This window comes from Mytilus trossulus, chromosome 11 (genome assembly GCF_036588685.1).
Source record: "Mytilus trossulus isolate FHL-02 chromosome 11, PNRI_Mtr1.1.1.hap1, whole genome shotgun sequence".
In the NCBI taxonomy this organism is placed as follows: Eukaryota; Metazoa; Mollusca; class Bivalvia; order Mytilida; family Mytilidae; genus Mytilus; species Mytilus trossulus.
The window spans coordinates 29691149-29748645 of NC_086383.1; the positions used below are offsets into that span (position 1 = coordinate 29691149).

Genomic DNA, 57497 nt, shown 5'->3' on the forward strand with positions numbered 1-57497 from the left:
TGAAAAGATCCATCTAATATATTTAACAGAAAAAATGCCAAGTTCATATGGCCATGCAATATTCTTTCAATTATAGGGAAAGAAAGGATACGGTGATATATATGACATCATTCCTGTCCTATTCCAAAAGAATGTAATAAAGGCAAACACTTATATCTAACCGAAAACAAAGCGCTTCTTTTGTTGAATTTCATCTCAAAATGATGCACATTTCTAACTTCATTATGAAGACGATACCGGTTTTGTCAATTTTTTTTTTAAATAAACACATTGCTTCCGAAAATAGAAATAACAGAAACTCCGTGGAAATTCAAGACGGAAACTCCTTTATCTAATAGCAAAATTAAAGCTCAAAAACACCAAACGAATGAAAAACAATTGTAATATTCCTGACTTGGTACATACATTTCCTCATGTTGAAAATAGGGGATTTTTATCTTGTGTTTAAGCTAGCAAAACCTCTCACTTATTTGGAAGTCGCATATACTTACATTAAATAATGTTGATTTTGTTAAAACAAAAATAATTTCTTGTAAAAATAATTTCCTACACTTTCGATAGAGCTAATCAAGTGTTGTTGTTTTTTTCCTTTGTTAAGGGTTCCATCTGTTTCGTGTTATCTAGAATCTGATTCTTAATTGTTTCGAATTCAACCTCTTAGTCATTTCGAGCGTTTTTGTAGTAATCTCTCGGAGGGAAATGTAAATTCACAAAAATATCTCACTCCGATTAAAATTCAAAACGGAAAGTCCGTGACCAAAAGGCAAAATAAAAAGATCAAATACATCAACTAAATAGTGGATAAAACCCGGATTTATAACTAGATAAACTTCTCAATTGTCGAAAGTGAGATGTGTTTGTTTAATATAAAAGAAAGAATAGATAGTATTTGCTAGTACATGTTTCAGTTGACCTATCGTTATGGAATTCGCTATCGTAATTGGTAAAAAAAAAAAAAAAAAGTGAACACAGTATTATTCATCCATTTGAAATTCAGTATGTACGTAACTATACCATGTAAAAACTACTGTGCTGAGTGTAAACAACATTTTATTATGAAAAAAATATATAATAATAACCACATTCACAATAAGGATCCAGAAACAAGCAACAATTGCTTAAATTAATCTGTTTCCTTGATGAATTAAATACATTATACACAAATAAATCAAAACTACATGCTAGGTTACATAATAAAATTATAGGTTTATTGTGTGAATCATTAATTTATAAACCTTTTAGTTTTGATAATGAACCTTTGTACCATGAGAAATAAACAAATGTTTTCTTCATTTGAAATTGTATTTGAACCATTTGATAGAAATTCGGTGTCCATTATTACCGTTGATTTAAGGCTTCCGAATGATATTATTAGTTCTTGTCTTATGTCCGAGGATAATGGGCAAATAATAAACAATGTGAGCTAGTTTCTACCTCAACACAGCGACATTTAGGGGCAGAAACTACGTTTCTTGGACACAAGTGACAGTTTAAAGAATTACTATTATAAGTCGAGCGTGAAGAATTTGGCCTTTACGACATCTAGCATAAAAGTATAAAGGGACGCGATCGTTCTGATTTATTTGTTTCTTAAATACAGAGAGAGATTCACAATTTCTAACACTTAACAGTATATTTTTCCATTATTTGATGGATAACGGAAGGTATTAATCTGAATCAAGTTTTGTACGTGATTTGACCTGTAATAGATTATTACTTTGTCTTGTACTGTGGTCCAGTCGACCACTTACATAGCCAGGCAATAGCTCTTGCAAATAATTTATAAATGTGGGTATTTCTTCGATTTGAAAGCTTCTCCCATTGGGTTTCTTTATATAACATCGACGTTCTTGTGAGCTTAGTCCCTCCTGTTACTAAACGAACGGTGTCCAACTTGATGTTTTCAAGTTTATTCATTAACGATTGATTTCCGGAATCCCAGATAACATCAGCATTTTCTATGATAGGTCTTATAAACTTTATACATATACATCTTTTTCAGGGTCATTCTATCTTAAGTGTGTTTTATTTTCGTAATGTATTAAGTCTTTTGTATGATTTCTGTACAATATAATCAATATGGACATTCCATGACCCATTATTAGAAAAAAAGACTCCTAAGTGCTTGTGCTTTTCAACTACATGTAGTTCTTCGTTATTCGTGTTAAAAGGTGAGTGATTATCAAATGTTGTATCAGTCGCATATGAAGTTGAAATATGACTTGTTATTGTCACATGAATGAAATCTAGCTCAAAGTTAAATAAGTATCGAGTGTGGGCATTAGTTCAAAGTGATTCAAAACCCACATCACGGTTGCAATTATCAATGTTTCTTACATTCAATCGCCACTTTATTGAGACGACAAACGGTGTTAAATAAAGTGATTCAAAACCCACATCACGGTTGCAATTATCAATGATTCTTACATTCAATCGCCACTTTATTGAGACGACAAACGGTGTTAAATTAAGATTGACAGAAATTTATTTATGTAAACAAATTTCTTCATGAATTCAAAACAAGTAACCAATCGACACAATACATGATGAAAACTCTATTCACAGCTAGACATGATCTTTTTATGTAAGCACAGTTGTTCGTGTGCATTCTTCTTGTAAATAATTAATTTATTAATGTTCTTGAATAATGCACAATGACGATAAAATAAATATAATAAAGGAGTAATTCAATATCTTTTTTCTATTTTCAGCTTTATTCGTGTTGAATATTGGAACTAAGATGTTTTCTGTTCGATCGATCATCATTATTGGTGCCATTTTATCATCCGCTGGATATATGTTAAATGCCTTTTCTCCAAACATTACATTCTTAGTATTTTCACATGGTATCATATACGGTAGGTGATAATTAAATTTATTTGAAAAAAGAATAGAAAGCCCAAGAAAATTAAAAACCAGAATGATGTGTTTGTGCATTTAGTTTTGCCATTTAATTAGAGTATTTCTGTTTTCAATTTTCCTCGGAGTTCAATATTTTTCTCTTTCACTTTTTGCTACTTTCTCATTGCATTAAGGGGTGAATAGTATACCATCATCTTGGATAGTACAATCACAGTACAAAATCGGTAAGTTTAGTTTAAACATATTTTATTTGATTAAATATGCAAAAGGGATGAAACACAAGTTAATCAAACTTATAGAGTCTTCTCCATAACAATTTATAACAAAAGAATATTTACAAAGCATGCATACAAACAATACATTATGTATATATTTAAAAAATATATTGGAACTGTGAAAAGATGCTGTTTGATGATGTGAATGGTTATACACAATATGCATGTATTTGCATTTTATAATGTGCTATATTACACAATTAGAAACCTCTTAAGACTCTTTAATAAATTATCATACATTCTTTAAAAATCTTTCATTTTCAACTTTAGTTAAAGACGTATTTCCGGAGGTTAAGATGTTCAAATTAAGTAAAGAGTTCTCTGGTAATCAATGTAGACTATTAAATAATTTGATTCTCATATTCGCATAATAAGGACAATAAAAAAAAGAGGTGACGTGAATTTTCACACTTAGGACCACAGCTACAAAACGTATCTGAATTAATGTAGACTCTGTTAAGATCATAATTCAAAAAAGGAACTGAGCACCGAAGTTGTGTCAAAATAATGTTGAGTTTACAAATACCCAACAAATTCGATACAGTTTTTTTACCAAATTTACAAAAGGAGTAGGTCCGGTAAGACACCTTTTTGGCCTCAAAATATAGCAGTTTTACAAAATTATTAAAATGTAAACTTTTAGTTATTCATTGGACAGTAGAATGCTTCTGCTACATAAATTTGGGCTGATATTGACAATACAATGCACATATACCGGGAACTAGCACCATTAAGTCATCCTAAATTACTAAAATCTTCATAATTCTAGCATTTTAGTAAAATTTTAGACGGTTTTCGTGTAAAACGAAAGTGGCCGCATTCGTGTTCATCCTTAATATTAAAATGTAAGTTGTATTTTATGATATTACATAACATATATAAAGGTTGAGGATGAACACGGATGCGGCCACTTTCATTTTTGACAAAAACCATCTGAAAAATGACATTTTTTGGCATATTTGGTAGATTTTTCATATTTCAGCTTCAATCGGTACGTTGTTTTTTATGACTAAATCAGTTAAAATCTTTTACATAATCTAATTGATTCAAATAAAATAAGCAATTAAGTGTATAAAAAGTAGTAAAAATCTTTCGTCAAATGAACTTGAAATTTGTGGCCAAAATCGGTCCTTACCGGACCTTCTCCTTTGGAGACCCATTAATGGTTAGACTGTTATTTATATAAAGAAAACTTGGTGATGTATTATATTATTAAAAATATTTAAACATGTAATTGAAATTAACATAACAAAAGACTTGATGTACGGTAACATTGAAACTGCTTAATTAATACAGGTAGCTTTTGTGAGAAATAAATAAAGATACAAAACATACTTTATTTAAAAAAATTCTATATGTGAGAGGTAAAGATATATAGATCGATAATGATTGCAGGTACATGTACATTTGTACAAGGATAGATAAAAAAATTAAAGGTTGATGTTAATAATTTATAGGGGGAGTTTTTTTTCTCATTTGCTTTTTCCCCGACAAATGAGACTGTAACAATTGGGGCCCCCTTAGTTGCTCCCTGGGCAACTGAGGGTTAATGTAACAGGCGATTGTTAATAAAATATGTTTTATATTTAAAAAAGAAAAAAAAATATTTAAACAAATATCCTTTCGTTTTGTTTTTTTGAATATTTTTTTTCAAATGACCCATTGAAGGGCAGATAACTCTTTTATTAAAACAAAATATACTGGAGTAATAGAAATTATCCCTAATTTTTACTTGTAGCAAAATAATAAAGCTCGGTAACACCATTTTTTATTTTTATTTTCTTAAAACATATAATAAAACCTATCTTCTCAAAATTCATTTCAAAACTCTATCTTGTATAATTTTTGTATGTACACAAATGTGTTTTTTCATAAACAATCTAACCAAATTTAGGCAATTTTCAACGACTCAAAGCTTGAAAAATATCACGGTGACCCAGAGCTCTGACGGTGACCCATACTTTTTATCATATTTTTTTGTTATATTATACGAAAATTCTGTATCAAAAAGTATATACTTATGATCAACATTAAATGCATTAAAATTTAAGTGTCATCTGGAATTTCCATTATTGTAAGTATAACGTTAATGAATTCCCTAATGAAGTTGTTAATGCGATATGTTAATAGAATAACCATTGTCTGAGCAGTTACTGTGTATATATGGCGTCGATTTCAATTATATGGAAACTGAAAGTCATAAGAATAATAAATTCAAACAAAACGCATTACGCATAACGAAATCCTTTATTACTTATTTGAACAGGATTAAAATCAAATTATTTCTTACAAATGTCATTTCGTTTTAGGCTTAAGTTGTGCTTTCGCAACAGGACCGATGTTTGTAGTCTTAAATGCGTCATTCGAAAAAAGGCTTGGTATAGCATACAGTATCGCAATGGTGGGTGGATGCATTGGTAGTTTTACCTTACCTATCTTAATTCAAACTTTATTGGATAAATATGGTCTTCAAGGTGCTTTATTAGTGTGTTCAGGGATGCATCTAAATAATATCGTTGCTGGTGCTTTAATACGGTCACCACGTACACCCAAAGTGAAAAGACGCACAGGTAAGGATGCAGTACTTCAAGAGATACTTGATCCTGAGCAAGATCTAAAATCAACATTTAACAGAGATTTAAGTGTTTCAGACAGCAATGTTAAGCGTCAGATTGACAATAGAAGTCAACCGATTCATTTTAAAATATATCACTCAGGAGCACCACGAACTCAATCTGAAAGTCATGATAATGGTGCTACGAAAAACGATGTACATGTGAACACATCTCTACAAGACTTCTTCAAAACACTCTCTAGAAGTGCAATAAACATTTACAACACAACAGATACAGCAGAAACGTTTTCTTCGATGCATAGTGTTGGTATCTTACGGCACAATAGTGAAGATGATGATGAATCTGTTAAGCATAAACGTTCATTTAAAGTGTCATGCCATGACTTGTTAGGTATAGATCTTCTGAAAAATCATAGTTTACAGGCAGCACTATTTGCAGCCTTTCTGGCGTTTTTCGGACTTGCATTTATAGTTGCATATATTCCAGCATTTGCGAACGACAATGGGATCACTCAGGATAGGTTAGCAATTTTATTAACCATCACTGGTGTGTGTGATCTGGTATCTCGTATCCTACTTGGAATATTGATAGACTCCAACAAAATAAAGAGAAAAAATATTTTATCATTTTCGTTATTTGTAACAGGAGTTGCAACGTTATTTAATCCATTTTACACAACTTTTCAAACGTTTGCCATATATTCTGTGATCTATGGACTTTTCGGGAGTTTATATTTCTCTTTGATGACAATGTTGATGAGGGAAGGTGTTGGTCCAGATAAGCTTCCAGCAGCATTATCCTTACAGATATTTATCCATGGCATTTCGTCAATTGTTTTCGCACCTTTACTAGGTGAGTATGGTTATAAATTAAGAAACAAAGTCGACTATGATAACATTGATGGCATGTCTAAAAGCAATGTCTCTGCTGTAATGATCGATGACAAAATACCTGAAAATGCGTCACCTAATATAAAAAAAAACATAATACCAAAAGTACATGTAAATCCAATGTCTTAACACAAGGAATCACAGCTTTGCATGAGGGAGATACATTTCCTTGATTTTAATAAAAAAAAAAAATGATTTAAAAATGTTTATTTAAATGCATAATGATGTGACAAACAATATCCACGCTGAGTTTCTTTCATATTAATCCCAATAGCATTATGAAACACATCATGACTTATCAAATGCATTTAGACTATTTGCTAGTAACTCTACGTACTGTAATAGTTAAAGTTTAATTAATATTGATTTGTTCTTCTTGCAGTGACTTTATCCAAATCATGTTAATCAATATATATATATTTGTTTAGGGGCCAGCTGAAGGACGCCTCCGGGTGCGGGAATTTCTCGTTACATTGAAGACCTATTGGTGACCTTCTGCTGTGGTTTTTTCTATGGTCGGGTTGTTGTCTCTTTGATGCATTCCTCATTTCCATTCATAATTTTAATTAATAATTTATTGTTTTAGGTTATATAAGGGACAAAACAGGATCGTATACAGTGTCCTTTTATGTAATGGGTTCAGCACTTCTGATAGCATCTATTGTAATATTTTGTGAACCGCTCGTTAAAAAACTCGAAGATCGCAGAGTTATGAAACTTCAACGAAAGTCAAATGATGATGAAGATGTGACAATTCATATGGTTAATAACTGATTATTGACATATTCAATTAAGACTGAATTAAGGCAGATATTGAAATCCGTGTTTGTCCAAATTGCATCCAGTAGATCAAATCAGTCCATTTGATTAATGGCAAAGATTTTGTTTAAAATCGTCCGCTAAACATTCAAAATTCAAATACGGTACCAATGCATACTAAATCCAATCAATATACCAACAGACGTCCAACAAATACATATTCAGATATGTTGATAAGAATCTACATGGATGTGCAACAAAGACAACAAATACATATTTTAAGCTGATACATAATGTCGGAGGAGGTTATACGTTTGTCAAGTTTTAGTTGATAAATGGGTTATGAATGAGTATATTTTGTTTTTATTAAAATTTAAAAAAAAAAACTCACATGGAATTTTAAAAATTCAGATACTTGTATAATATACCTTCACGTACGTTTTTTTTCGGCTAACAACTGATGTTTTACTGTCAATAGAAATACCACAGGTGCCATACTTGGAACAGGCACTTTCCGTAGCATCTAACCTTATCCTAGTGTATGGTCGGGTTGGTGTTACTAAAAAATATGTAACGTATACATAGTGTATTATAGTTCTGTTCGTCTTCATGCCGTTTTAAGATGTAACCTATGGTGATGTCAGTTTTCCTTCGACATGAGTTTGAATGTCGCCTTTCTTCTACTTGTTTAATCCTTTTCTCCTTAGCAATACATTTGACTATGTCCTGCTCGTCAAATGGTGATATGGTATGTATATATAACTCTCAGATGATATATTATTCTTGAAATGTTTACCGCGCCATGTAGAGTTTTTTTTTTATGTACCGAAACAATTGTGACCCTCATCATTTCTCATGACCACAACATTGCTCAATTGTCGTAACAATTCTCTCGTTAATTTCTCCTCGATTACGACATCAACAAATGAAACGTAGCACACAATGTTAAAAGAACATGTAATGAGAACAGTGCAAAATGTTGAGAATGATCTGCCTTACCCTTCTGAAGTACCAGAGCTGTTTGGTTCATGTTTCTTCATATCCCTTTTCATAAATGTGACCTATCGAATTATACAATTTACCGATACGGTAACATCATGAACGACACGACGGTGTCACGTGTGGAGCAGGATCTGCTTATCCTTTCGTAGCACTTGATATCAATTCCACTGTTGGTGGGTTTCGTTTTGCTTAGTCTTTAGTTTTCTATGTTGCGTCATGTATACTACTATTTGTCTGTTTGGTTTTTGTTCTTTTTGAGCTATAGCATTGTCAAATTATTTTCGATCTATGAGTTTGAAAGGGGGACGAAAGATACCAAAGGGACAGTCAAACTCATAAATCTAAAACAAACTGACAACGCCATGGCTAAAAATGAAAAAGACAAACAGAAAAACAATAGTACACATGACACAACATAGAAAACCAAAGAATAAACAACACGAACCCCACCAAAAACTAGGGGTGATCTCAAGTTCTCCGGAAGGGTACGTCATTGTTGTATCTTTTGTTCCTCTTCCATGTAGTGTTTTGTAGACTCTTATTTTCATTTCCATATGTTTGTCATTCTCTCTGTGACTTATGAGTTTTATATTTCTGTTTGGTACTTTTAGTCTCGTCTCTTTTTACAAATTTACTTCATTGTGTTGATTCTTTATGATACATTTTAATCCCAGCAAGATACAGTTTTTTTCACCGAAAAGGGAGAGGAAGGCGGTCGATTATTAGCAGTTAACAAAATTATGCAATTCTAATTAAAATAGTGTTAGAAATAACTCTTTTTCTATTCTGTTTTCCTGTATCATATTTGCTTTCTCAACTTTCGTTCTCGAGAGTACATGAACATGCAATTATTTTATCTCGTGATGTGTCGCCAACAATTTTATCATACATGTACTTCAATCCTGAAAATAATATATGGTGTCTTTATATTTTCCAGTCAAGCAACATTTAACCCTATAATCAGCCCCCACCAATCCCTGTTATACATGTCAACAGAAAAATGACACATAGAAAGACCATAGTCCCGCTTTTACAGCAGATGGTATATAAAGGCAACAGTATAGTATACCGCTGTTCAAAACTCATAAATCCATGGACAAAAAACTAAATCTGGGTAACAAACTAAAACTGAGGAAAACGCATTAAATATAAGAGGAGAACAACGACACAACATTAAAATGTATCACACACAGAAACGGACTACGCATATGAAGACAAAATCCTATGAAAATAACAAATATAACATCAAAACCAAATACATGAACTTGGGATAGATAGATACAGTGACCATCTTATAGTAATGTGAATTCACACTCAAAAATAAGAGAAAACAAACGACACGACGGAAACACAACGTTAAAATGTAACACTCACAGAAACGAACTATGATATATCAATGGCCATATTCCTGACTTGGTACAGGACATTTTTAAAGGAAAAATGGTGGATTGAACCTGGTTTTGTGGTATATGTATTATTGTAACAATGAATTATTATGTGGTGGTCTATTTGTCAATTTTAATGGCCATGAAAAGAACATGCATATGTGAAAGCTTTTCGTCGTAAAACTATTATCAGTATTTAATTATTCGTTTCCACTATATAATACCATTATGCGCTATTTTTGTGTTGTATCCCCAATATTATTACAATTCTCGATAGCTATTTCTAGCTTCAGGTCCAGTCGCAACTATTTCATTCATATTCAGGAAGAGAACAAATTAACAATTCAATTCAATTCAAAGTTTTATTGGCATATAAACTTTACAGTTTGTGACATATACCAACAACAAAAACAAATGAAGACAATAACTAAGTAACTCAATATATACATGTATGTATATACAAATGTAGGTAAATATTGAAATATTTAAGGGTCCCCCTCCCTGTCCTCAGTTCCATTGCCTTTAAAAAAAAAAGATCCTATAGTTTATTCACTTGTGTTGGTGTTGATGAGTTAAGTATTTATATATATAACTTTGTCATTGTCAGTGAGATTAGCAAATTAATTATCTTCTATGGTAATGCAATTAAATATGCTAATCTAAATAAATATTTGAATTTTGAGAATTATTTATTAAGAAATGTTTATCCCGATCGACAAGGATGGACGGCGGCAATTCGATTGCCACTAGTTGAGGGTGCATTGCATAAGTACAGACATTTTTGTTTGTAAAAGGAAACTTATGGACTCCTATAAGAAATATTGCAAGGCTTCGTTAACGAACAGACAGTGTGACCTTCTCTTATTATCGGTGAACGAAAATATAAAAATAAGGTGACATATAATAAGGTCTTAAAGGTTTAAGAAAACATTTACAATACTAGATAAAAATGTCAAAGGACAAGGCTGTTCACCTCGTTATCTCTGAAGCCTAGCTACATGTATTTCATTACGTTATTTAGCCTATCTGGTGATCTTGAAACGTGTTGTTTAAAGTTAGGCCAAATACAATAGTATTGGTGGTTTCATTAACATTTATAAAAAGTAAGGGTAGATGAGTATTGATTTTTTAATTATTTTTTTTTTACATTTAGTCTATAGTATATACGGGAGCGAAATTCTGACACTTACAGTTCTTAATGAAAAATTACAAAAAAAAACCAACTTCAGGAACAGCAATTATTAAGACAAAAAAGTGGGGTAAAGGGAACCACACATATATCTTTATTTGTCTATTAAAAAGAATGTCAACATGACCAAAACACGTTATTGTAAGCTACTAGTCCAGATCCTTTTACGCCATAGGATGATAGAAACTAGGACGATTTTAATTGATAGTGTGAACAGATTTTCTACACCCGTCGACCTTTCTACTATAAATTAAAAAAAAGAGTTTTAACATCATCAAAACACGTCAATATATAAAGCCACTAGTAAAGATCCTTTTACGTTATATACATGTAGTATGATAAAAGCTGGGACGATAACATAACAAAATTTTGTCAATGAGCTGATAAACAAACAACGTCAGCCAATCAGAAGACGCGTTACATCCAAAATCAAATTATTTATTGATAGCGTGAAATGAATTTCTTCACCCATCGACCATTCTACCATTATACAAAAACGTGTCGTTTAAAGTTGATAAAAAATACATCATCAAAACAACTATACATTCACGTCATTTTAAGCTAATAATAAGGATACTTTCAAGTCTGAGATCACCCCAAGTTATTTTGTTGGGTTCGTGTTGCTAAGTCTTTAGTTTTCTATGTTGTGTACTATGTTCTATCATTTGTCTGTTTGTCTGTTTCTTTGTTTAGACATGGCGTTGTCAGTTTATATTCGATCTATGAGTTTGACTGTCCATCTTGTTATCTTTCGCTCCTCTCTTTTAAGACAGGAGGATAAAAACTAGAACGATTTTAATTGATAGTGTGAAAATATTTTCTTCACTAATTGACCTTTCTACTTTACAAATACAGGTGTACAGATAATACGAACCGATGCACTATAGTTACTTTTGTCTTTTGTCTCTGCTGAGATCGAATGATTATTTTCAAGTTATGTTTTCTCTTTCGTCACTGTTTAATTCGGGGTCCAGATCGTTGTCCGCTTTTATTTCATATACATGTACTAGTAATAATACGAATATGTACATGTAGTATAATTGCCAATGAGATTATTATAGGTAAACGTATATACGTCCTTCGACAATGAGAAACCCTACACCGTATATTAAAGCCCGGCACGTAAATGTGAAACAATTCAAACGAAACTGAAGCTAACAGCCTAACATATAATAAAAGAATTAACGAAATAGCAAACATAACAGATATGAACTAACTACCAACAATGAATGGAACTACCCCGAAACCTGTTCTAAGATACCACTTTAGGGATAAAGAAAACGTGTATCTGAAGACAGGTGTTTTTTTAAAACAGGTTCAAAGCCTCGCTCTCTCTGTGTTGATAAAGATCGTACAAATTAATTTTATATTTTCCAACACTGTACGGATATTGTTTGTATGCGTATTTGCATTTATTGACTTTAGATACAGAGGTGACATATTATAGATAACTGTTCGTTCATTGACGACAGGTAGGAAATTTTATTTCAATATATAACCATGATTTATATAATAATTTCTAGCACTTTCGCAGGCCTTCATTCAGCACATCTAGTTTTGACAATTTTGAGATACAGAAATATTACAAAACTCCAGTTTTCTAACTAGAGGATTTGATTCTTTAAATGTGAGACTTACGTTGGCTTATGGTATACGCATTTGCTTGGTACAATGTACATGGTGTTAGTTCATAGCTAAATATTACACACATGTACGTTACTTTATAGTGAAACTGGACTAATGTGATACTACAAAATGTATCTTCACACCTACCTATAGTTTTTTTTTCTTAAATTGAAATAATTCAGATTTGTCAACTTTACCTTTATTGAAAGTATGAAAAAAAGTTTAATTGAAGAACTGTGATTGTTTCACGATAAATTATAGCCTCATAATGGGTAAAAATTGACGAAAAATGGGAAAATCATCAAAATTGGGTATCTTCGCAGGGCAGTGCCAAAAACAAGACCCCAAACCCATCCCCCTGGAATTTAAATGGTCGTGTCCTTGTCCATTCTCAACGTTTTAGGTTTAGACTTTTGAATGTCTTATCAACTTTTTTAATTTCTGAGTCATTTGGTCTCTTGTGCATATTTTCTTTTTTATTTTTCAAATGATGAATTGGATTTGTTTTGTTCACTTAATGTTTTATTTAGTTTATAGTTAGGGACGACATTACAAATTAATGAAGGAAAAAAAAAACTTAATTCAAATAGTTTAGGGGTAGGGGTGGGGGAGGTCAAATTGCTAACAGTTTGGTATAAATTGACATCGATTTTACATATAATCCTTATTGGGCAATCATTTTTTCCCAAATCAAGTTAAGAGGGGGGAAGGGGGGTCAGTGAACAAACTGTATGAATTAAGTTTTTTATCCTTCATTAAACTTTTGGTGTCGTCCCATATTCAATTTCTTCATTTTAAAGGAGTAAATTATGAAATACAATGGCGAAATTACAAAGAGAGACACTACTAATCATATAGCACCAGACAAAACTTCTGACATTATAGAAAATGAAGATGAAACCCCCATTCAACAAGAGAGAGAGGACACTGCAGATCAACGGAAGGACAAAGGATGGGCTTGGGTCATATGTGGAGGCAAATATTGTTTAAAGTTCTCGTTCTCATCATAGTTTTAAAAAAATATTTTCAAAACCTCATCTTAAATTAGCACTCTTTATATAATAAAGTTATCGAAAACTGTAACAATTAGAGTTATTTCCATTAATAAAATACTTTCCTTTTTATCAAACATGTGAAACGTTTTGTATTTTACTCTTTTCGCTTCGACTGTCCGACTTATATTTGTTATAATGTCATTTGTACTTTAAAATTTGTAACCTTTAAGTCTGTACCATGCATTCTTTATTTCATGTTGTTTTGTGAAATCAATAATGATTTTTGTTTTATATATTGCAGGTGCCTTTATACATTTATTCATGTTCATCGGGATTGGAAAGTCGTTTGGATTGTTCTTTGTCGAGTTTTTAAGAGTGTATGATACCAGCTCTTCGTTATTATCTGGAATTATTTCAGTGCAAAATCTTTTTGTAAGCCTAGTTTGTAAGTATATTTTACATAGATCTACGTATTATAATTTTTTTAAATAAATCAAATATTCATAATAATAATCGTGTTAAAAAAACCCACCTCACAATTGTAATATATGGTATATGCAATTTAAAACTACGTTTGTATTTGTATTAAATATATAAAAAAGAAGATGTGGTATGATTTCCAATGAGACAACTATCCACAAAAGACCAAAATGACACAAACATTAACAACTATAGGTCACCATCGGGCCTTCGACAATGAGCAAAGCCCATACCGCATAGTCAGCTATAAAAGGCCCCGATAAGACAATGTAAAACAATTCAAACGAGAAACCTAACGGCCTTATTTATGTAAAAAAAAATAACGAAAAACAAATGTGTAACACATAAACAAACGACAACCCCTGAATTACAGGCTCCTGACTTGGGACAGGCACATACATAAATAATGTGGCGGGGTTAAACATGTTAGTGGGATCCCAAACCTCCCCCTAACCTGGAACAGTGGTTTAACAGTACAGCAAAAGAACGAACTAAAAAAATCAGTTCAAAAAGGCTTAACTCATCAAGTCAATATACAATATACAATGTAAAGTAATAATATGCATTTTAAAGTAACTGTTATATGTTCTAAAAGTCAAGTAATAGTCTACAGTTTTAAGTTTATTGCACTAAACGTCACCAAATGGTACAAAGTCTTGAGTTTAATCATAAAACTATGTTTATTGCACTTGATGATGTTTTTCGTTGGAACTGTTTTCTTTTAGTAATTTCGGGGACTTTATACAGGTTATATATAGATTACTATGCGTTATGGTTTTTACTCGTTGTTAAAGGCCTAAGGTGACCTATGTTTTCACATCATGTAATTACAGACTCAAGTTTCGTTTAATGACATACACTAGTACTACAGTGCTACAAATGAACGTTCTAAAGATATATGACATGACAATGAATATGAATACACATTTACAGTATAAACAAAATCAATGTGTCTGTTTAGTGGCTGTAAAACGTCCAGCGGGTCTGATAAATAAATACATGTAATCAAGACGAGAGCATATTCATATCAAATGAATATGAATATAAAAAAGAAGATGTGGTATGATTGCCAATGAGACAACTATCCACAAAAGACCAAAATGACACAGACATTAACAACTATTGGTCAACGTACGGCCTTCAACAATGAGCAAAGCCCATCCCGCATAGTCAACCCTGCTTTGTAATTGACTTACTCGATTGGTCGATTTTTGAAGATAATTTCTTCTAATTCATAATATAGTAGTCCATATGGAGAAATGTCAGCCTACTGAGACAATACTCTGTCACAGGCCGACTAGTCTTTGCTCTTTCTCCCAAATAGCAGCAATAACCAACGTTCAAGGTTGGTTTAATAGGCCATGTAGATGATAGAACCAACCATCTACTAATCGGGTTCATAACGAGACCTTTTAAGTTCATTAAGTTTATACACTTGCTATAAAATGGTAAAATACATTGTTCGTGCATTTGTTTACTGATTTAATGTGTTTTTATTGTAGCTCTATTTACATTAAATGTCGGAATCAGAGTTGTTGGTTGCAGACCATTAATGATCATTGGAGGTTTGATTTTGTGTGGTTCTTATATGCTCAATGCACTGGTGCCAGGAATAGCTGCTCTTTTTGTAGCACATGGTGTTCTTTATGGTAATTTTAAACTAACTAGTTTGTTATTATATAAAAAAAAATGTAGTATGATTGCCAATGAGACAACTATCCGCAAAAGACCAAAATGACACAGACATTGACAACTATAATAGATCACCATACGGCCTTCAACAATGAGCAAATCCCATACAGCATAGTCAGCTATAACAGGCCCCGATAAGACAATGTAAAACAATTCAAACGAGAATTTGTCGACTTATATGTTATTGATTTGTGAGGCTGTTCAAACTAAGTTTTCTAACGAATAAAAACTGACTATTAGAACAACTGCTGAATTAAAAGGATCGCGAACAAGGGTTGTTTTGATTTACAAATCGTTCATGTATTTAAATGTTCTTGTATTTCCTGTCCATTTTTAATAGTAATATTTATAGGATTGATTTTTATGTGGATGCAAAGTAAAACTTATAGCTCACTAGGCCTTGTGGACCAGGTGAGCTGAAATACACAAAACAAATTGCTGAGTGTTGCGGTTATAGTGGTCTTGAATTACCAATCAATTAACTTTGAAGTGTTGTCGCACTAACAAGTGTGCCATGTTGTCTGTTTTGATTGTATATTTTTGTGGTTGGGTTGTTGCCGTTGATTTGTTTTCAACGTCTTTCTGACGTAACTAAACTTTATTTCAAGATTTAAATACTAGTATATAGTTATTAAAAGTTATGTAAAATAAAGATGTTGTTTTCATTTTAGGAATTGGCATAGCATCTACCTCAGTACTGGTATTTATTGAAATAAACAATTATTTTGATAGGAGATTGGGTTTCGCTTTCATGGTATCTAGTATAGGAGGATGCGTGGGCAGTTTTGTATTCCCAATTATCATTCAAAAACTTCTAGACAATTATGGACTGCAAGGTGCCTTGTTAGTGATATCTGGTATATTATTAAATAACGTTGTTGTCGGTGCTTTAACTCGCCCTTTCTTTTCTCGCAAGGCAACACAAAAAGATGTTTCGAAAAATGCCAAGAATAATAATACATGTTATAGTTCAAAGAATGGCGATTTAACTGAAGACGATAAGACAAAGGAGTTTTCTAGAAAAGTTTCAGAAAACCCCATAGCTGAGTATTCTTTATCGGTAGACAATGTTGCGAAATATTACGAACCCGAAGTATCTAGTGACGGGTTTAATGACTATAAATCGTACGTCAAATTGATTGCAACACGGAAAAGAAAACCGAGAAGCTGCTCTGAAAGCCATAATACTACTGCTGTCGTAGTGGACTCTACAAAAAAGACATTAATACCTCGAATAGACATGTTCGGAGGTTTAGGAACAGCAGGTTCATTTTGTTCAGTTTATAGTTTAAATGTTCTTCGTCAGCACGAAAACAAACCAGACATTAAAACAGACTCAAAATCCAACATCGCATCAGAATCAGGATCATGTTCTTGTTATGACATCATCGATTTCAGAATTTTAAAAAACCGCCATTTATTATTGCTTTTATTTATGTGCCTCGTTTCCGTTGCTGGATGCGGCTTGATTGTCATTTACATTCCACCATTCGCAAAAGACCATGACATTCCGAATGACAAAATCGCTATTCTCGTAACTTTGATGGGCGTGTGTGACTTGTTTGCCCGTTTTGCGCTTGCCTGGATATCTGATTCAAAACGTTTTCGTCGTGATTATATTTTAGGAAGTTGTTTAGGTATTACTGGACTTGCAGTAATGTTTAACCCTTTATATACCAATTTCGAATCATTCGTTGTGTTTTCAATAATATATGGAAGTTTTGGAAGTGTGTATTTCTCAATGGCGCCACTGCTATTGCGAGATTGTGTTGGTTCGGACAGATACCCAACAGCATTGTCATTAATGATACAGGTACATGGAATAGCATTTGTTGGTTTCACTCCACTTTTAGGTATGTTTATAAAATATTCTTTATTATCGTCCACGTGTTAAATTTTAGTATGCGGGGGCGCGAGCTGTATATACGTCTTTGAGACAGTACATGACACCAAATGACTAAAAGACTAGATTTTGTCATGCATGTGTATGTTTAGGTTTTATTTTAAAGGGAGTGTAGTAACATAACATTAACTGCTGAGTTCAATGGACGTTGATGCATTGGCAATCATGTCACATCTCTTAATTTTATATGAAAGAAAATAAATTAATTCCGTCGACAGTATGTCTTATGGTAAATGTGGTCAAAACGATAGAATTTTTGAATAATTTGCAATATATGTGAAAAAATTAAAGATTATAGATGGATAGATATTAACTGTATTATCAAAAACTAAATACAACTTTACAGAGAAACATACAATATAAATGCAATTGCAATAATAACATATATATTCGTCAATTAGACAGCAACCAAACAACGCAAATAACCCTACGATCTCAAGAGACATTAAGGCAGCAACCGTTTGATTTTCGGGGGAGGGGGGGCTTTGGATATTTTTTCTGAACAATTTTTGTTTTCTCCTGCGTCGAAAAACAATCTATTTTTTTCGCGACAAATCGAAAACAAAATTTTTCTTTCAATTTTAGTAATACATATAGTGGCAGCTTAGGGTGAAACAACAAAATTTTTTTTCTCAGAATCAAAAACAAATTATTTTTTCTCTCCCAAAACTAGAAACAAACTTATTTTTTCCAAAAAAAATCCATAGCCAGGTCTTGGGTTCGAATCCCAGCATCAACACTGGATTTTTTCTACGTGAATTTCTACGTCTTTTCCGTATAATTAATTATAAGTTTTATAGTGGACTTGACATTCCTGCCAAACTATTACAGAGCAAAGGAAAGCATGCATAACAAGAGTCTAACAAAGAAACTCAAACTGGGGTGATCTGGTAGGGGTGATCCGGCTCAGATAACCCGGTTGGAACAAAGGAGCAATGATGTAATAATAAAGTATTATAATGAAACATACATCTAATGTAACTATTGTCTTTTAGGTCTTGCTCGTGATTTAACTGGATCATACACGCTGACGTTTTACATCATGGGCGCTGGAATTCTCCTTGGATCTGTTGCTGTATTTTGTGAACCAATATTTCAGTGGTTCGAAAACAGACGTAATAAACTGTAATTTTCGTAAGAACTAAACAAGAATAAAATGTTTTTAATAGAAACAAAGATAGTCATTACGATTCTATCGTCAATAAAGATCAATAAAAGTACAAGAACCTACTAGCACAGACGATACCTATCTTAACATGACTTCAAACATTCTTGATTTATATAGTACATTATATAAGTGGTTCGAAGCTTAGACTTTAAAATTGTATTTGCTGCCTTTAACCAATTAATTGTAATCTGTACGAAATCTAGATTTCGGTTGTGTCTCGAACCCTCGGATCGTTTGGCTAAACCAAACTTGAAAATTGGTATTTAATGACTGCTTTTCCGCTTATATAAAAAAAGAAGATGTGGTATGATTGCCAATGAGACAACTATCAACAAAAGACCAAAATGACACAGACAAAAATACAGTACTATGTATAGTATAAGATATAGATAATTGATCATGATAATAGAATAAGTAGACAGCTCTCGCACAAACATAAAAACCCTAACTGTAAAAATATAAGGGCATACACTACAGGCACGGGGACACATTCTACTGAATCCACACAGCACGAGTTACAAACACTGCAAGCACACATTATTTAGGAGTAAGAGCAAAGAATGATCGGCTCAGAGTCAGAATACTGTGTCCTGATAGGATGACATGTCTCGATATGGACTGTCACTATTTGAACTATCATATTAAAACTCTGTGTAGTACACAGTAGGGATTATATTCACATCGTATTATCAAGTTATATTCCCGAATATTTATTTTACTTTATACTAGACAGCCATCAAATTATCCATCTGTGGTCCTCAACATACATTTTATTTGCCACTGAACGTGAAGCAACATACAATTAATTAATCAATCTATAATACATCAAAATCTGAATTAAGAATAAATGCCCCGATGGAAGACAATTTGAAGTATACCATTTGTTTTACAGTTGGGTAATAAGTTATACTTTGGACCATTGTAGTATATAATTTAGTATGTCCCCGTTTATATTGAGAGTACTATAATGCCTTGCGATCATCACAAACATCAAACAGTTGAACGTGTGATAAGAGTATATTATATGAGAAGCAGACTCAACCAAACAAATTGGCCAATGAACTATGAAAATGAAGTCAAAGTTAAATGTACCCTACTAGACAGACATGTACACCTTACATCGAATGTATTTACTTATTCCTTATAGTACCAGAGAAACATATAACATCATGAAATTTAACATTGACCACTGAAACAAATGAAATCTCCCAGGACAATGAACATCTTGCAATCATTTCATATATCATTAAAGTTGACCTATTCCGTAAAGTATCCAATATACAGACTTAACCACAAAAACTTAACAGTAATCACTGATGCAATGGAATGAGGTCAATGTCAGGCAAAAGATGTGGACCTTAATTTACTGATTCCATAAAGTTATCCAAAAGCATCAAGAGACAGGTTATGACAAAACGTAAGTTTTTTTAGAAGTCAATTGCTGAACATTGAACCATGAAAAGGAGGCAAAAGACCATGGATATATGCAATATGGAAACTTCATAACATAAGGACTGGTGTGTGTTAACAAGATATGAAGCATCCCTTCTGCCTTCTGAAATATATAACTTTTTTTCATATATATAATTAACATAGTTGCCCCTTACTGACAGATTAGCATTCTTTAGTATTGAGTTTCTTGATTTTGCATTATGCAACTTTTATTGGAAGCGAGTCAGAAATCAGTAGAAAGGGGTTTGCCTCATCAGATAGTTCAGTGTCAGGAGTCATTTTGTGTTTTGTGGAGAGATGTCTCATTGGCAATCTTCTTTTCATTTTATGTTAGTGAATTTCAAATGTTTTATTAATATGACTAGTATATTTGATAAAAAAGTTTTTGAAATATATACTAGAGCAAATGTTGCCAATTTTCTGATCTTCTTGTTTTAACAGTAAAGTCTTCTGATCTTTCAAAGAAATGTAAAAGTTAGTGACTGTCAGAAAAAATATACATGATTGTAATATATACAATGTATCTGACAGCTTGCTATATATATATATATATATATACACGAGTCTAAATTGAAACTACGTTCAAACCTATATATATATGGACATGATTTTTTACAGCTACCCATATAATTCATCTTTGGATGTTGTTCACTGCAGTAATGGACATCATTTAAACTCCAGTGATGATGTAACACTGCTAAGGTATTATATCGCAGTTTACCTAAAGCCAATAATTTTAACTAATGCCATGAATATATCAGAAGCTGCTTACCTTTTCAGAGTGACTGAGATCACCTCCAGGTTGTTTGTGTGATTTCTGTCGTGGGCCTCAATCCGTTTGTTGTCGGGGTGAACTATAAACTTGACGACACCCTTAATATTTCCATCAACTTTATTGTAATGCCATTGACAAAACCACATGTACGACAGACAACAAACATAAGCAAAGTATACAGGCCTGTAATATAGCATAAATATAGCATAAAACAGGCTAAATTATGTCCTACATTTCCTGTAACCAGAAATACCAAATAGAGGTTTAACATTTGAGCTGCTCAGCCTTTAGTTTTTCTATAGATGTAATGTTTTGTAGACTTCCCCTTCATTTTATAGTTTTTATGCCCCACCTACTATAGTAGAGGGGCATTATGTATACTGGTCAAAGTTTGCACCTGTCCTAAGTCAGGAATCTGATGTACAGTAGTTGTCGTTTGTTTATGTAATATATACGTGTTTCTTGTTTCTCGTTTTGTTTATATAGATTAGACCATTGGTTTTCCCGTTTGAATGGTTTTACACTAGTAATTTTGGGGCCCTTTATAGCTTGTTGTTCGGTGTGAGCCAAGGCTCCGTGTTGAAGGCCGTACTTTAACCTATAATGGTTTAATTTTTAAATTGTTATTTGGATGGAGAGTTGTCTCATTGGCACTCACACCACATCTTCCTATATCTATGGTCAGTTCGTTTATCCATCTGTTCGTTTGTCGGGATGTCCCGCTTCAGGTTAGTTTTTGGTCAAGGTAGTTTTTAGTGAAGTTGAAGTCCAATCAACTTGAAACTTAGTACACATGTTCCCTATGATATAATCTTTCTAATTTTAATGCCAAATAAAAGTATTTATCCCAATTTCACGGTCCACTAAACATAGAAAGTGTGAGAGGGGCATCCGTATACAATGGATACATTTCTTGTTCCTGTCTGCCTTGGAATTGTCACATATTTTTTTCAATTTTGATAATACTTTTTGAATAAACTGTACATGAAGATACTTTCACATACAAAAGAAGATGTGGTATGATTGACAATTAGACAACTCTCCACATCATCTCAAATGACAGAGATATTAACAATAGGTCACTGTACAGCCTTCAAAAATGAGAAAAACTCATACCAAATTTTCAAAATAACCTTAGACAACATCTGAATGTTCTAGAAAGAGAATAGAAAAAATAAACAGCTGTTTTAGAGTATTACAATATTTTAATCATTCATTTTATATTTATATCTGTGATTAAATACAGTTTTACAACATACAATCAGTGAATGTACTACTTCGTTCTGCAAAAAGAATCTGAATTAAATTTATGAATAAATCACTGCCATACTTTTCGTAGTCTGATGAATTAATGCATATGAATAATACAATGAATAATTGTAGTTATAACAATTTGAACTACATTTTTAAGAGAAACTATCTTGATTTAATTTGAATAAACATGATGAAGGGAGATAAATATATCTTTTTGTTTTTATAAAATTCGATTTTATATATTTCATAATACATAACTTTTAAATTGAATAAAAAGTACCTACTTATATCACGGTCCATTTAAATTTTGATTATGTTAACTAAGGGAGATAACAATGTTTGAAATTTAAAGCACAACATTTAAGGATGTCCTATTTTCCATCTTAATTCTTAATAACGACATGTATTTCACACGACATGCATTTCCTTGTTCTCATTTATTTAGTCTTTTGCGATTAATAAATGTTGAAACTATTTTATATTGTCTTTAAAAAAGAAGTACCCAGTACTGTTCTTTTACAATTTTTCTCATGGAATGTCAATAAATATCTGTATCCATCGTTTGTCTATCTAACAAGTGGTGTCTGTTTCAACTGCAGGAGAATTGATCTGAAACGTGACACATCCTTCATATTTTTAGAATTTTTAGGATTAAATTCACACAAACGACAAATCTTCTCCCATTCTCCACCTGGCTGGGTCTCATCTCGTTCTTTCACGAAGGCTGCTTCTGATGCCCTAGAAATATAAAATAAGAATAAAAAATTAATGTTTCACAAAATATGCTTTTGAAGCCCTGGAAATATTAATAGGAATCAAAAGTTAAAGTTTAAGTCATAGATAAAATTCAGTTTATTAAGCAATACTAACAAGATGTAACTTTGCCCAATTATTATATATACCTCAATTCACTGTTGTTGACTAAATGCAACAATAACATCATAGTTCATACTTGTACATGACATTTTAAATAATAGGTTTTTTGAAAAAAAATGGACATAGAGGGTCAAAGTAACTGACAACATGTAAAACATATTAAGTATTACCATGTTTAAAAGCTTTTTTGGGTTAAAAACAACCCATCCTCAAAAAACAGGAGAACTGATTTCAAATACCTATGCATTATTTCAAATAAAAGATGAAATTTTGATTTTGAGATCTCAGCTCTCGATTAATGTCATCAAACATGTTTGCACCTACATGTGTACAGCTCTGTTTAATATTAATATATATATAATTTTATAAAACTAATGTATGATTAACATGATTAACCTGTAAACTTAAAGAGCCAGACAATGAAATATTTAATAGCAACATTTAGAATTATGACGCATCCTAAAAAATTTACAAATAATGCTATAACAGTACCATATTTAAAGATTTGCCACTGTCAATCCAGGATTTGATGGTTGCAATTGCAGTTTTACTGGCAACACAGAGTTGAGACAGTAAAACAAATATCTATGACCTTCCAATCCAAAGTTGACAGTAGCAACTTTTCAAAATTTGGTACTATTAATATTATACATATATTCTTTGACATTGTTCTAGTAAAAGTTCGAAATAAAAAATTCCAAATATTGTTAGAATACATTCATCATGCACTTTATACTACAGAAGCCCACCATGCAATTTAGATTTATTCACATTCTGTTAATAGTTTTTGTGTTTTCAAAGTTGCACAAGTCAAAGTTTTAATATTAATTATGATTGCAGAAAAAGTGGTTTAATGAGTTGTACTATCACTCTATAAAACAGCCATCACTGTTCACCACAACTTGGCACTGACTTTTGGGCTTGAAAGTTGAAATAGTTATCATCATGATCATGAAGACAAATTCAGTCACTAGCTAAAAAAAGTAACTATACAACACAAAAAAAGAAAATCAAGTAGCACATAACTACACAACAAGAAGTACCTTTAGCATGTAACTAAACAACAAAAAGTACTTGTAACATGTATTAAACTACACAACAAAAAATACTTGTAACATGTATTAAACTACACAACAAAAAATATTTGTAACATGTATTAAACTACACAACAAAAAATACCTGTAGCCGTAACTAGACAACAAGAAGTACATGTAGCATGTAAGTAAACAACAAAAAGTACTTGTAACATGTATTAAACTACACAACAAGAAGTATCTGTAGCATGTACATGTAACTAAACAACAAAAAGTACTTGTAACATGTATTAAACTACACAACCATGACAACAGAAAGTACTTGTAACATGTATTAAACTACACAACAAAAAATACATGTAGCTCGTAACTAGACAACAAAAAGTACATGTAGCAAGTAACTGTGTACCGTACACAACAAAAAGTACCTGTTCGACCTAACTTCACAATAAAGTGAATAAACAGTATCTGTAGAAAGTAACAACACAACAAAAAGTACCTGTAGCACATAACTACTTAACAAATAGTACCTGCTGCGCCAGAAATAGCTGAACTGTTGAATACTTACATGTTGTCCCGGCTAGATGATTAAAAACATATGCAATTTGAATGTTATTTGTGATAGATAATGCAGAAATGTTAACACTGACATTGACATACAAGTCAGGGTTCTCACTAAGGATTTTCAAAGGCGAGGCTAGGGACTCATAATTTTTGGCCATGGTGAGTCTAACAGTAAGAAGTAGATATTTAATTGCAATTCAATTTATTATTTTATTCTCTATGACCTTATTAAAAGAGCATTCAAATTACATTAAATTCAGATTACTTTTAAACTTTTGCTTTAATATGTCATGTGTTCTGTTTATACAAAATATTTCAGTTTTGATGCAATTTTGGACTCACCAGTTTTGAAAATGGTGAGTCAGACAGATTTGCATGGGTCTAGGATAGTTCACGGACTGTCCTTAGTGAGAACACTGAATTATAAGGCTTTTTTTAAAGATAACAATCAGCCATCAAGTTGGTAGTAAAAGCTTATGCAAAACATTTTTAAGGCACATTTTTAAAAGTAATAAAAGTGAGTAGAAGCTTGTGCAATACTTTTAAGGCACACATGTTACATACATGTAGTAAAAAAACTTAATAGGAAGAATAAGGCAGAATAGATGAGTAGATAAAGCACACACAATTGACACATGCATGGTGATTCAGTTCAAAATCACTTGTTAAATTGTTAGTCACTGCAGCTGCTAAACTGGCCTCGGGAGAATGCTGGCGATTAAATTTCATCTTGCTTTCAGTTTTGACAGACAACACAACAACTAAGTACTCTGCGATAAACAGAGATACTGCAGGGTAAATCACCTACCAGCATGACCAGCATTCACAACAGCTGTTAATTTAATATCAAGTGTGATCTTTGACTGAAACCCCTTGTGTGTACTGCACATGTACTACATCATGTACATGTATACTGTAAACCAACAAATTTTAGGAAATTATTTACTTTCCAAATTGAAAAATAACTTCAGCACCAAGTGTCAAATTTGGATCTTCATTTAATATATCGATATTAACCAACATGACTAACAAATTTAAATTTAGAATTGGAAAAAGCTCAAAATTGGAAAAATGTTGATTAATATGTACAATTACATTTGTATCATTATGATCATGGACTATTTTTTACTTCAACAATTCAACTTGCTTTTGTTTGACAACAAAGATTTGTTATTACAATTTTTAAGGAGAGATTGAAAAGCTTACGTACATGTATATCATAAAAGTACACCATAGGCATGATAGGATTTGACAGAAGATGATTTGAAAGAAAAAGATTTTAAAAAGAAATCCTTTTTTCATCATGTAAATTTTAGTGTCAAGTTTATACAACATACGAATAGACCAGAATACAAATGCCACAATAGGTGCTTTTCTGCTTTGAAAAAAGTTATGCTCCATACCGGTTATTTTCTTTAGTTTTCTCTAACTGTTCAGCGTTATGTTTGTACCAATCATCTAATTCTTTCTTTGCACTTTCTCTCATATCTATTTTCTTTTGTTCCTCTTCTTTGTCTGCAATAAAATTCAGTAAATTTAACGTTGATTGTTGTTTGCTGAATGTCCAGTTGCAATTAATTCATGCATTTTTGGAACAAGACACTTTTAAAATTAAGTAGAACTACAAATGGGGGTTCTACAATGAGGGAATACAGAGATGAAGTGTAGGAAAATTTAACACTAAAATTGATGTGCAGCCTCTACATGAAAATGATATCAAAATGAGAAATGTTTCAAATTCATTATTTATTAAGGTTGTCTTTAGCAATACTCATGGCCACTATGGACATGTTGACTCATTGACTAGAGAACTCTATTTCTGAGAGCATATATTTATGCTGAATATCAATGAAAAAATGACAATGAATACAATGTAAATGTACTTTAGAGGCTCTCATTATGCAAAGCTATTCATGCTTTTAGTTTCATAGAATACTATAGCAATCTTAAAAAGACTTTAAAAGTATTCAAAGAAGTTTTGAGCTTAACTTAAACAAGGCAATTCACCAACATTAAACATTTTTTCAATTGACTCTACTAAACAACCATGCTACAGTTCCGCTCTAAGGCCACCCTTAAAAAATTGTTTGTTTGGCATTGCCGACTCACACCATCAGCAGTTGGGTAGGTAGGTAGGGATTTTTTTTTTTATTACATTTAAAAACTATATATATATTGCAACCATAATCATTTTGACTCTAGATCACAGCCAAAAGCAGTGCAACATTTTACAGTTGTGTGCACAAACTGATGGTTTCTTTAAAATTTGATAGGGGTTAATGTCACATTCTACAACATATGGGTAATTTCATGTCAGACGTTCAGTGTTTTTGAAGGAGTAAACCAAAGTACCCAGCAGAAACAGATCTTATAATGTAGGGAACTAACATTAACCATATAACATGTTAGACATGAAAATTGAATCTTAATTGTGGGACTGTCTATTGAAAGAGGCTTAATGTCACATCTTGAAGGTGCTTTCAGTTTGGTAAACTTGTCATATCTTAATCAGTTCAACCACTACAGCTCCCTGTACAAATAGATGTCAGATGTAAGCTTTAATTCATTGTTTGCTTGTTTGATGGGATATAAAATTAACTTTCTACACCATATGGGAAAGTTCATGACAATCAGTTTATTAGTGGATGAAAGTGTAGTGCACAGAGGAACCTTATCATGAATGTCTTAACAATCTAACCTTAATTTTGTGGTTGCAAACTTATACCTAGGTGCCAGATAGACTAGCATTGATACATGTAAATTTTGTCGAACTAGAAAACAATCAAAGCCACTGCAGCCCCTGATCAGCTTTCGAGGATAGAAAAATATTACAAATTTAGAATGTTGGCACAAGAACAGACATGAATGCCAGACAATATTTATAAATATGTTGCTGTCAGATATCTTTTCTGTTTTAAGAATTATCTTATTCATGTTAAGAAAAGAGGGGTTGGGTTTTAAGTTTGTGATACATATACAAGAGGCTAGTCTTTAAAATATGTATGTTTTGTACCAGGCTAACCTCTACAGGTACAAAACTACTATAAACCTGTAACTCTGGGACCATACATGTATTGGTCTTTAAGCTTTGGTGCTTTCATGCAACACAGTCACCTGAAGATTTCATAATTAGAGCAAAAAAATGGAGGAAATAGAATAATTTTAGTAGTATTAATTATAATTATAGTGAAAAAAATGGGGGAAATAAAATATTTTTAGTACTAAGTATTCTACATAATAATTAATACTAAGGCCACATTTTTTTAATTTGTTGGTTTACGGATTTTCTCAATGAAAAAGTCGGGTCAGTCGGTCGGAAAAAAAAAGAAAAAAAAGATCTTTCAAGACAGAAAACTGATATATGCAAAATAAAAATACATTTCACCTTTCTAATAATATGTTTGTCATACTATTTTTTCATCGTTCTTAAATTTTAGTTTGATGAAATATTATTGCTCAGCTGTAAACATCGCATGACATAGTCTAATAATTTCCCGTAAAAAAAGGGGGGGGGGGGGGTATGGGGGGGGGGTACATTGACAAAGACGAAATTAAATTGTCATTTCACAAACAAGAAAAACAGATTCACGTCAGTTATTTGACTTAGCTTTTAATCAAAACTTGGTGAAAAATAATAAGCACGAATACTGATAAAGAAAAAAGTTAAACCTCGTACGAAAATAAGTTTCAACACACGTGTCAAAAACGTAATAGACTCGTCCACTGGAAAAACGAGAATATCAGGTTAAATAATCTGTTGTCATGCATTCCCGTTTTTTTTATCCAAATGGACGATATTTTTTTTTTATCTATAAAACAAGAAAATATCAAATGATTTGATAAAATTCAGTATTTTAACTCGATGTCTTGAACTTCCACCTGTCCACATTTGGACAAGTCTATTTATATGAGAACATGCATCTTACGGACTGGTGACAAATAAGGGAAACGAACTTATTGTGTAATTGGTTTTAAACACGGGTTTCGTTCTGCAAAATTATTTGCGCAAACGACATTTCAAGGTCATTAATAATTGATTTGTCTATTTTTAGAAACGTAAACTGAAAGTTTCATTTTTCACAACAGAAAGTGTCATCACTTCTGTTAGTGATAAATGCATTTAATTTCATAAAAAAGGATATTTTAATTATTTATCAGGGATAATGCATTTGTTAGGGTCGGCGAGAATAAAAAAAGCCTGAAAATTCGATTTTATTTTTATTTTGGAAATCGGCAAAATCGGGTCGGCGGATCCGTAAACCAACAAATCAAAAAAACCTGGCCTAAGTAAAAATATTTTATTTCCCCTATTTTGTTAGCTATAATTATGAAATCTTCAGACGACTGTGCATGCAGGTACACCTTTCAGCCATCAAGCCAAGGCATCATTTTGAATAGATATAAGAAGATGTGGTATGAGTGCCAACGAGACAATTCTCCATCCAAGTCACAATTTGTAAAAGTAAATAATTTATACATTGTTATAGGTCGAAGAATGCATTGTTTTGGAATTTACATGGCAACATGCTTTGCTATCTGGTTCAAGAAAAATGATAGATTTCACATATTCAAGAGATCTTTCAAAGGTTAAAGCTACAGATGTTTGTTCTGTCATGTCTTGGTGAAAAGCGTCTATCCCATCACTGAGGATGCAAAGCAGACACCAACAATAGTGTCACTGTCTGCTTTACCAAAGACGACATTTGAGTTCTCTACAAGCATGACAAGGCCTTTCAGAACATCAATTCATGTTCCATGTAAAGATTAGGTGAAAATCTAATGTTTCAATAAAACACCACTCTCCCTTGAATGGAGCATTAGGGGATGCTATCCACTGAATGTCTTTTTGACATTTTTGGCAGACTTTTTTTCTAATCTATATCATTCAAGCGCTTGCTCTGAATACAGTGTAAATCAAGCACTTTAAAGATCATGATTTGAAATAAGTAACGCCTGGAAACAATCTCCGCGGATATCCGATTTTTAAATAAAAAAAATACGAATTTTGAAACACCAATAAAATTATTTGAGCGGCAATGCCAAACAAATGAAATTTTATTTTAGGCCTAATTACAAACCTTTCTGTTCCAATCTGTCTTGTTGTTCCTCTCGCCATATTCTGATTTTTTCAGGTTCTGCCCGTATTTGATCTTGCTGTGTTATAGCAGAAAATGCATCAGATGGTCCATTTGTCTACAAAATTAAATTATCATATTACATGTGTAACCGGAGAGCACGTATCTACTCTATAAATTCATATCGTCACCACCAGGATTCGAATCCCGGTTGTCTGGGTGACAGTCAGTGCTTTAACCCACTGAGCCAAAGAATCGATTCCCTATCTCAGTTGATAAGACTGGCTATATATGTTCTACCTGTACTAAGGGGAAGCAACCCTGCTACACTATTCCCCCACCACAAGAGTCATCATATCTTTATATATGACTCTAAACAACACAAACCCTGGCTATACTCCAGATAATCATCGTGGATTTTTTTAGTTGGGAGCCAAATGTAACCGGAGAGCACGTATCTACTCTAAAAATTCATATCGTCACCACCGGGATACGAACCCCAATCGTCTGGGTGACAGTCAGTGCTTTAACCCACTGAGCCAAAGAATCGATTCCCTAGCTCAGTTGATTAAGACTGGCTATATATGTTCTGTACTAAGGGGAAGCAACCCCGCTACACATGATTACATGTATTTATAAATTTCATACATCAAAAAGGTTTATTTGGATATATCTTTATCATGTCTATACTCAAGAAAATTCAAAGGAAAATGTAAAACTAAAGCAACCGATGTAGAAACCGGATCAATATCCCAAGCTTTTTAATGTTATCATATAAACAGTCTTGTCACTGTACCTAATATACATGATACATTGTACATATATACAAGCATCATTAAATATACCAGCTGGTTTTTATTGTTGGTCTTAATTGAATGGTTTTATTTATTTATTTGTCTTGGTTTGTTTATTTATTTGTGATTTTTTTTTCATTTGCAATTTTGTAGTACACAATTATTGCAATTATATTTTTTAGTATAATTGTGTTAATGTCTCATTGTCAGCCATTTCTCTTTGTCAACACATTTCATATTCTTGGTGAGCTACAGTAAGTTTTGCCTCCATCACCTTACTAGCTTGAAACCAATGTACACCACTGTCCAAGGTTAGGTGGAGGGTTGGGATCCTGCTAACATGTTTAACCCTGCCACATTATCTATGTATCATGTGCCTGTCTCAAGTCAGAAGCCTGTAATGCAGTGGTTGTTGTTTGTTTATGTGTTACATATTAGTTTTTTGTTCATTTTTCTTAAGTAAATCAGGCAGTTAGTTTTCTCGTTTGGCATTTGCAATATTTCACATTGTTATTTCGGGGCCTGTTATAGCTGACTATGCAGTATAGGCTTTGCTCATTATTGAAGGCTGTACAGTGACCTATAGTTGTTAATTTCTGTGTCATATTGGTCTCTTAAAAGATGTGGTATGATTGCCAATGAGACAACTCTCCACATCTTCTTTTATTATATATATATATTATCTATATGTATCTAGGTTTTGATTAGTTCTGTGAAATAAGAGAGAAACTCTGCAACAGACATCATGGTCATGACAAAATAGTATACCCAATATCTATTACAATACCTGTGGTGCTTCCTCAAAGTTTTCATAAGAATCATAGTTTGTTTGTTGAGTATCAGTTGCATCATTAAACATTCCTAAATCATCTGAAATCAAAATGAAAATTGGTTAATTAAAAGCAATATATCGTTGCATACATACAATTTTGTTCTCAACATACTCAATTGGTGTTCACATTTTTAAATTTTGGTTAAAAAGCTTTCAAATATTTTTTTAAATTTTACAAGTCAAAAACTTTTTCTTATCTGTATCGGTACCAATACTGGTTTTTAAATTATTAAACATCTTAAAACAGTTCTGTTTTATTTTTTATTAAAAAGCTTTATTAAATTTTACCAACAGGTTTAAAAAAATCAATAAACCTGACGCCTGATACTTGAACGTTTACCACTGGGCAGTAATAATAGTTATTGGGAAAAAGGGGGAGGGCTTAACGAAATTGCCCTGTTCCCCAAGTACATCATCATGAAATATGTATATGTATTTAATCGCTCTTTTCTTCAAAAGTTTTAATATAATACAGAACAAATGTTAAGTGAGTCTTTCAGTACCCCAAACAAAACCTAACAAAGCATTGATTCATAAAATATTGAACATGAAAAGGGGGTGGGTCCCCAAGCCGACTCGGTGTTAGGACAAGAACCTTGTTGTTGTTGAACTGGTTGTGCTGTACTGTCGTCACCGAAGTTGTCATCTTCTAGTTCTGCTAATTCCTTGTCCTGATCAGCGAGGAATCCTGCTGCTGGGTCCTCTAACTCTCCTTCTGGGGCTGAACTCTCAAAAGCATCGAAATCTGCCATTCTTAATTTTAATGTGACGTCACCTGATTAACACTTCCTGTTTGGTGAGCCTAAACTACTACATAGTTTCCGTGCATGAACCATTGTCATCGTTATTTTTAACAAATCGTAATAACTGTGGTTAAATCAGATTATTCAAATGACACTGTGTTCATTTGTAAAAACCTATTTAATATTACTTTTTAATATCTATTTCTATGTAGATCTTAAAATAACGTTTGTGTTTACATATTTTATTTATAATTATAATGATTTTGTCGATCAGTAAACTTACATTTGTTTTTTGATTTTTCTATAAACTAGGCAATCGTCTGCAAATGTGCAAAATGGTCAAGTTGTTGTCGCTTTGACACATTCCCCATTTCCTTTAATTTCTCAATTTTATTTGAGATATTGAGGTATTTTTTTTAATTTTTTTTTTATTATTATTCAGTTAAAACAAGGATTTGTATAATATATATAATATTAGATTTTTTATCCTTTAATATGCATACACAGAAGGATTTGACTGTGACTTGGTACAGTTATTTCAACATAAACTACATGATTAAATGGAATTTCATTAATTGCTACTTACACGTACAAATGGATGCTCAAATTTTGTGTTTTTATTTCATTCTGCAAATTCTTATTTTCTCTTAAGGCCATGATGTACTTAGGTGATATTAAATAAATAAAGAATTCAAAATTGATACTATAAGCCGGAAGAGCATTAGTTAAGAATCAAAATGAGCTTAACACAGTGATAGGTAATGGAGCTCCTTTTTGAGACATGATTTTTTTAAGAAAGGCCAGAAAAGGCTGACTCGGACTTATTTTTGTGTCTCAAATCAAAAGAGAGCAAATCAAGAATCTCCCTTCGTTAATAGGTCTTTTATGAGCTATTTATTCTTATCGCTTTTTTGTGCATTTTCCCTTTGATCCTTTTTTGTGATAATTTTCATATCATGCTTCTCGCTTGAGATGGAAAAATTATCGCTAGAAGCTAAGCAGGCCCCGTGGTGTTGCTAACGAAATTGACATTGAAATTGACAACGTCGTCATAGGAAAAAATAGCGATCAACAGATTATCATTGGTCATCTCGACTCGATTGCTTTTCTCACTTTTGCCGTACCAGCTCAAGCGAGAAAATCAATCTCGTTGAGATAATCAACGATAATCCATAATTATGCCATAAAAAAATAAGTGTTATGGGGCAAAATATTTTACCTTGTATCGTATGAAAAAAAAACGTCAACAATAAGGAGTCACAAATTCGAAAACTTCGCCTAAAACTTAAAATACATCCTTAACCTTCATGATAAATGATTTTAACGAATACATGTAGAACTATTCAGCATACTAGTAAAAAAGTACCAGATTATATGTATCTCAAATACAGCAAGACAATATACGCAAATAAATCGAATGGGTGAAATCGGCCGATATGACTCATTACTAGAGTAATTGGTCTTCAATGATGATTTTTACACAGTGTTAGTGGTTAACTTGCTTGTGACTTGAATTGCAAACTGAACAAAACTTAAAACAGCAAAATCGATTCTATATTAAGACAGTATAAGGTCTACAAATGAGTTACCAATATTGTCAAACTCGTGTGACAACTCTTTATTGGCGTTATTGCCCTTAATGGCGATTTTTACCAGTTTTTCCGTGTTTGTCTCAAATTTTATATACTATAAGAGAAAGTGTTAATAGACCTATCTAATAAATGACTGTCATTGGTTCATATTGGGGAAGTTTTGTATACGACGATATACGATATGGGGTTTTCTCATTGTTGATGAACGTACAGTTGCCTCAAATTACTAACATCCACTTCATTTGAAATTTGGTGATAGTTATCTCATGAGAAATCATACCACATCTTTGTATTTTTTATTTATTTTTATGAAAATGACCAATTAACAAGTCGAATAAGTTAAATGGTCGAAATCTTCAGTCGACTCCGATTGAAGTTACTGCCCTTTACTGACAATTTGTTTACCAGTAATTGTGTTTTGTTTATTATCTTGAAACTAATATATAGATCGACTAATCAAAACTGTAATAGGAAAAAAACAAGACCAATTAACTAGGTAAAATTCAAGTTCAATTTTTAAGGATGCATTGTAAAAATGACAATTCCGCCTCCCAGGCCAAAAACAATAAGTCGATAGAGGAAGCAAGTGCAAAGTATTTTAATTAACTGTTATCAAGTTGATTTATTGATAAATGCTTGAATGTCCTCCAGTGGCAAGTATTTCACGTATATTGTATATTAAGAACGAGAAACAATTAACAGTAGTTATAGGTTCTTCAGGATAGGTCGACATAAATGAAGGGAGTAACAGGTGTACTGCAACAAGAAAATTAGTGTACTTTGCACAAAGACATACATTTTCACTATAATTCTTCACCTATATGGAGTTATCAGGGCGACCGATTAGCTATTGTTATAGTGTTTAACATATAGGATTTGACGTCTTATAACTTATAATCTTTACAAGTAAAATTGTCCCTTTTTTCGGTTTTTTTTTAGAGGGGGGGGGGGGGGGGGAGGACAATAGGTGGTCTGTAAACAACTAACAACACCTCGATTTTGGCCAAAACAGTTAACAAAAAATGCAAAAATGTTGACAACAGTTAATTAACACAGTGGGTTGAACACAGTTAAACGTTTTAATTTATATCAGTTAGCACAAGCTTGGCAAAGGCCAAAACAGGTTAGTATAATTGTTAGTGGCTTTGAACCAGCTGTCAGATAACTGCGAGTTCTCTCAGATCTGTTCATTGTGTCTTATTGTATCGGGATGTATAAGTACCCGGCCACGTCCACCTGTATTTTTTGTCCATCTGATGAGTTAAGCCTTTTTCAACGGATTTTTATAGTTCGTTCTTATGTTGTACTGTTATATCACTGTCCCAGTTTAGGGGGAGGATTGGGATCCCGCAAACATGTTTAACCCCGCCACATTATTTATGTATGTGCCTGTCCCAAGTCAGGAGCCTGTAATTCAGTGGTTGTCGTTTGTTTATGTGTTACATATTTGTTTTTCGTTCATTTTTTATATATATATATATATATATATACAACTCGTCTAAACATCAACCCAACAATGTTAGATCTGTAAATTTGCTTTCGCAAATTTTTGGTTCTTCCCTGGCCGGGATTCGAACCCATGCTACTGTGATATCGTGACACCAAATCGCCTGCACTGCAGCCGTCCCGCTAGACCACACGACCACCTGGGCTCTCAAAAAAAGAGCTTTCGGTGGCCATATGTTACCTTTCCACGTCAGTTTTAATCTAGCGGCGTACTACAGTACATGATATATAAGGCATGAAGATGTTATTGTTACAGATCAGCTAAATTATCTATAGTAAAGGATCCTACAAATTAATGTAAGATACAGTCACAGAAAATAATTATATTCATAAGTACGTCTGAGTCAGTGACAACCCTACAACAGATGTATCCATCGGATCGCCATCAATGATGGTGATACATGGCTGTGTACATAATGTATATACAACTCGTCTAAACATCAACCCAACAATGTTAGATCTGTAAATTTGCTTTCGCAAATTTTTGGTTCTTCCCTGGCCGGGATTCGAACCCATGCTACTGTGATATCGTGACACCAAATCGCCTGCACTGCAGCCGTCCCGCTAGACCACACGACCACCTGGGCTCTCAAAAAAAGAGCTTTCGGTGGCCATATGTTACCTTTCCACGTCAGTTTTAATCTAGCGGCGTACTACAGTACATGATATATAAGGCATGAAGATGTTATTGTTACAGATCAGCTAAATTATCTATAGTAAAGGATCCTACAAATTAATGTAAGATACAGTCACAGAAAATAATTATATTCATAAGTACGTCTGAGTCAGTGACAACCCTACAACAGATGTATCCATCGGATCGCCATCAATGATGGTGATACATGGCTGTGTACATAATGTATATACAACTCGTCTAAACATCAACCCAACAATGTTAGATCTGTAAATTTGCTTTCGCAAATTTTTGGTTCTTCCCTGGCCGGGATTCGAACCCATGCTACTGTGATATCGTGACACCAAATCGCCTGCACTGCAGCCGTCCCGTTAGACCACACGACCACCTGGGCTCTCAAAAAAAGAGCTTTCGGTGGCCATATATTTTTATATATATACATAAGTAAGGCCGTTTGTTTTCTCGTTTGGATTGTTTTACATTGTCTTATCGGGGCCTTTTATAGCTGACTATGCGGTATGGACTTTGCTCATTGTTGAAGGCCGTACGGTGACCTATAGTTGTTAATGTTTGTGTCATTTTGGTCTTTTGTGGATAGTTGTCTCATGCATTGGCAATCATGCCACATCTTCTTTTTTTATAGTATAAAAAGGTATTGCCCTCTACCCCTCTCATTTTGCATTTGTTAATTCAAGGAACACAATATATTATTTCACATTTTTCATCTGTGAATCTTTTATATGTAAAGCTTGTTGTTGAAGGCCGAACGATGACCACACTAGAGTAGTTCTTTATATTTATGTTGTTGATCGTTGGATTAACAAAAGTTATATAGATATAGGAAGATGTGGTGAAAGTGCCAAGGAGACAACTTTCCATCCAAATAACAATTTAAAAAGTAAACCATTATAGGTTAAAGTACGGCCTTCAACACGGAGCCTTGGCTCACACCGAACAACAAGCATAAAGGGCCCCAAAATTACTAGTGTAAAACCATTCAAACGGGAAAACCAACGGTCTAATCTATATAAAAAAAATATATATACTATATATAATGCTATAATTCAATTTTGGATGTAACGCGTATTCTGATTGGCTGACGTTATTTTGTTATGAACCCATAGACATAATTTAGTCATGTGACCGTGACGTCATCAACGTATTTTCATGGTTTTCTACGGTTTAACATGGAATTTAGATTTTAATCATAAGATATTACTGAAATATTTTTTTCTGTCTATTCGAAATAACATAAAAAATGTGGTGCACACTGTTAAATAGCCCACTATGCATTCCTTAAGGAGGCTCGAGGGTATAAAAATTTCAGAAAAAAAATAAACATTTGTTTTTCATTACAAATTTGATTTGTTACCTTTTGTAGTTGTTACTTTATCGTATGGTACAAAAATCATTCAAAGCAATCAATTTGTATTGGTCCCAGATGACTTTTGAAATGTATACATCATTGAAAAAGTTCCAAATTATCTCCCTTTGGTGGAAAAAATGCATTTTTTGGCTTTAAAATTGAAATATCTTTTTCAACTCATCGGTGACCTATATTTTTTAATATAATTTCCATATAAGCTGTACTTATACTAAATTATTGTAAAATTTGAGCAATTTCTGTAATAAATTTCTTTTCTTATTTCGATATTAACTTTATTTCTCCTATTACTTCAACAGAAAAAAAACCACTTTTACAAAAATGTATGCTTCTTTCGAAGGCAGATTGTGAGCGCAAATGAACGGTGACCCCACTTTTTTATTTTATTTTTCTGTTAACTATAAGATAAAGTTCATTTATAGAAAAATTTAGAGAAATCCTATATAAATGATTTAGACCCGCGAACCCCCTTAAATAACATGTAAAGTTGCTGCCTGACAATTGGCACTGTAAGTCCAAATTATGTTTCACGGTCGCAAACACATTTAGTTTCCCCAGTCTCTTTGTGTTTCTGTGTGTATTAATATTAAGGTAATATTTATTTTGTAATATGTTGTTCTCTATATTTTAGCACTCCATTATTCGCTATTCTATATTTCTTTCCCTATTTTTTCTATGCATTGTCTTTGAACGCATTAATGTGTACATTTTGCGCACTGCACTCTATTCTGTAACCCACATTCAGACCCTCATCCTTCAGCAGCTAGTTGTACAATCCCGTGGTTGTGAAAACTTATAATAGTTATCAAAGGTACCAGGATTATAATTTAGTACGCCAGACGCGCGTTTTGTCTACATAAGATTCATCAGTGACGCTCATATCAAAACATTTATAAAGCCAAACAAGTAAAATGTTGAAGAGCATTGAGCATCCAAAATTCACAAAAAGTTGTGCCAAATACGGCTGAGGTAATCTATACCTGGGATAAGAAAATCCTTAGTTTTTTTGAAAAAAATCAATAAAAGAAACCAGGCTTATATTTGGGATGTTTTACGTCTACACAAGACTTATTTGTGGAGCTCGAAAAAAACATTTGCGAAGCACTTTCAAAAACGAAGTTATGACGAATAGCCTAAGGCTCCCTTACAAAATATCCTCGTATGTAGGTTTTATCAAGCTGTTTAACATTTTGTAATTGTTTTTTGACTTTCTAAAGATTTATCCTCGAGAATAACGTACTATATCGAAATACTTTGTTGATATGTAAATTAGCTGCAGCAGTAAAATTGGTAGCGTAAACATTATTGTAATGCCTTGAATAATGTTCCATTCCACATTTAAAGAAAATATTATTAGAAAATAATACGTGTTTTTCTTCATGCTTTACATGTAGAACAAGCGTAAAAGATCAGGATTTAGTTATATGTATGTTGTAGTATGGTCAAAATGACTAGATGAAGTATTCAAAAGATTGCTATTCAGTAAAACAAGGCGATATTCAATTTCCAAGGTCATCGATGGTTTCTTATTGTTCTCAATTATCTGTAAGCGGCTGTTGTCTTTTCTTTTTCCATCCTCGTTTTTTTCTTTCTCTATTCAATAATTCAAATTCAATACAAGTCATTTGTTCCCATATTTATTATTTTTAATTTCACTGATAATTTACAACAGTATACATGTCAATTCACACACCAAAAGGCCGACAAAACACAATTAGAAAGTTACTAAGACAACTATTTACCGGCGCATAATTAAAAAAATAGTATGACAATTTAAATATGAACGTAATCAAATCAAAATTGAGTCAATCTGGACAAAACACAACTAGATTTGTCAACGATCATATTGAAACCACTTGAAACCCTTTTATTTGTTTGAATATACCATTACTTTTAAGACGTAGTCAATTAATGTCCGGACACGACTGGGTTAAGAAAGATAAATACCACCATCAACATGTGATTGGCCTCATAATTTTTAAAACCTCAAAAACTCAAATCTGGAATAGATATATGCACTGAAATATCCATAATCTATTGCTTAATGCAGTTTAAATATACTTCGTCTTGTACTGGAGTATATAATACAACTTTATTTTCGAAGTTATATCGCATCTGCTTACATTTTTTGTACATTTAATACCGTTAATCCCATCACTGAACAACAACGTCAACATGGTGCAGTATTACTGACAACTAGAAGTAATAGTAGTTCGACGCGCATAAAAGCGCTTAAATGTACAAGCGTCACTATACTGCTTATCACAGTGCAGTAAATCATCGACGGCCACATTACGAAACCTAATGTAACTGTTCGATCATTGCATGACAAAAAAAGAGTTCAGTCAATATGTACATTGTATGTGGTAGCATTCTGACTATTTTGTATTACTTTTGTTTATGTCAAAATGTACAAGAATACCCCAGTGATCACTAGGGAAACAATCACAAGTGGGAATTTTTTCTTGACCAATCAACTGAAACGACACTGGAGATATAACGGGTTCTGTTTTTGGATGTCTCATATAAATGCGATCGAATCTAATTTTAGGTTTGAAGTCTTGATTTTCAGCAAATTTCAGATTTGTGTTGATAGATGTGTCCCACGTAAACTGTGTGTCTTTGTTCCTTCCAGTTTCTATCCAAAGGTCCAGGACACCTTTAGGAAGTCCCTTCATTTCACGTATCTACAAGTAAAATACTTATGATAATCAAAAATAATATGAAATTCACAGTAATAACAGACACATTTTAAGACAAATTAGACATGTTAGATGTTCTGTTAAAACAAAATGAACAATGAATCAGTATACTCATCAGTGACGCACTAGTTTAAAGGCCTAAGCAAGTGAAATATGGAAAGCATTGATGACCCAAATTTCCAACAGAAAAAAATGCCAAATTCAGCTTAGGTAAACTATACATGGGTTAGAGCATCATTAGTATTGGGAACAATTTACATTTTACATATATTATTCTATACTTAAAATCCCATGGATTCAAGAATGTCGCTTCATTTGGAACAAAATACACCCAATGGACCGGCTGCAGTTCTGACATGGCAGCAGCTTCCAATTTGTTTTAATTATAATTTAAATCCTCATTAATTACTTCTCTGTCTTTAATGTTAAAGTCTCCGCCAAAAAGAACAGTCCTGTCTCGACTAGCATTTACCACATGGTGTAGAGCTCTTTTCATCTGATGTTTCCTTTCATCGCTATGGGTTTTCATACTTTCCAAATGTGATGTCATCAACACGCAAGGTAAAGCTTTTATTGTACACTAAAATAGATATATTGATAGTTTGTTTGGCGTGATTATATTAGTGAAATCTTTGAAAACGAGTACATTTTAATTAAGAATATATAATACCGTTTCATTTTCCATTTGTTGCAAGAAATTAACATAAAAATGTTTCATTGTTTTTTTATGACTTTCGATCTACTTGACATTAAAGAATTTCATGTCTTATTCTTAGTTCGTTTCTATGTGTGTTACATTTTAATGTTGTGTCGTTCTTCTCTTATATTTAATGCGTTTCCCTCAATTTCAGTTTGTAACCCGTATTTGTTTTTTTTTCTATCGATTTATGAGTTTTGAATAGCGGTGTAATACTGTTGCCTTTATTAATGCTTGCATCTTCCTACTATGATTTATTAAAAAATGACCTGCCTTAATCTTTGATATTTAAGTAAATATGATTTGAAAACTAGAAAGTTAACCTAAGTCGAGCTCTGGATAAAACATGGTATAGTGTGGAAACTATGAACTGTTTAACGAACAAATTATTCAAATTTTCAAACTTGTTAAAAAGAGGGACGAAAAATACCAAAGGGACAGTCAAACTCATAAATCTAAAATGAACTGACAACGCCATAGCTAAAAATGAAAAAAGACAAACAGACAAACAATAAGACACATGGCACAACATGGAAATTTAAAGAATAAACAACACGAACCCCATAAAACGAGGGGCGAAATATACTAGAGAGACATTCAAACTCATGATAGATCGACAATAAACTGACAACGCCATGGCTAAAACAGATAAAGACAAACAGAAAATCTACACAAGGCACAACATATTAAACGAAAGACTAAGCAACACGAGCCCTTTTAAAAGCTGGGGAAAGAGGGGTAAGCGAGCTCAAATTTCAAAATATCATCCATTTTTTTTCTGTACCTCAACTTTTTGTAACGTTCTTCCCTGTGTACTGCTAGTAAAAGGAATGATTTTCGAGTCCGTAACCTGTGCAACCTTGTGTTTCACCATTATGACGGTGAAATAACTTTCAACAGCTGATTCTATGAACGTATAATCTATCTAGACACCTCCTGGACAGCATCTCCAACGTATCAACAATGACTTCCTGTAGAAAGATTACATCAGGTCTTTCACTACAATCAAAATTAAGTATAACTGTTTTAGTAGTTTTCGTGTGTTGATGTGGTTCATAAAGTGGCTCTCGTTTCTCGTTTTATACATGTATATATATTAGACTACTGGTTTTCCCTTTTGAATGCTTTTACACATGACTGTCACTTTTGGGGCCCTTTATAGCTTGCTGTTCAATGTGAGCCAAGGATAAATGTTGGAGACCGTACTTTGGCCTACAATGGTTTAATTTTACAATTATATCTTTATTAATAAAAGTCTAGTATAGGAAACTATAATAAATTCGGACTACAAGCTGCTTTTGTTATGAAAGAATGTAGATAAGAAGTTGATGTTAGACGCAGAGATGAAAGGACTAACTGACAACATCAAAATGTCAAATTTTAGACTTTAACAATAAACAGGAATCTTTACAATATGTCAAAATCTAAACGACCAGATCGATGTAGGATAAAAAACTTAAATCAAATAGTTTGGGGGTGGGGGGGGATCAACATTGCTGCAAGTTTTGTTAATCCAAATTGTTTTTACTTATATCCCTATTGGTCAATCAATTTTTCCCAAATTAAGTTAAGAGGGGGGGGGGGGGGGGGTCAGTGAAAAAACTATGTGAATTAAGTTTTTTTTATCCTTCATTGAACTTTTGATGTCGTCCCTTAGAATTTAAGGAAGCTCGCGGGTACAAAAATGTTAGCAAAAATTAAACATTTGTTTTTTTATTACAAATTTTATTTATTACACTATTAGTTATTACTTTATGATCTGGTACAAAAATCAACCAAACAAATCGATTCGGTTTGGCCACAGATGACTAGTATTTAAAATGTTTATGTCACTGAAAAAGCTCCAAATTATCTGCCTTTGTGACAACAATGCCATTTTTGGGCATTAAAATTAAAATATTTTTTTTAACTCATCGGTGACCTATATTTTTTTTATTATTGTTTTCAAATAAGTTGTATATATAAACTAAATAGTTGTGAAATTTAAGCGATTTCTGTAATTTAGTTCTTTTTTATTTCGATATTACCAATATTTCTCCTATTAGTTCAACAGAAAAAAAGGACATTAACAAAAATGTTTGCTTCTTTCGAATGCAGGTTTTAATTCATTTTTCTATTAAGCATATACATTTGTATATGATTAAGTTAATATATAGAAAATATATAGCGAAATATTATATTTAAAAAAAAATGAATCATACCCGCGAGCCCCCTTAACTTGGCTTAAGTGTTTTCAAATGTGCCTCTGGTATCTTTCGGCCCTCTTTTGCAACTACTATTAAATTAATTTTTATCATAGGGAATACTTACCTGTTTATGAATGCGATTACATCACTTGTCCGTTCCTTGATGTTAACGCTAGAAAGACCTTCGATGTTCCATGATAACAATTTAATTTCTTCTGGTGACGATTCTTCATCAGATGTACTCTGAATGTATGTCATATGTATATATAAAGATAAGATAGACGGATGTAATAGCGGTATCATTAGAGTAAATGACAGGGTAAAATAAGAATTTAATTTTTGCTTTGAGTTGAAGCTATAACTTTTGCATTTTTTAAAGTCAGGTAATGTCAAATTGAAAATTATTAGTTTTCTATCCTTGATTTACAAATTATTAAAATACTGATGTCACGGTAATGTGATTTCTGTAGGGGTCATGACACACATATATAGGTTTTGGAACCTAACATATACAGTCTATGGAAGAAGCGATTCGATAAAAACTTTTCTGATACCAACGAGCGATATTAGACAATATATGTGATATAAGAAAAGTTTTTATCGATACTCTTCTTCCATATACTGATATAGAGCAAATTTAATTAAATACTATATAAATTCTAACCAGGGCAAATATAGTCGGTCGAACCATACTCATATGGTCCAAATACTCATATGGTCCTGAACAGATATTCTACTGCTTTTCATTCTTTTTGCAGACAAATCATAAAATTATGACAATGCTCGTTATTCATATTTTGGAATATGTTACCTTCACTCTAGACGCATAAAGTATTTGTGAATCAAAATGGAAAACTATCCATTATATATGGACACACTGATATATGTAAGTTCTGTTTCATGCCTGAGGTCATTGAAAATTTGCCATCTTATTATACTGAAGCTCTAAATATGCTTACCTGCTTGCTATTAGATTCCTCCGATGTGACTTCTTGTAAGCATTCGGTTAGTTGTGCTGTTAAAATAGCAATATGTTTTTATTTATCCTATAGTGCAAATATCATCAATATCAACATATTTAAACTAACACCTTAGATAATTCATTTTAAGAAATATCAACCAACAGGCTATACATTGTGTTGAGTCATAGCCTCTTGGCGTCCATTAACAACACACTCAATTTCACTTTTCTAGATTAACCTCGTGTCGAATATCTAAATGCCAAGGATGTACATAAACGTATGTTTAGTTCAACAGCTATATGACTAAAAATGACCTAAATATACCCAAAGACCAATTTCGCACGAGGAAGTTAACGTTTAACTAAGTAGAAACGCTCTTCTTTTCATCAAAATATAATAGATTAACGTCAGAATTCAAACTTTCAAACTGTGTATTTACCTGTGAAATCACTTGACTTCAAACGGACAACACTAACTTTCGAGCTATAAATTGTAAACAAAATCTTTTGTAAAGCACAATTTTGTACATGTAGTAATTGCACATACTCTGATTGTTGTGTAGTGTACACAAAGCCTCCTTGCTGATTTTTTGAACGGCTTCTTCTGGTGATTTAGCCAGTTTTTCTAGGGTTTCAATAATTTTCCAATGTTTCGTCTTGATCATTTGTGATTTGCTCTGGCTGTCAAGTGATAGATTCGAGAGACTATAAACAGCTTCTGTAAAATATATCTAATACTATAGAATGTTTCACTGCATTTTTTTTTTATAAAGGTTACATTTACGATATCGGGCAAACATTTAAGAAAAATCAAGACAAGGATTGCATTGTTTACCATCCGAAAATAACAATATTTAACTTACAGTTATTACTATTGGTTTTTTTTAATTATTTTCATCACGTTACTTCCATTGTCAAAACCCGTAAAGCAATATATATATGATCAAAACTGCAGTTCATGTAGACTTTATGTAAAATTATTAAGTAATCAAGTGATTATGTTAAGTTGCAGAGCCCTCTAAAACATGTTTTGCATAATTCAAAATACAATGTATATTACTATTCTTTGAATGTCTCATCCGCCCCCACACTCATCCAAATTGATGAATATAACAAAACAAGTTCTCTCTCCGTAACTGTTTATATTGCACAATATTATGTTTTTTTCTCTGGCTATTAATGGCATCTTTACCCTTATGTGAATAAACTATTGCATTCGGGATATGTGCTGATTGATACTAAAGTATAGTAAGATACATGATTGTTGTATTAGTCTTATTTGCTTTGAACTAGCTGCTAGTGAATGCGACTACTTTCGTATATGCTTGGTGTCCTTTTTATTGTAAACACGTTTAAAAATACTGTCATATCAGGTCTGTGTTTTTGTAAATTGTTTTCCTTCTTTGTATCGACCTGATTTTTATAGCTTGTACACAGTTTGTTTTGTTCACCATTGTACCAGGTTATACATTATGTATGTGTCTGGTCCAAGTTAAGAGCCTGCAAATCTTTGGTTGTCAATTGTTGCTGTAAATCATACATGTGTATTAAAAAAGGAGATGTGGTAAGAATTTCAATGAGACAACTATCCACAAGACACCAAAATGACACAGAAATTAACAACTATAAGTTACCGTACCGACTTCAACAATGAAAAAAGCATATACCGCATAGTCAGCTATTAAAGACCCCGAAACGATATTCTTATGTTGATAAACAGTGTTTCGTTTACTGTTTTTTGACATAAACTGGCCGTTAGTTTTCTCGTTTGAATTGTTTTACATTGTCATTTCGGGGCCTTTTAAAGCTGACTATGCGGTATGGGCTTTGTTCATTGTTGAAGGCCGTACGGTGACATATAGCTGTTAATTTCTGTGTCATTTTTGGTCTCTTGTGGATAGTTGTCTTATTGGTAATAATAATACAAATTCTTTTTCTTTCTTCATAAACATTTTATATTTTTGTATTTCGTGCGACCAACGCTCTTTTCTGGATTTACCTTTGTCAAGAACACCAAAAACAAATTATTTGAATGGCAATCTAAAGGTGTTTTATATGACAACAAAAAAAACACTTAAATTATAACATGAATAACCAAATCCTTAATGTACGAAAACTTAAAAAGCGTAAAGAGAGTATTTTTTACCATATTGTTCTTCTGTTTCCCCTTGTTCTGCAATTTCAACAAGGAGTGGAACTACACCATGTTGTATCAATAATCTTCGGTTTGTATCATTTCTGGCCACCTGTTTTACAACTGTAAAAAAAACCCATATAGAACGAATCATAACATTGAAAAGCTGAAGAAAACAGGTAAAGGTTGATAATGTCAGTATGGCCACTTCTTTACTTTCAGTAACTTTCATTAAAAAAAGTATTAGGTACAATGTATGAAAAGAGTATTAGGTACAATGTATGAAAAGAGTATTAGGTACAATGTATGAAAAGAGTATTAGGTACAATGTATGAAAAGACTTAGAGTATTAGGTACAATGTATGAAAAGACTTAGAGTATTAGGTACAATGTATGAAAAGAGTATTAGGTACAATGTATGAAAAGAGTATTACTAGGTACAATGTATGAAAAGACTTAGAGTATTAGGTACAATGTATGAAAAGAGTATTAGGTACAATGTATGAAAAGAGTAGTAGGTACAATGTATGAAAAGAGTATTAGGTACAATGTATGAAAAGAGTATTAGGTACAATGTATGAAAAGAGTATTAGGTACAATGTATGAAAAGAGTATTAGGTACAATGTATGAAAAGACTTAGAGTATTAGGTACAATGTATGAAAAGACTTAGAGTATTAGGTACAATGTATGAAAAGAGTATTAGGTACAATGTATGAAAAGAGTATTAGGTACAATGTATGAAAAGACTTAGAGTATTAGGTACAATGTATGAAAAGACTTAGAGTATTAGGTACAATGTATGAAAAGACTTAGAGTATTAGGTACAATGTATGAAAAGAGTATTAGGTACAATGTATGAAAAGACTTAGAGTATTAGGTACAATGTATGAAAAGACTTAGAGTATTAGGTACAATGTATGAAAAGAGTATTAGGTACAATGTATGAAAAGACTTAGAGTATTAGGTACAATGTATGAAAAGACTTAGAGTATTAGGTACAATGTATGAAAAGAGTATTAGGTACAATGTATGTAAAGACTTAGAGTATTAGGTACAATGTATGAAAAGACTTAGAGTATTAGGTACAATGTATGAAAAGAGTATTAGGTACAATGTATGAAAAGACTTAGAGTATTAGGTACAATGTATGAAAAGAGGAATTACTTGAGACGAGTAACTAATTGATGAGAATGATTAATTGAGAAAAGTTATTAATTGAGAAAAGTTATTAATTAAGAAAAGAAATCAATAGGGAAGAATAATCAATCTAAAAGAAAAAAAATAATTGCAATGATCTCCTTTTTCGTTTCTAACATGTATTTCATTTTAATAATTCATTATTAATAAGGCCTTAAAGAGGCCTGGTGGGTTATTTTCGTTCTTCGTGATAGGAGCATTTTCGCTACCGTGATCCGTTTTTCTACAGATTTTTTTTAATTTTTCTATTTTCGTGATCCGTGATTATGGAAATTTATTTTCTGTGAATCGTGATTTACGTTAAGTTAGTTATTCTTACTTTTTGCTAGCTCTGTTAGTGACCAGATGTCCCACACTTCACATTCAGTCTTAAGTGCCATGGAAACTGCCCATACCAAATACCTAATGATGCCATCATTGCTTTTTAAAGCCTGAATTTCAGATTCATTCGCTACATTACTCAGAACTGCTAAACTGAGAAGCCGAATTCCATTGTCCTCCGAATTTAGATAAGGTGTCATTGTTTCAATACATTTTACATCCCGAATTCTTTGAATGTTTTCTTCAAACATGGTTACTATATACAGCAAACGGAAGAGTAGTTCTAGGATATCTTCACCTTCCTGTATCTTAGAAATAAATATATATGAGAGTTTCAGTATACAACTGTATATTTAAAAAAAAAAAAAAAAAAAAATCGAGTTGCAAAAGCTACAAGAGGAACATTATAAATGCGTTTAATAAAATTGTATGGCAAAATAAATACAATTATATATTTTTAACAACACGGAAGTAGAAAAATTCAAAAATTACTTGGAAGTTAAACATTCAAATTCAAAAATCAAAAATAAACTGACACCGCCATGGCTAAAACAGAAAATAACAAAAAGACAACTAATACTAAAAAAACACAACTGACATAAAAATCGAAAACCGAAACAACACAAACTGTGAAATAAATCTTTAACATGTTTAAATTGACTTACAAGTACCAAGAGATCCATATTGACTACGTAAATAATAGTTACTAAGAATCATCATTTAATATGTTACGCTAACATCATAATGATTTATCAAAATCGATGATTGACCTAAATATCTATATGTTACTATTTGACGAAAAAAAAAATATTTGTGAAACTGTATATAAGAGGGACGAAAGATACCAAATGGACAGTCAAACTCATAAATCTAAAATAAACTGACAACACCATGGCTAAAAATGAAAAAAACACAAAAACACAAACAATCGTACGCATGACACAACATAGAAAACTAAAGAATTGACAACACGAACACCACCAAAAAGGGTGGTGATCTCAGGTGCTCCGGAAGGGTAAGTAAAATGTATCTGAAAACAAGCAATAAATCAAAGGCGAGTGTCATACATGTCATAATGTGAAAAAGTTAGCTATTAACTCAATATATATAGAAAATTCAGAGAACCCTTCTTATATGGACGTGTACATATAACAATGATTTCAATTATTGTCGATTTACAGTTATACAATGTAGGTCATCTTTGTATTTCATAGAAACCTAACACTGATTGGAGATCAAAGAGGGTGTTTTAAATCTTAGTTTAACCATCAAAGATAGATTTAAGTACACATATCATTTTCGGTCAACATTGATAACAGAACTGTTCGTTTCGTTGATAATTTCGGCTGTTCCGAAAATTGCAATCATTATGATTTACAATTCAGCATTATCAATCAAGTGTTCGTTTCGAGTAAAGGGTGTACATTTAAAAATTAGGTATATAAAATGACATGAAAAAAAATGTTTTTATTCACAAACATTGACAAAGAGATATCATTATTTTTTCGTTGATTTTTTTGTTAATATTTTGAATTACCTGCATGCTTCTTTTACTGAGGTAAGGCTCTCTCCACAGCTCAAGTTTTTTAGTGACTGCTTTTAAGAACTCTGTCAGTTGTGCTATTTTGTTACACAACTCACGGTCATCCTCTGACGTATGGACCAAATATGACAAAAATGTATTCAATGATTTGATATGTTCATCTTGCATGCCTGGAAATTCTGTACTGTCTCCAATTTTCAAAAGTTCAATTGAAACGTCCGAAAATATTTCTATTATCTTAAACTCTTGTTCATACTGTTCAATTTCTTTAATCAACTCTGACTTCTCAAGCGAAAAATCATAACAAGGTAGTGAAGAACAAACTGCCTGCAATAACTCTGAGGACTTCAAGAACTCAGGGTTAACATAATATTTGTTTGTGTTCTCGTTGTATGCTATTTGTATCCTTATCATTGAGCTTTTGGCAAGTTCTAGAAGATTAGACAAACTTACAACTTCAGGCAATGGTATCAGTGTGGTTTTTATAAGCATGAATTGTTCACTGTCTAATACCATTCTGCCTTTTTGTTTCAAAATTTCGTTAACTAATTCGACGTCCTTTTTACTTGGCTTCTCCATTTTGAGTCCTACGTGTTCAAACAAAATTGATATATTCAGCTGTAAGATCTTCTTGATCGTCTACCTGAATTTGATTAAGGTAAAAGAGTATAGTTATGGCATGCAATTGTGATGAAAAACATTAACTGGTACAGAGTGAATATACGTTTCATACAAGCTCCACAATTCTTCTCTTTTCATTTTTAACCAGCACAGAGTTCAACATGCTCAGTTATTTGAGCTCTGCAATACAAAAAACAAGTTGAAATAGAAATGCAGAATATCCTTTATTCATGTTTAAATGTTAGTCGCGAACATAAATTTGGTCTGCTTTTCATCACTTTTAACCTTACGTTCAAACACAGTTTAAATTTCGGCTAAAAACAGCTTATACTATTTTTAAAAAATTGAAGGGGTCTTTATCACGACGCTATATTATTCACATTGTAATATACATGTACATTCCCATGTTAAAGTACACCCTCTCGATTGCGTCTAAAACAAAACCAGTGACAAGAGAGCCGACCTGAGATTAAATAAAAGTAGGACACTATGATTTTTAATTGGAGTCACTCGGATAATTTCTTTGCGGTTTTTAGACAGCACATCCGTACTTGTATGGATTCGTGATAGACCGAACGAATTCATTTCTTTACTGTGTTATTTTTTCCTTTCTTGGAGTAATGGATATAATTTGTGTAACTAACGAAGCACGTCTTTTTGCCGGTTTCCTCTAGAGGTTTGCACTTGCGTTCATTTAGCCTATAATGTATGTGTCATAAAAAAACAAATTTCTAATACAATTCAGGAAAACATGGACCAAAAAAAAAACTTGTAACAAATAGATAAAACTATTGTATGATCTTGTATACTATAGTTTGTTTATTTGTCTTTTTCTTTTTCAGTCGTGGCGTTGTTAGTTTATTTTGACTATAATAATTTTGAAAGTCACTCATAAAACAATCGTTCACTATTATTTTTTAAAATATTTTGATGGATTGAAAATGTGAAGTCATTGTACTTTTGTCACTAACAAATTATTTTCGTATTAATTGTATCTGTGAAGAACTTAAATTGACATTTCTCCCAATTTCACCATTTTCCCGCCAAATATTTTTTTTACTTATCGGTGACCTATGTTTTTTTATTTGCTCATTCTTCGAAGCAATATTTCGGCTTTTTATATTACAGTTTTGGAACAAGTTTTATAGAACGTTTTTTTTTTTTTTTATCCGATAAAAATAGGTCAACACCTCTATTTTCCAACGGTCCCTTTTACATACCTCTTTCGACACGACGACAGTAATACTTTGAGCTAAAATGGTCAGGGACCCCCTATTTTTTGTCGACCAATACTTGAGTCTAAACTGGAATCCGCTTGTATTCGCTACACTCAAACTATGAACAAAGTATAGTACTGTAGTCAGCCGAGAACCCACTGTGCGAGGACCAGCTTAATTACCAATAGTCCATTTGCCAATTACCGATTTGATTCTGTTATTACACACTTTTTAAACAAATTACTTCCCTTTGTCAATCGTAGACTGGTTCCATACTGGACAAAATTGGCTTTAGCCAATGCAAAGCATGATGAATTAAAAGTGATGTATTGGCCGGCGGATTAACTAATTTTTCACGAAAATAATTTCTGATGTCAAAAGTATAATTTAGTTAAACAACAATTTAATGTTTTTAAAAGATTTGAAAACCTTATAAACTACTCACATTACGCACTGGTAGATTTAGACAAGCTGGGGCTTTGGGACGTATAACAAGTTATTTCAACATAACAATAAGAAATATCTGGATCAAACCATCCATGGACAAATGAAATTGCCTACCAAACGTTTACGGTTGACGCTACTAAAAGGTGTCTTCTGTCACGTCCGCGTTTTGACAGGGGGTGCTTGTTTGTCCAATTATAATTACTCCGGTTAAAATAATATTAATGTTTTGTTTTTAATTTTTATTCCACGAAGGCATTAGAAACTATCTAAATCTTTAGCTGTTAGCAAAAATAAAAACAGCACTCTTTCAAACAGATATTGGAAGGGTATACTGGTATATTATTTTCAAAAAAACAGCACTTGTCAGATATTTTGACACTTTGCTGGATTCAACATTAATCGTAGGATACCAATTTCCATGGCTTTCGTGGGTACAGATAAACCAATAATTTAAGTCAACGAATTATTTTTCTCTCTCTAGGCTTTGTATGCATAAATTGGCAAAAGCACGAAATCAAATATCAATAAAAATGCAATTTTTCCTTAATCCACGAAAATAAATTAATCCACAGTAGTTGACCTTCCTAATGACAGAAACATGTCTGTGATGTACTCGGATAGGTTTGTTCCTTACCTACACTACAGACGAAAAATATACATCAAATTGGAACTTGAATAATCAAATTTCGGGTATGCAACAACACAGAACGGTATTAACTCCCCTTAAAATGTTTCGATAGTAATATGAAATAGTAAAGCTTTTGCAAATGTTATTATTACTATGAAAATGATATGGTACGATAGCCAAAGGAACAATTACCAAACATAACCATAATACTAGTGCCTTAAAGTTTTAAACAATGAGAAAAGAACGATATAAATAATTTAAAGAAAGCCATTTAGTTTAAACATATCTTATCTACAAAAGTAGCAAAATGAATATCAATATGAACAAAGAAAAATATTTTGACGATCAAAGTACTGAAGTACTGAACATCGGATGACCACAAGATCTTGTGGATGGTCAAAAGCACTTGTCTCAGAAAATAATCACATATCACTTTACCTGGAACTGAGGTTGAAAACCAAGTCAATTAACCAGTAAAAAAAAAAAAAAAAATTAAAATAAGTATTTTTAAAAAATCACTCTGGATACTTCGTTTCATGAAAAAGAAACGCCATAGTATCCTGAGGGAACGGGATAACTATTTTGTGGAAACGACATAGTACCCTGGGGGGGGGGGGGGGGGGAGGGGGAACGAGATAACTATTTTGTGGAAACGACATAGTATCCTGAGGGAACCGGATAACTATTTTGTGGAAACGACATAGTACCCTGGGGGGAACGAGATAACTATTTTGTGGAAACGACATAGTATCCTGAGGGAACGGGATAACTATTTTGTGGACACGACATAGTATCCTGAGGGAACGAGATAATTATCTTGTGGAAACGACATAGTATCCTGAGGGAACGAGATAACTATCTTGTGGAAACGACATAGTATCCTGGGGGGAACGAAATAACTATTTTGTTGAAACGACAAAGTATCCTGAGGGAACGAGATAACTGTCTTGTGGAAACGACATAGTATCCTGAGGGAACGAGATAACTATCTTGTGGAAACGACATAGTATCCTGAGGGAACGGGATAACTATTTTGTGGAAACGACATAGTATCCTTAAGGAACGAGATAACTATCTTGTGGAAACGACATAGCATCTTGATCTATATTAGTCTAGATCGAAAAGATATTATTAATAAGTACTTGTGTTTTTGCAGCTATAACATTTCACATACAGTCTAAATTAGTCTTTGTTAACCAATATAGCCATGTGAGCGTATGTCATCACTTGATGTCCTCTTCGTAAATTATTTTTAAAAATCTTCTCCTCTGAAAATACTGTTCCAAAAACATCAAACCTTAACTGGATGTTCTTTATAGTTGTGTCTAATTTATAAATTGAATCTTGGGATTTGATCCATTAAAAAATTGCCACTATTGCTAATAATTTCACATTGAGTGGGTATGCAGTTTTTGGCTCATATCTTAAAACCTAAAGCACTGCCATGAAATCCAGTTCATATCTGGGATATTTCACTTATTTTGGTTTTCCCAAAGAGTATAATTGATAAATAGAAATTGTAAACAGACTTAAAAGTAAAAGTGTTCAGCAACGTCAAATCTTACGAAAGCCAATTAGGGTCCTCCAAAAAAATATTTATCTCGTAATTACGAGATAAATAACATGTAATTACGAGAAAACTAGTGCGTAATTACGAGACAATTATCGCGTAATTACGAGAAAACTAACTCGTAATTACGAGATACGTTTTTTTATCTCGGAATTACGCAATGATCATCTCGTAATTACGCGATGGTTTTCTCGTAATTACGCGATAATTATCTCGTAATTACACAATTAATACTTCGTGATTACGAGATAAAAAAGAATTCTTATCTCGTAATTACGCTATAGTTTTCTCGTAATTACGCGATGATTATCTCGTAATTAGGAGATAGTTTTCTCGTAATTACGACATAAATATAAAACAAAATTGTGACCCTAATAGGCTTTCGTAAATTTTTTAAAAGTAATTAAAATTTTAGTTGAAAATCATTAGACTATCATAAGTCATGTCGCGAGAGGTCTTAAGTTTACGACAAAAGTCATGATAAATCGTCACTTCTCTAAGTTGGGACACCTTCGAAAACATATTTTACGACTATGACATGTTCTAAAACCATCATTAGACATGATTTAATCATAAGATACTTTCGAAAACCAGGCCCCTGGACTATCGAATAATTCATATTTTGCAGATTTTTAAACCTCTTGATACTTACATTTGGAATATCGAGTTATTTGTTAAAAAAAACCAATAGCAATTACATATTGTTCTTGCCGATTCTTCCTTTTTCGAATATTAGTCCTTCCAAATGACTACTTCTTACACATAACGAACTACGTTCCATACTCATCCACCACGGCCGTTTTTGATTTTTAGGGGGTAAATTTCGTATAACGTAATTGTCCGATTCCGAAAAGTTCTGTTGTACGAAAATGTGGGTATATATGTTGAATTTGTATAGAATTTAGGTTAAAAAATCTATTTTATGCTTATTTAATGTTACAAATTACACATATTTTTGCCGTTTTCTCTAAGTTCGTTTATTAATTTTTATATATATATATATATATATATATATATTGCATTTTGATAACCTTACTAATAATGTGGATTTTAATGGTAAATATCTATTATGTTTTATCTTTCAAAAATCCTTCCTGTTAAGATATTTGAAACAAGGTTGAATAAAACATTTTTTAAAAGCGCATTTTACAGTTGTCGTCAACTTTGTGCACGCCGTCTTTGTCATTTTAACTTCTGTTTCTTATCCGATATATTTAAATTTAAATGTTTTTCCCCCATTTGATTTTATTCAGATACATTTGTACTAATCAAAATTGACAAATGGTATACTTTATACAGTTCATTGACAGATTATGAAAAAGGGGGCGCGGATAGTGTCGTGATACGTTTATATGTCGTAACGTTGATACAGACAAGAAGATCTATCTTGTCAAAATTGTGATACAGCAGGAATTCTTCATGTACAGGAACTAAACACAAGAATTTTACAGAATAAGCATAATTTCTTACGAATAGAAAAAAAATGGTCAAAAGAATTACAGAATACAGAAATGTAGATCCTTCCCTTATCCCGACCGTAATATATCATTGCGACGGATACTTTTGTTTGGTCTATATAACTGTTTTTATTTTCGAAAAAAAAAAATATTTGTACAAGGTGTTAATAATAAATGTAACGGATAATGTATACCATGCCCTGCCCGTCTTCGTAATTTCATTTTAATGAAAGAAAGTAATTGAAAGCTTCTCTCCCTGTGCAAATAAGGCAGAACCATTTTATGGCTACGTGCATCATTGTTAAATTGTATTTATTTCATTATCAAATTTATATTAAAATTTTGAAGTTTTTTAACAGTTTTTTTTTTTTATAAAACGGGTTAAAATTATCTTTATGCGTTAATATGCGTCGTTTACTAGTATATTTTCCTCCAACGATATTCTTGAATTCTCGTTCTAAAAATAAATAGCGATTGTCTAGCGATAGAAAAATTTAACGATTCGTCTACTTATGCTTTATGAAACGCACGTACACGTAATCGTTATGTACATGTAGTTATAAGTTACACGCTAAAGTCTACTATTAGCTATTGCTTTATGAAACGTCAGCCTGGTTTCTTTCGCCTTTCTTTTAATTATACCCGACCTTGTCACGTGCATCTCAATATTGTTATGTACCCTTGTAGCATCAACAGAACATTCAAAATCCAGTACTGCCTATTCTTTTTTGGGTTAACATTAAGATGTTACCCCTGACCCCTTCCTTTCGTCTTACTCATCCCGCCAAAATAAAAACAAACAAACACCATGATCAACTCAAAAATGGTGATTAGAATATGTCTACAAATGAACTCATAAATATCTACAAAAATATTCTACAATGAAACTATCAAACAGATTCAACACTTACAGGACTAAGGGTATCGGAAATAATCCGACACGTATCGTATATGGATGTGTACATAACATGCATTTACATTGCTGATAACAGCTTTTACGTTTAATCAATACGCCTTTTATAATGATTATATTATAGATAATCGTCAATACGTGTACAATGCTACTAAATTAAGTTCTACATAATTTTTCGTATTAATAGAATGATAATCTCCCCTTTCAGAGTGTTTCTATCTTCTTCGTTGGAAGTCTAGTCTCGATAACCCAGACGCATATTTATATATAGCGTCTGGGGTGATTAACCGGACTGGTCAGATATTTATAGGGGGCGTTACAAATAATTAAATATAGAACATATCTATAAATAGCACTTCTGTTATCCCTATTATGTTTAAAAACAATTAATACAAACGTAACGTTACATGTATAAAAATTATGTGATTATTAAAACTGACATTTTGTTTGACCCTATTTTGTCCAACTTGCAGATGGGCAATTTTAAAAGAACGATCAAAAACTGTAACAGGTCTTTTTTCCTGATTTTTTTGACACATGTAAACAAAAAAAAATAAAGAATTAAGACAGGATTTTTTTCGTGGGAAAAATTTGGTTGATTAAATAGGGAAACAATGTAACATGACTGTAGAGTGCCCTTCTTATAACAAGGTCTGGATCAGCCACTGTTTGTGTATAGGGATCTATAGGGGATACCACTCTCCGATGTGCGCTAAGAGAGCCCAGGGATCCGTATAGGTGGGCCGTTGTACATAAAGCCATACAATATACCCTAATTTTCTGGTGAGTTATAGTTTCTTCGACATGTATCCCGAACGGCCTATAATCTTGGACCTCATCTTTACATTTATTGTCATTTTTTTCGGTCCTGAATATTACCATTATTTACCACAAGACGATAACCAAGCAACCCAAAATCAATCTATTTGTATAGTATAACCAAGGATTTGTATAGTTAGACAACTATACAAATCCTTGTTATAACACACCACGTGTAATAGTCTCTTATCTTCATACTATAAAATGCCATTTTTTTTATATTTTTGTATTAAAGCATAGGTATACATGGTACACTCTCTATTCTATGAAATATTTGCCACTTGACGTTTAGCAACCAACAGTCGGTATATTGATCTATATTGTATCCACATTAGTCTGTATTCTTTATTTTCCCCTTTTTTCTTAGTTTTGTCTCGTTTTTCTTATTTCTATAAATTCTTGTAATAATTTATGCTTTCCTTTTTATATAATCTTTCAGATATCTGACGCACTTATCTTACTCGAAGAGCACACATCAAGTTATGTTTATGGAAAGAAAAAAACAACTCATACAAATACTAAGATTTCAATGTAGAAAAACCTCCATAACAACTTATTACTGGCAGATCTGTGAGATCATACAATGAGCCAACTCAATTTTTATTTACAAAATTAACTGATCTTAAAATTGCAAACGACAGAATAGTCTGAATGTTTCACAATAATCTATATCTGCTTATCCTTTTGGGAAGAAAACATTTAGGGACCAATCTTCACACAATACCACTTTGCCAGTCTCCGTGTAAATGAAGAAATACATAAGTT

At 32.4% G+C, this 57497-nt stretch overlaps 5 protein-coding genes across 7 annotated transcripts in view; 2 read left to right on the forward strand and 3 right to left on the reverse strand.

The window, feature by feature from the left end:
• Positions 1–7707, forward strand: part of LOC134689931 (monocarboxylate transporter 13-like) — an 11171-nt gene extending 3464 nt beyond the window's left edge. The window contains exons 4-6 of the mRNA XM_063549898.1: positions 2712–2858; positions 5447–6565; positions 7190–7707. Coding sequence (XP_063405968.1) covers positions 2712–2858; positions 5447–6565; positions 7190–7377 — 1454 coding nt within the window. The 3' untranslated portion in view covers positions 7378–7707. The remainder of the gene's footprint in view (positions 1–2711; positions 2859–5446; positions 6566–7189) is intronic.
• Positions 7708–13880: 6173 nt separating this feature from the next.
• On the forward strand, positions 13881–18763 carry LOC134689932 (monocarboxylate transporter 12-like). The gene is made up of 4 exons (XM_063549899.1): positions 13881–14004; positions 15542–15688; positions 16403–17584; positions 18630–18763. Exons 1-4 carry the CDS (start codon positions 13881–13883, stop codon positions 18761–18763), a joined length of 1587 nt encoding a protein of 528 aa, XP_063405969.1.
• Positions 18764–22218: 3455 nt separating this feature from the next.
• On the reverse strand, positions 22219–32260 carry LOC134690969 (clathrin light chain B-like). Of its 2 annotated transcripts, XM_063551151.1 has the most exons (6): positions 32054–32260; positions 31414–31496; positions 29836–29950; positions 26161–26272; positions 24762–24773; positions 22219–23021 (listed from the first exon to the last, which is right to left on the reverse strand). In XM_063551151.1, the coding sequence occupies exons 1-6, from the start codon at positions 32208–32210 to the stop codon at positions 22850–22852; spliced, it is 651 nt and encodes a 216-aa protein (XP_063407221.1). In that variant the 5' UTR covers positions 32211–32260; the 3' UTR covers positions 22219–22849. The 2 variants fall into 2 exon arrangements, with proteins under 2 accessions (XP_063407221.1, XP_063407222.1); XM_063551152.1 differs by lacking the exon at positions 24762–24773.
• A 7133-nt stretch (positions 32261–39393) lies between these two features.
• On the reverse strand, positions 39394–55962 carry LOC134690973 (uncharacterized). Of its 2 annotated transcripts, XM_063551158.1 has the most exons (10): positions 55912–55962; positions 49055–49703; positions 47516–47825; positions 46010–46120; positions 44411–44581; positions 43862–43917; positions 43027–43145; positions 41501–41715; positions 40429–40599; positions 39394–40004 (listed from the first exon to the last, which is right to left on the reverse strand). In XM_063551158.1, the coding sequence occupies exons 2-8, from the start codon at positions 49637–49639 to the stop codon at positions 41610–41612; spliced, it is 1458 nt and encodes a 485-aa protein (XP_063407228.1). In that variant the 5' UTR covers positions 49640–49703; positions 55912–55962; the 3' UTR covers positions 39394–40004; positions 40429–40599; positions 41501–41609. The 2 variants fall into 2 exon arrangements, with proteins under 2 accessions (XP_063407228.1, XP_063407229.1); XM_063551159.1 differs by lacking the exon at positions 55912–55962 and having other exon boundaries at positions 49055–49708.
• LOC134689933 (tyrosyl-DNA phosphodiesterase 2-like) lies at positions 39696–41590 on the reverse strand. Its single transcript, XM_063549900.1, has 3 exons — positions 41501–41590; positions 40429–40599; positions 39696–40004 (listed from the first exon to the last, which is right to left on the reverse strand). Exons 1-3 carry the CDS (start codon positions 41588–41590, stop codon positions 39696–39698), a joined length of 570 nt encoding a protein of 189 aa, XP_063405970.1.
• Positions 55963–57497: the final 1535 nt, after the last annotated feature.

Bases quoted from the DNA above. Each gene is read 5' to 3' on its own strand.
- LOC134689933 (XM_063549900.1), bottom strand. From the start codon at position 41,590: ATGGTGAAACACAAGGTTGCACAGGTTACGGACTCGAAAATCATTCCT. The intron at 40,600-41,500 runs GTACAGAAAAAA...TATCTATTTTAG, and splicing joins GAACGTTACAAAAAGTTGAG to TGTACAATAAAAGCTTTACC. The intron at 40,005-40,428 runs GTAATTAATGAG...TTTTACTTGTAG, and splicing joins TTAACATTAAAGACAGAGAA to ATACGTGAAATGAAGGGACT.
- LOC134690973 (XM_063551158.1), bottom strand. From the start codon at position 49,639: ATGGAGAAGCCAAGTAAAAAGGACGTCGAATTAGTTAACGAAATTTTG. The intron at 44,582-46,009 runs GTAAAAAATACT...TATATTTTACAG, and splicing joins GGAAACAGAAGAACAATATG to AAGCTGTTTATAGTCTCTCG. The intron at 41,716-43,026 runs GTAAGTATTCCC...TTTTGATTGTAG, and splicing joins GTAATCGCATTCATAAACAG to TGAAAGACCTGATGTAATCT.
- LOC134690969 (XM_063551151.1), bottom strand. From the start codon at position 32,210: ATGGCAGATTTCGATGCTTTTGAGAGTTCAGCCCCAGAAGGAGAGTTA. The intron at 29,951-31,413 runs GTATTGTAATAG...TTAATTTTGTAG, and splicing joins ACTTTGAGGAAGCACCACAG to ACAAATGGACCATCTGATGC. The intron at 26,273-29,835 runs GTTTGTAATTAG...ATTTTATTGCAG, and splicing joins AGACAGATTGGAACAGAAAG to ACAAAGAAGAGGAACAAAAG.
- LOC134689932 (XM_063549899.1), top strand. From the start codon at position 13,881: ATGTTCATCGGGATTGGAAAGTCGTTTGGATTGTTCTTTGTCGAGTTT. The intron at 14,005-15,541 runs GTAAGTATATTT...TTTTTATTGTAG, and splicing joins TCTTTTTGTAAGCCTAGTTT to CTCTATTTACATTAAATGTC. The intron at 17,585-18,629 runs GTATGTTTATAA...ATTGTCTTTTAG, and splicing joins TGGTTTCACTCCACTTTTAG to GTCTTGCTCGTGATTTAACT.